At 39.4% G+C, this 62,108-nt stretch overlaps 1 protein-coding gene across 1 annotated transcript; it reads right to left on the reverse strand.

Moving 5' to 3' along the window:
- Positions 1-16,545: 16,545 nt before the first annotated feature.
- Positions 16,546-49,201, reverse strand: LOC122793265 (relaxin-3-like). The gene is made up of 2 exons (XM_044061127.1): positions 48,501-49,201; positions 16,546-17,132 (listed from the first exon to the last, which is right to left on the reverse strand). Exons 1-2 carry the CDS (start codon positions 48,709-48,711, stop codon positions 16,762-16,764), a joined length of 582 nt encoding a protein of 193 aa, XP_043917062.1. The 5' UTR covers positions 48,712-49,201; the 3' UTR covers positions 16,546-16,761.
- Positions 49,202-62,108: the final 12,907 nt, after the last annotated feature.

Genomic DNA, 62,108 nt, shown 5'->3' on the forward strand with positions numbered 1-62,108 from the left:
AGCCTAGTAACTTCCTATGATCTTATGATCCTATAGCTGTAAACAGTGTACCTACACATGAATTGGTTCAGCAATACCCATATTTATGGGGATACGATAAAATCAAGTATTTAGGAGTATAGTTTGAAAGGATTTTGCTATGGCAGCTAAAGATATGTGGGAAGAGAATAAACAAAAGATAATACAAAAGCAGAGAAACTGGAAGCTCTTGTTTATGGATATGGATAACAAGATACAAGCAGTAAAAATGTTTGTCCCTTTAGTTTTATATAGAAGTCAGGCATATTTTTATCAACCAGAGGAGAAGTTGTGGACAATAATTAATAAAGAGCTGAAAGAATTGTATCTGGGAGCAGAAAAGGGCAAGGGCCAAGTGAGATAAGTTGATCTATCCAACAGAGCAAAGTGGTTTGGGATTGCCTGATTTAAAAATATATTTTAGAGCTACACAGTTAAGACTGATATGCATAATGCAAGTAGAAAGCTCAAACTCAAAGTGGAAAGGGATGATGATGAAGGAGATGGAAATTCAAGAAATAAGTAGAGGGTGGGATTTTAAATGCAGATCCTTAACGAGAATGACAACAGCCAAACAGAATATTACATTCATAAATTATCAGAAACTATTCTAAGAACTAAGCCAACACAAGAATGGAGAAATATTTTGACAAAAGGGATGACTGCAATTAAGGGTATGGTATGGAGACTAGGCAAGAGGAGGTTGGAATTTATTGGAGAAAACTGGCAAAGGAATGAGGGTATTGAGAGCAAATAACTAGAGAGGCAATCCTAAAAAAATGGGAAGAGGCCAAGCAGGCATTTGGACTGGAGTCTAAAGTCTGCCTTTCCTTTCAGGAATTGATATCAGAGTATAGACAAAGAGAAAGGGATCAGGGAATCCTAAGTGAAAGACCTGCTCTGGTAGAGATTTTAGTTGAATCTAGAACAGAAGCTGCTGTTAAAAAAGTGATAATTAGTAAGGCATATAAAATATTGTATGATAACTACAGGAACCAATCAGTGGAGGTTAGAAAAGATTGGAAAGAGAGACTAGATAGGCAATTCACAAGAAAACAAATGGGAGGGCATATGTATGGCTCCCATATAGGTAACAAAGTCTAGATGATTTAGAATTTTTGCTTGGAAGTGTTTACATAGGTATTTTTATACCCCAAGCAGACTTAAAAGATTTTTTTTTTCCTCAGGCAGATGTCAAATGTTGGAGGTGTGATGGGGAATAAAGATATAACTGAGAAAAAGAAGTTATGTACCTACCATAACGTTCCATGTTAGTTGTCTCCTCTCGCCTTCTTTCTTGCTGGTTGGGTTCAGAGCCAATCCTCGGCTCCAACTCGGCCATCTTCTAAAGCTTGAGAGCTACAAACTAGCTCCAGGCCTCCCCATATCCCATGATGCCTGGCGCTAGATACCCAGATCTCGTTTGGTAAGACTAACAGCAGATAAAATAATGAAGGAATCCTATCCTTATCATACATAAGCCGAACTATAAAGACCACTAGGTAGAGTGGGATAGCCAGAGAAGGCTCAGCCTGAGCAATGTTATAGAGAAACTCTTCTCGGTCTATTAGGATAGGGGGATGGAGGGGGGGACGCAAGAAAGAAGGCGAGAGGAGACAACTAACATGGAACGTTATGATAGGTACATAACTTCTTTATGTTAAGTTGTCTATCTCACCTCCATTCTTGCTGGTTGGGACAGCGTCCCTAGCACCTAATATCCTGGGTGGCTCAATGGAACAGACTCTTCAGAACAGTGGAACCAAAATCAGCTCTGCTCCTGGAAATCACATCCAACTAATAATGCGAGATGAAAGTATGAGGGTTTGCCCACGTAGCTGCTGCACAAATAGATTCCATGGGCAACCTAGCCTGAAAAGCAACCGAAGTGGCTAATGCTCTGGTGGAGTGCCCTTTTGGTTTAACGGGCAATTGTTTATTCCTCAGCTGATAGATAAAAGTAATGATAGAAGTCAGCCACCTGGATAAAGCTACTTTTGATACTGGTATACCTTGTTTGCCCTCTGCATAAGAGAGGAAAAGCTGATCCGATTTTCTGAAGGCCTTAGTCCTGTGCAAATAAAAATGCAGTTGTCTGTGAACATCTAACTGATGTAACTTATATTCCGCCCTGTTGGAATGGTTGGGAAAAAACACAGGAAGGTCAATGGACTGATTCAAGTTGTTCTCAGAAGAGACCTTAGGAAGGAAGGATGGATTAGTCCTAAGAGCAACCCTGTCTTTGTGGAACACTAGGTAGGGGGGATGTATACAAAGAGCCTGCAGCTCAGAAACTCATCTGGCTGAAGTGATTGCTACCAGAAAAAGTGTTTTCCATGATAAAAACTTCAATGAACAGGAAGCTGCCGGTTCGAAGAGTGGCAAAATTAGAGAGGCTAGAATCAAATTCAGATCCCATGGGGGTGGAGGATCTCTAACCGGGGGCCTGAGCAGAGTGGTTCCTTTGAGGAAGGCCTTACAAAGCTTATGAGACATTATACTACTTTCTGAAAGGCCAATGTGAAAATATGAAATTGCATCTAACTTCACTCTAATTGTAGCCGAAGCGGAGCCAGCCTGAAAAAGCTCCACGAGAAATTCCAAGATGTGGTGAACAGGGGCTGAAAAAGGATCGATATTCTTAGCCCCTGCCCAGGAAGAAAAACGTTTCCAATTACTAGCGTAAGTTTTTCTAGTGGTAGACTTGTGCAATGATAACATGATTTCACGCACTGATTGGGAGATATCTGGAAGCCCTGCTAGGGTTGGAAGTGGAGCAACCAAGCCGTGAGCTTGAGAGATTGTAGGGAGTGATGCAGCCTGCCCGATTGATGGATCAGAAGGTCCGGAATTGGCTCCAGAGTCCAAGGCTGCTCGATAAGGTAATGATGCAGGAATGGAAACCATATTTGTTGAGGCCAGTACGGGGCAATGAGGATCATTTTGCAACCCAATATGGTAGCTTTCTGTATCAGCTTGGGAATTAGAGGAAACGGGGGAAATGCATATAGAGGTTCCTGAGGCCAATCATGGACTACAGCGTCTCTGGGGAATACTCTGGATGTAGAAGGAGAGAGAAGAAGTTGCTGCACTTGCTATTGAAGGGGGTGGTAAAGAGGTCGCAGCAAGGTTGCCCCCATTTGCGGAAGATTTGGTCCACCACTACTTGATTCAGAGACCACTCGTGAGGCATCAGAATAGCTCTGCTCAGCCTGTCTGCTATGACGTTGGATTTCCCAGGGATATGCATTGCAGTAGGAAACCATTGGGAAGAGATCGCCCACTGCCAGAGTCTGAGTGCTTCTCGACATAGGGGGTAGGACCTGGTTCCACCCTGCTTGTTGATGTACCATACAACTGACATATTGTCCATTTGTATTGCAATTGTCCTGGTAGGAAGAGAGTCCTGAAGGGCTTGCAACGCTAAAAGCATGGCTCTCATCTCCAAGATGTTTATGTGCAGATGGTACTCCTGAGGTTGCCAGGTTCCTTGGACTGTTCTGCCCTGATAATGCCCCCCCACCCGATCAGGGAGGTGTCTGTGTTTACTGTAGCAACTGGAGGGGGAAGTACAAATGGTTTGCCCAGGGGTACTGATGGGGAGACCATCCACCACGCAAGGTGCTTTTTGCATGCTTCTGTAATGATAATCATGTGAGACATGGGAAGCTGCTGAAAGGACCATTGGGTGAAAAGGAGCCATTGGAGAATCCTCATGTGGAAACGGGCCAGAGGGATGAGTATGATTGCCGCTGCCATGAGACCCAGGGTTTGAAGTACGAACCTGGCTTGAATTCTCTTGCAAGAGAATGGACATGCTGCCGAATGACTAACACCCTGTCTGGTGGAAGGCTGGCTGACCTGTCTTTTGTATTTAAGTTTGCGCCTATAAAGGTGATAGACTGACAAGGCGACAAAGCAGATTTTTCGAAATTTATAGTGATACCTAGTCTGAAACACATCTGTATGGTATAGTCTCTGGCTTGCAGAAGATGATACCTGGTGGTAGCAGTGAGGAGCCAGTCGTCTAGATACAGAAACACCTGGAATCCTTGCCGTCTCAGATGAGCGGTAACTACTGCCATACATTTGGTGAACACCCTGGGGGCTGTGATGAGACCAAAGGACAGACCTCTGAACTGATAATGGCTGGCTCCCAGCCGGAAGCGCAGGAATCTTCTGGAGCGCATGTCCATTTTGATGTGGTAGTACGCATCCTGAAGATCTATGGAACACATCCAATTGTCCTGACCCAGGAAGGGTAAAATGGACTGTAGCGTGACCATCCGAAACTTGGTTCTTTGTACAGACCTGTTTAGTCTGCTGAGATCCAAAATGGGTCTCCAGTCCCCTGTCCTTTTTGGTACCAAAAAGAACCTTGAGTAAATTCCGGATCCTTGCTGGTCTGCTGGGACTTGCTGGATGGCCCTTTTTCTTAGCAGTTTTGCAACTTCCTGAACTGCTTGATCCCTTAGGTTGGGTGGAACATCTAGAAGGGACTTGTTCGGCAAGAATGGTGCACGAACGAAGGGAATTTTGTAACCTCCGGATATAACAGACTGTACCCATTTGTCTTATGTTATGTCTTGCCAGGCTCTTGAGTACAGCGATAATCTTTCCCCGACTGCCTCCAGAGGTGGACAGCTGGGCAACCCTTCAGGGATGCTGGAAGGGCTTGTCAGAGAAAGATTCTCTGCTGCCCTGATTTTGCGGACCCCCTCTGCCACAAGGGCGGTGTCTGTTATTGTTCCCTCCACTGCCCCTGGAGGGAAACTCACCATGTGTGTCAGGCAAGGCTCCCTGGGATTTCCGGAACCACATCTTTCCACTCTTCTGACCCTTGGGATATGGTCTGGAAGGAGTGGAAAAATGGACCCCTACAGCAGAGAGAGTCTTGCCTTCCTGTTCACACCTGGTAAGGGTGTCCTTCACCTGAGATCCAAAGAGAGAGTTACCATCAAAGGGGGTGTTGGTGGAAGATGCTCTGAAAGGTTCCGCAAAGTTACAAAGCCGCATCCAAGCGTGTCTCCTCAGAGTGACCTGTGCCTGTGGCTCTACTCGCCCCATCAGCTGCATAAGAAATGAGCCTCATGGAGGAGTTAACCACTGAATTAAGAGTTGCCAGCTGGGAGGCAACCTTGGCCTGGGCCCCCTCAGCTGATGGATCTTGAAGGGTATCTCCAAGCTCTTTAAGGAGATCCCTCTGTAGACGGGTAAAGTGGCACAAGTAATTCAGAGACTTCATGGTAAACGTTGCTGAAGAAAACATGTGCTTCCCATATCTGTCCATCATCCTAGACTCCTTGTTAGGGGAATGAACAGATGAAGTTGTTTCGGCCAACTCTTTCTTTGTGGCCGCCGCTACCACCATGGCATCAACGGGGACACCTTTGGTCAAAAACTGCTTGTCCTGTGGTGCAGTAATGAACTTTGCTGGCCTTCTTGGGGTCGGTTCCACTGTGTCTGGAGCTGACCATGCCTTCCGAGCCACCATAGACATCAGTGGGTTGAAAGGTGGAGACACCCAGGAGGTGGAAGGTCAGGATCCAAACACGTCCAGGAATACCGACACATCCTCGGAAGGGCTTAGGGCAGTCCAGTTCCCCCTCTGCCTAAGCATCTCAAGGATGTCTGAGAAGGAGACATCTTCAGAGGGGGACCTCGGGGACCCTTCCAAATCCTCTAAGTCGGTATCTGATGTGACAGACTCAGGGGAGTCAACATGCTTCCTCTTGCATTTCCTCTTATGAGGTGGCTCCTCTGAATGATAAGGGGAGGCCTCAGAAGAGGAAGATACACCCAAAGGGGTGTCCTGAGGTGCTGGATCCCCACGCTTGGGGTCTGGAAGAGAGGCAGAGGCTGATGCAGGCACCATAGGGAGAGGAGCTGAGGGGGTCAATCATGGCACTGGCTCAGGGGCCAGAACACTCCTCATCACCTCAAAGGCATCCCGATTGGAATGGAGAGAGGGATCTGGTTCAGAAGAAATCAGAATCCCCTCTGCACCGAGGGGGAAGGCTCTGAGGCCGATGAGGGAGCCGAACTCACCTGAGCCGAGGCTCCGAGAGGGAGAGTGGGGTCAGACAAGGGTCTGATGACACTCGCCTCCTCGGAGCCGACAAGGGAGTCCCGGCACCCAGATCCCTCCAAAGACGGAACCATGGAAGTGATCGGAGCCGACGACGGAACTGAAGGAGCAGGTATCAGAAGCCGAAGGTTCCACGACTCGAACCCCCACGAACTCCGGCTCCAAGCTCAAAGGGTGAGTCAGAGGAGGAATATCTGCAGATGTGGATGGAGCTGACCCTTGGTGAGGGGGGCTGGGCAACATTTTAGCCAGAGCCTGCGATTTTAGCAGTCTGCTGACCACTCTTTCCAAGTCATGGTCCGAAAGTCTTGAGGACCGAGAAGAGTGGGATGAGCGATGACTATGCTCCGATTGGAGCAGAGGTGATCTCGGAGCCAAGCATATCGACTCCAGAGAGGGAGACCTAGACCTTTTTCGACTCTCAGAAGGCTCCGAAGAGCATATCGGAGCTGACTGGGAGGGAGGAGCATCGGTTCCAGCCGGAGCCGAAATGGAAGATACAGATTCACCCAATGACGGCTCCGAACTGGGAGCTGATGGTTTAGGTGCCCTGGAAGAGTGGTGAAGGTGTCCCCCTTCTATTGTTATTCACCTGATCTATTGCTAGAAATTTAAAACCGTGGTTCATGTATTTTGAAATATGTTTGGCAACTGCATTATCCAATTTGTTCCTAGTTATTGCGTATTGATGTTCATAAATACTTTCACGGAGCCTACGCTCAGTTTTTCCAATGTAGAAAAAAAGACATCCTTGACATACTGCCAAGTACACCACCATTTTTGAGTTACAATTAAACCTGCACCTTACCTTACATTGGAAATCGTGTGTAATAACCCTGTTAGTCTCTATTATATATTTACAATAATTACAATTTTGGCATTTATACATGCCAACAGTTCTCATAAAATTAGATGCAGATTGTTCTAACAATGACTTTAAGTTCTTACCCCTTCTGAAAGTGACACTAGGGTGGTCTCCTACCTTACTAGCAATAAAGGGGTTACTCTTGAATAATGCCCAATTTTTCTTTATGCTCTCAATGCATTGGTAACTATATAAGTTGAATGTTAAAATAAGTTTCGGGCCCAAATGTTGAGGCTTGATCAAATGGGCCACAGTACATCCTTCTGTTGATGTATAAGTGGTAGTACCTTGGTTCAACTGAGGATATGTAATGGTTAAAATAGGTTTATAAGTGCCATTAAGTCTTTTGACCATGACTTCATTGACTAGTTCATCAAGGAGTTTTATGGGGTATCCCCTATGTGTGAACATACTCTTAAGTAGTTCACACTCTTTGTAAAAATCGTCATCCTGACTCACTATACGGGCTGCTCTAACAAGTTGGCCTTTTATCACTGATCGTTTCTGGTAGCCAAGGTGACAGCTTGTAAAGTGCAGGAAGGAATTAGAATATGTAGTTTTCCTATGGATGTTAGCGACAAAATTACACGCTTTGCTGTTTTTTGACAATAAGATGTCTAAGTAGGTTATAGTTACTTCACTATAAGAAGAGGTGAAGCTCAAAAAATGTGCGGAATTGTTGAATTTATCCATCATGTTACTAATGTTAGCGTCACCTTTTACTAAGGCAAAGATGTCATCCAAATAGCGTGTATAGAACATAATGTGTTCCATTAGCTCAGGTTTCTTAAACACAAACTTGGTTTCCCAGTGCGCCATGACTGCATTAGCTATACTCGCCCCACAAGGGGAGCCCATGGCGACCCCCACTTTCTGCAAGTAAAAATTCTCACCAAACATGAAAAAATTATTGTACATAATTATTTCAAGTAATTCAACAACCACAGAGATTTTCATTTTTGCAGCTCCGTTTTTCTTGAGCACTAAAGTGACCCATTCAATACCAATGTCGTGCGTAATGCACGTATACAAGTCCTTCACGTCAATCGTGAGGAAATTATTACTAGTGTCAAATGCTAACTTATCAATTTTCTTGAGGAAAGACCATGAGTCCTTACAAATCTGAGTTTCAAAAACAAGGTACTTCTGCAGTATAGAATCAACAAGCTTGGCACATGGGTAGGTAGGAGAACCCCGACCATCCACTAATGGTCTCATTGGGGGGTCAGTAATGCTTTTATGAATTTTTGGTATACCGAAAAGGTACAGAAACCTTGAATAAGTGGTGGTCATATAGTTGAAAATTTTTTGTTCAATCCTACCTTCAACAAACATGTCCTCTATGCTGCTCTTTATAGATCTATATGCTCTATTGACCTCAGAAAGTGAACTAAGCAAATATGAAGGACTATCTAGAAGTTGAAGCACGCGTTCATGGTAGCCTGAGTTATCAAAGATTACCAGCCCACCACCCTTATCGGGCTTACAAATACGTACATCTTGCGCTCGAATATAGTCAAGATGTTCACGTTCAACTTTACTGGTGTGGTCATTCCTGTTAGACTTGTAAGTATGCTTAACCCCCTGCCTGATGCCCAACTCGCACATCTGCTCAAAAATCTGTACTAGTGGGTGCAAGGGAGGGTTATAAGTACTATCAATTCTAAATGGGTCAATGTCTGTTCCATCAATACTAGCACCCATCATTAAATTAAAATTCAATTTCCATGAAAATAACTCCACATCAATAATGGTCTTAACCAAATCCAATTTCTGTTCGGGAACATATGTATAACCTTTAGATAAAAATTCTACAATGTCAGTGGAAATAGCAACAGAAGAGAAGTTATATACTTTAAAGTCACCTGTGGAGTTTATAATGATATCAGGCTCAGTTGCTTCTCTACTGGTGATAGTTGTCTACTCCAGTGTCAAAAGAAGTACCATCATACAGTTCCTTGTCACTTAGAACTAAACTGTTATCGGTGGAGTTAAGGTTGTTATTCACTAGGTAAGAATTGTGCTTCTCAAAGCCAATATTGGCATCTAAGGGCATAAAAATGTCAACAGGAGCATCCAAGTCCCTGTGTACTGCACAGTCAATATAGGTTAAGTCCTGTATGTCTTGGACCTCTGCTTGTTCGCCCTGCTTTGGGCAAAGTTGTTCTGTTGTTTTGGGCCTGGCTCCAGTCTGATGAACGTCCCAAAAATTCAGATTCTGTTGTGTAGGATTGACTTGTGATTAATTACGGTTATGTAACCTCTCACTTCTCCTCACTTCATTTTGTGGCTGTAAGTTATCATTATTTGGGACCATGTTCTCATTGTGTGGAGCACTATTAGTGTTTGCCCTCAGGTTGTCATTTTGAGTCACTTGTGTGTCAACATTTTCCCCTGCATGTTTAGAAGCTCCGTTCATGGAACGATTAAAACCATGCCATACTTGTGCAGGAGATAAAATAGGATATGCAGTGCTGTCTTTATATGCTTTAAGGTCATGCTCCAGTTTTTTAACTTTGTTGTTCTAAAGTTTACCCAAGTATTGGTTGATACTAGTAAAAATACGACTGTATTCATATTTGTAGCGGCAAAATTCAATATGATGTTTAATACTGGAGTCTAAGTCCGTAACCCTGATGTTAAGTTCATTAACCCATATAGTATAATGCTTAATCAGTACTTTGAGTAATTCAAAGCCTTGCCGGTCAAACAAAGCCACCAGTTCATTATAAAAATCTGAATCAATGACTGTACCAGTTGGAAACTGGGAGCGCCATAACCCTTTAGGGACAATCTTGCATGACAGGCACTCACGAAAGTACGAGATTTCAAGCTGTAATTTCTTAAGTTTAACCAGCAAGCTGTCTAAATTTTTAAGTTTAGACACAATATCAGGTGGACAATTAAAGTCTAGAGGGTTACCTTGACTGCCCTCGGGCCGTGTGTCATTTGAAGAAGTAGAAGGTGTAAAGGAAAACGTTTAAGTTTTTGTTATGATTTTTCTTGTGTATTTTACAGTTGCTGCCAGAAGTATTCATGGAGGGTTTTTGCACTAAAGCTTATTTTGTGCTTATTTAATGGTTCATCTTAATAATTCGTGCAACAGCTTTAAATAATTATCTTAATTGTGTGCTATGATTGGTTCACCACACCAGTTTAAATGTTTTTAAAGAAAGTTTTTAAAGGTCTTTGTATTCTGAAGAAGTCTGCACATGGTGCAGACAAAAAGCGCTTCAATAAATTGTTTTTTTGGTGAACATTAGCTTCCTGATTTCGCTTACTACTGCAAACCTGTGTTTGGATACTATATTGACAGGCAAGCCCAAAGGAAAGAAACACACTCACACAAAGGTTAAGGTACTAAATAGAGAAGAAAAAGGTTATCCTCTAACTCAAACGGACACCTCTAGAGGTAAGGTTATCCTCCAACTTAAACGGAAAACCTTAGAGGGAAAGGGAGAAGTAGAAGGGGGAGGGGAAACTAAGTAAAACGAGTTTCTGAAGAGAAAAGACAAGGATTCATATACAAAAACTTGTACAATATAAGGGAAATAACTAAACGATAAATCGACTCTAAATATTCACTAAATTGTGACAGAAAAAAGACAACATAGAAGTTTTATACGACCTGAGCCAGTAGAGCAACCTCGCAGCACAAGTGGCAAATGAGATCTGGGTATCTAGCACCAAGCATCATGGGATATGGGGAGGCCTCGAGCCAGTTTGTAGCTCTCGAGCTTTAGAAGATGGCCAAGTCAGAGCCGAGGATCGCCAGCAAGAATGAAGGCGAGATAGACAACTTATCATATGTTTTGGAAGTGTAACAGGTTTGCAGACTTTAAAAATTCCCTTACAGTGTACTCTGTCAGAAATATTGGGTGAGCAAATGGGCGTAACTAAGGAATTGATTTTTTTTTTTTTTTAGTTAGGAGACAGGATCTGAATTGCCTAGACATAGTAAGGCCTTGTTAATTTTAATTTTCATGGCGGTCAAAAAAAAAAAAAAAAAAACAATTACTAGACTATGGAAACCAAAGTCTAAACCAAATCTATTTGAGGCATTGAATATTGTAACAGAGATAAACGAACAGGAAGTGGGACCTTTAGAAAAGGGTAGGAGAAAATTACATAGAAAAATGGAAATTGTGGGAACAATAAATGCACAATAATGTTTTGGAGTAGGAGTGAGATTTAAGGGAAGGCAGAAATTGAACAATTTATGCAATATTGGATTGATGATGGTTATACAAAAGAATAAATGTCATATATAATGTTTGTAAATGGAAACATGTTAATATGGTTTGTTGTCTTGTATATAAATGCATGTTTGCATATGTCTTAAGCAATAATTCAAAAAAAAAGAAAATAAAAAAAAGAAAGAAAACCCTATATTTATCCCCTTTTCCTCCTGTCCAGATTCAGAATGTTTAATCTGTTCAGGAAAGGAGGTGCTCCTTCTTCTTTTATCAGAAACAACTGTATAAGAAGGATTGTCTAAATTAAACCCTAAGCCCGACCCAGTAAACTACTCCTGTCTAAGGAAATTTGAGGAGGAGTAGATACATGCTTAGTTTTCTCTCTCTTTTTGACAGGAAAAATGGGAAGAAACAGTGTTATTAATGGTAGCAGTATCCTCCCCAGGGAAGGCCACAACATTCTGACACAACAGGGGAAATCTTCCCTGTTTCGTCTCCTAGGACTGACAAGAGTGGCTCTTCCTTGCCTACTGAGGGGACTTCAACAGTCTCAGAGGATGTGGCTAACCCCCGGATCCTAGTAGCTGTAGGTGCTACAGTAGAAGGATCTGGGGTGTAACAAATGACCACAGCAGAGTCACCCACCTGAAGCTGAGACAAACTGCTAGCCTGCTGTTATTGCAAAGGCTGTTTATTAGCTTTTTCTTTTTGTGGCTGGAAGAACTGACCGTGGAACCGGTAGTCTGTTCCATGGTCAAGCCAAAAATGGTGCCTCTTTCTTGGGGAATACAAGCAGCACTTGCTGGTAAAACTACGAGTAAAGGAAAGCACAAGCTGACCATCAATCCTTGAATGCATCAGAGGAGCATACTGTTTGGCAGCAGTAAAGGTCTGAAGGGTTACATGCCCAAACTTGTCTTTTAGTCAGCTTAGCTTGAGCTGCATGACAGTTTGGGCACATGAAAGGTGCCTTGAAGCTTTTGAAGCTGGCTGGCTGTCCTTGGCAATATATAATACATATAGCTAAGGCTAGTGCAGCAGTGATCAGTATTATGGACATCTTGGGAGATTGAGGACTTGATTTAAGGTAAACCCTGAAACCACCCTGGGCATGAATGAGTGGTTTGTTCTTAAAGAGACCTTGTCCCTGAGGAAAATCAGATACACTTCTTGCAGATGTCAGAGCAATAAGTACAGTTTTCTAAGTTAAGAAACTTTAATCAGCTTGGTGAGCATCTTCAGAATGTGAGAGTCAACTTCTCCAGCACAACGTTGAGATCCCAATGAGGAGCAACCTGTTTATGGGGAACTTTCAGGTGCAAAACTCCTTTCAGAAACTATTTCACAACAAAGAGAAGAAAGAAGAAGATGCATGGGCAGACATGCTGAAATGGTGGCAAGATGAATCTTTATAGAGGTATAAAGAGGCAAGAGGAAAGTAACTATTAAATATTTGAGCACCAATGGTACAGAATCTGTGATGGGCCCCAGTTATTGCTTAGGCACCAATTAGAAAATCCCTTCAACTTACCAACATAGGATTTTCTAGTAGCAGGCTTTACCTTCAGCCCCTGTTGCACACCCTCATGAAATAAGCGTTTCAGGGGTTAATATAATTGAATCACCCAGGCAGTCAGTTGAAGTTGATTGATATTGGTGTATATCAAAGTCAACTAGTTTTGTGTGAGTAGATACAGTCTGTGAGGAAGCTGTGGTAGTTACTTCAATTTCATAAAATGTGCTAGCCAATGTTGTCTGGGCAAAAGGGAGTCATCAAGGTGATTTTTGGGTTATCTTTTTGAATCTTCAGAATTACCCTGGATATGGGTGGGAAGGGAGAAAATGTATAAAGGATCATTCCCTTGCAAGCAAATGAAAATGCACCTGTTTTCCAGGCCTGTTTGCAAGGAGTCCTGGAATAAAATTTGCTTAGTTGACTGTTTTGAAAGGAGGAAAACAGATCTGTTTGAGGTTTTCACTATAACTGGATCAGTTCCTGGAAGACTTTCTTGTACAATTTACTTTCTTGAGGGTCTGGCCTATTCAGCTTGACTGCCACTATGTTTTGCTCTGATGAAATATAAGATGCTAGGAGGGAGCCTGCATGGGGTGTATGACCTTGTACCTCCTTTATGTAACACATGGCTATAGTATTGTCTGCAATCACATGCAGAGATCCTGGGGGCCAAAATAATAAAGAGATTTCAGGGCATGGATTACAGCCACCATCTCTTTTAAGTGGATGTGCTTTGGTTTGTCTGAGAACTCCACAGGCCCTGCACTTTAACCCAATGGGAACTGCTCCCCAAGCAAAATCTTGTGCATCTGTGGTGAAGGACTGGTTTGGGCTCTGAGGAAAGAAGGTAAAATCTGAGTTTAGTTGAACTTATGGTCTCCACCAATGCAGTTCCCTTTTTACAAAGCCCAAGACTGGAATTTGATACTGCAGAGAATGCCCGTCTCCCAGTCTTTAGTGGCTTCAGGGATCAACACCAGTAGGACTGAGTGACACAGATGAGTGCTTTGAGTTACTTGAAATGGCCAGAGCAGAGTCACTTATTGCTGGCTGAGGTGCTGAGGAAGCCAGATTGAAGACCAAAGACTGCTGTACAACTTTTTTTCTTGAAATTGAAGAGAAAAGAACCAAACAGCCCAGAGCCTGGTCCATGCTCTACTAAAACAAGTGTCTGATGAGTGGTTAGCAGGGCCTTAAAGAGTTAATGAACCACTTGACAAGAAATTTTATGTTCTTATGTAATTTTTTTGTTTCTGACATAAAAATACGTTTTTCTGATTAAAATTAACATTTTGAAGGAATTTTCCCAGCAGGGAATGGAATGCTGACAAAAATTATAAGTTCTCATGTAAAATTTTAGCGACAACTACAAAAAAAATCATTCCTAGCCTTATTTGATCATTTTTGACAGAAAACAATTAACGTTTCTTCTGAAAAAAAAAAAAAAACATGATAAAATAGAAGTTTTTCCCCCAACAGGGTTCTTATCTGCCCAGCCTTGGTGAAGTGTTAGCTAACCATTAATCACTTGAATCTTCAGGGAGAGTATACTTCTAGGGGCAAGAAAGTTCTGAAGGTTTTGTGGCCTAACCGCTAACTTTTTACCACTCTCATTGAACTGTGCAGCAGTTGCATGTTGAAGGTACCTAAAGCTTTGGAAGCTAGCCAGATGGATACTGCAACAGTGATCTAATAAAGAACACCTGATGGATTCAAGGCCTGTTATCTTTTTAGAATTCTCTGAGGTCTTTCAAGTTGTGGGATATGCTTGGACGGGTACATACCACATGGGGCATTATATTATATATCTGGCCTAATGAGAAAAGAGTACAGAAAAAGTATTTTTTTTTTAATCTAGAGGATATGCCTTTGGGGATTAACTAGGCAAGATTAGAACATTTTCTAACTATTTAGAGGCATGATGGCCAAAATATAGTGAGTTGTCTAAAAATGACATATCTCTGATGACTGTATCATTTTGAAAGGGTGTATAATTAATGTCTTATGAGGTAAAAATGTTTTATTTACCAAAGTGGACAATACTACATTTTTTGCAGTTTGTTACTATTTTCTTTACACCAAGTATTAGCATAGTATAATCATAGCTGGAGTAAGGGAGTAAAATATCCCTGGGTGATCAGAAGGCAATAGGTAGTTTGTAGTCATCAGCAAATGTATATAGCCATAGACTGGGGGGGGGGGTACTAGCTTGAAGATGAGAGAGTTAAATGCTGAAGAGTAGAGGGCAAAGTACATAGTCCTGTGGGATTCCACTGGTAGTATTTGTAAGTGTTTGGGTCATGTTTGAAAGCACTTTTGTTTTACAATTTAGCTCATTCCCAATTCTACTTTTCATTTTAAAGATTCAAGTGATTTTGCAAAAAAAAAAAAAAAAACTAAATAAATAAGATTATAGTGCGCTGTTTGTTTTTTCAGTGTCATTGTTTATTCATGTTTTCTTAATAACCACATCACGAAAATGATGCCATAACACAAATACAAAGCATTCTAGGTGGCTGCCTGTTTAGTAGTGCAGTTTCTTACTTACATAGTTGTTTCACTACGATATTATCACAAACGTTAATTTTCAGTGTGACATCTTTTACCTGTAAGACCCAATTGATAACATGTAATGTGGGAAGTAAAAAAACTCATACTGATAAATTTAGCATGGAAATACATAGTCTTTGCATTAATTTATGTAATGAAGAATTGTGGGTTCAGTCTTTCATGATGTCACGATAAGGATTTTTAGTTCCAAGAACAATTTTAGGAACCCATCTTTATCAACATAATAAAATACACAAACAGGGTTGTTTTTGCATTAAAATTGTATAATTTGGTATTTATGGTAAGGAAGTTTTATTCAAACTTCAAGGGTTTGTTATTAATGCTTTCTTTAGCACAAGACCAATACCTTTAATCACCAAGTAAGGATTGGCAAGTACCAATACGCAGGTTTTATTAGTCAAAAAGTTTGCTATCCAGAGTAAGACATATTTGTGTGTAGTTTAATATTTGTCAATGATACCTGTGTGGCAAATTATAATCAACGGTTTTGGCCAAATCAATGTAGGCACAATCATTTTACATTTGTTTGATGTTTGATGTTTATTTTAGCATTGGTTCTTAACTTAGTGACATAGAAAAGGATTTACGGTTACTCTTGGTAAGGTGGCTATTTTGAGTTTATATTCAGCTTTAAACCCTGAAATAGTAACCTTAAATTCTTTGTTAGCCTGCTTCAGTTTTTCTGTTTAGGTGTATACTATGTGAACTGGTACACAAACTGAGTAACTTTTTCCTTTTAATCTATAGTTCATTGATACATATAATGCACCCTGATGGTTCATGCTTAAATTTCCTGCATACTTGGAGCAAACAGAGACTTACTTGTTTATACTGCTTTTAATTCATTGTGCACAATCCTTAAAAAGAAGCCAGTATGATGTAACCAGAAAAAGGATACCTAGATATTTTGGTGTGGGAGCAATACTCTGAAACATTAGGCAAGAAACAGTGCTGTTCTACCACTTCACTATCACGGTAGTTCACATTTGTACATAACACAGGATTTTGATTCGAATTTCAGGCCTTTTCACCATGAAGTTCACTAATAAATAATAACAGGCATATAGGTAGAAATTAGCAGATTTCTTTACTACCTTTCAGTCTTTTCATGTTTCTGTCCTGTAAATAAATTATAACATTTACAAAATTCAAATACTTAGCTTTTTATATTTATTTTTTATTATGCACCTTTATAAGCAGAATAGAAATACCAGCCACAGAGGAGGCAAGGAAAAGTACAGAAAAATAAACTCCTCCAATCCAGTTAAATTAAAGAAACGTTTAACAGCAATTTAACAGCATAAATATTTATTGGCAATTGAAAGTTTTAAAGAAACATAAGTAACAACTCATCTATAACAATATACCTATATGAAAATACAAGTATATGGAAATAAAACAATATATTAAGATTTTATGTATACAGACTGTTCAAGTAGTGTACCCGTGTCCATGTGTACAGAATAAATAGATGCACAGTGCAGTCATGTTGCTGCACACTCTCAGTTTAGCAAAGTGTGCTAATTTCAGTTTTGGTACAGCCCCATTGACAACACATACTAGCTAAACCTGCTGAGAAGTCTCGTTTCCTCCTTGGAGACTTGCCCCAGGGAAAGTTGTCTATGTCTGTTGTTGAAAAGCTTTCTGAGGCAGCTTGATTCCTTAATAATGCTTCCTTGATCTGACGGACATACTCAATGAAGTCCTCAGATGTGGGGTTAGCCTCATTATAGTCATCATATAGGTTGAACAACTCTTTCAGTGACTGTTGTCTGAAAGGTAGACCTAGCTTCTGATTCTGTATGGTGCTGGAGTCATAACTTGAGAGCAGCTTTTTGATCTTTTCCACATCTTTATCCTGGGATATTTGGAAGGGCTCTGTTAAAGAAAAAAAGTGTCTTAAAATGTCTGATTCTAGACAAGAAATACAATTATGTCACATGGTCTTCTTTAAACAGTAAATCTTTATCACAACTATATTATTAAAATTGCAACATTAAGAAACATACTTACATCAAGACCATACTCTATCTTGCTGACAATTTGACAATGAAAAAAACACTGTTCTACTACATTACATTATTTTGGTTTTCAAAAAAAATTATATTATTAAGCATAGAAAATAGTGTAAGACCTGTACAATGTTGTTAATATACCAACCAAGTGTGGTAACTTGAGACTTTCTGGGCGATACTCAAAATTTATTAATGGGGAAACATCAAGAAATGTTAAAAATAAGACACTTACCATAACAGTAACTGATCATTTCATATAGATGCTTGTCAGTGTGCATCATGACCCACTACCAGAGCTCCCATATGTAACATGCAGACTTGCAAAAATATATAAAATACACAGAATACTGTGTTTAATGAAAATTATGGGAAAAACAGAAAATATGAGGATAGTTATTAACAACTATATTAACTTTCAACTAAAATAAATTAAATGTCATCTTCTCAAAGCAACATAATTCAAAATCTTGGTGACTATGAAACGATGGCTAAGACTGTATGAATGCAGTTTAAAATAGCATAAGATTTCTCCCTTTGCTGGAAAAAGTAAAACTAGGTACTAGCCATAAGTGAAACAAAGCTCTTAAAATAGAATTCAGAGCTTCACAAAAAGCAGACCTAAGGTGGTAAAGCTCGTCTGAAATCAGACTAATCCATTTAGAAGTAGACAAGTTATAGTTGACAGGTTGTACAGAAAAGGGTATGTCTCACAACCTCTAGGTCAAAGTTAGAGGCAAAGCTCTTAAAAAATTAGATACAGTCAGCAAAATTCAGGGCACTTAACATAAATGTTTCCTCCAAGGTGAATTTCTTTAAATCCTCTTCTCATACACATAATCTGTTTGTGACTGAAAACAAATGGTATTTTTTATGCTATTAATTCATTAAAAGCAGATGTATATTTGGAAAGACTGGCTTAAAAAGACCTCAAAGATCAATTTAGGAATTTTTGTTCTTAATGATGTCCTGTACCCTGGGAAAAGTGTGCAAGAAGCTTTACACATCAAGGAAAGCAGTTCATAAATCCTTCCTGGTTAGGTGTCGCTACAGCGGAACTCCGGTCCGCTAATGATTGGCAGTAGATTTTCATGAAAGCAGAAGTGCCAGCCTGATGTTCAACCTTCAACGAAGGCACGCCCATTTACGCATGTCTTTGGAACGCCCACCCAACCACGGGGAGGACATGCAGACTCCACACAGAAGGCACTCCCCGCACTCCAGCCAAGAATCGAACGGGAAAACCTCTTGCTGTGAGGCAACAAAGCTACTGCTGCACCACCGCGGATGAGATGATCTCACTACAAAAGAAACAAGTTTTCCAGGAAAGGTATTTGAAATTAGCCATTCTAACAGAGTTTAATTGACAAAGTTCAGATCCCTGGCAGGTAACACAGGATTTATTGGTACACTGAGATTAAGGCTTACTTTTGAATATGTTTTACATCAAGCTAGGAGCTAAAGCGGGACAGACCGGCATGCAGCTAAAAATGGCAAAGTCAGTTGAGATATAAAGTTGTTATTATAGAATCTTCAGGACTGAACAAGAAGACAAGTCTACTCCTTCCTACATCATTGAGGAAATATGATCAAGGCCCTTACTTTAAGAGAGATAAAATGTGACTGTCAATCAGCCTGAGATCTGTGGTTTTGAAGAGCTACTTGGTTCTTTTGCTGCATTAAGAGTGTTACTGTGATAAGTGACAGAGTTACTGAAGAAGGCATCAAATATCTTGACTAGAAGAGGGATACAGGGCTGTCCGAGTCATTTTGAAGCTTTGAGAAATAGGTTTGCATTTTCTTTTTACATTTAGAAGAACTTTCAGTATCAGAGGAGGTGAAGGAAAGCATTCACTAGCATATTTCTCAACCACTTAGAGCAAGAAATCTGGACAAAACCATAAATAATGGGGGGGGGGGCAAAGGCCGAAAAATAGGGACAATGTTTAAATATTACTGTTACAAACTTAGAAAGTTGATAGTATAACAGGTCTTGCATTAGCATGAATTTTCCGAAAAGTATGAAGTCTGAAACTCAACTATCTTTCATTATTTTCTGGCTTCAAATGTCAATGATTTGCCATTGATTATCTAGAAAAAACACAGCTTTATGAGAAACAGACCAAGAATATGAGGCAAAAACCTGTACAGTTGACATATCTAAGCTAGGTATTGACATCATCTCATTATGAAGGTGTTGATCCCCTTCCCATTGCTTGTGCTTGAGGAAGCCTATAACAATATAGAGGAATCTGGTAAATCTGATGATAAGCAAGAGGATCTACTTTTACATGAGCCATACCTTTGAATGAGGAAGGTCTTCTTGTCCAATTATCACTTGAGCAAGACTTGAGCCTTCTTTGTGCAGAGTGTCTACCAGGATGTGCTTAGAATGCAAATAGCTTGGAACATAATCCATCTGTAAGGTATGTATAGGTAAGTATGCAGGGAGCGCAGAAATGAAATTTCCTCATATACAGTAAAGGACTATGTTACCATGGTGTTATCTGTGAGAATCAGCAAATTCTTTACTATAAAAGCTGGTTGAAAACCTACTAGAGCTAAATAAATGGGTAACATCTCTTTGAAACTGATAAGTTGCATCTTATGAGGGGAGTGCCAGTATCCTTGAACTTATGAGATTATGGAAATTAGATTCTCTGGCCCAGTCAAAAGATCTTGAGGCCAAATTTGATTTGAAGCTGGAAGAAAGAAAAAACATGTAAAATTACCATAATGCTAGACTTGTGACAAGAACTCCACCTGCAGGAACCCAGTTATGCCACAAGTGTTATTACTGCTTGGCACATAAAACATTCCTTGGATGACAAATCTGTGCACTTAACCTAGTGTACCACTTCTTTCTGCCTCACATGTTCTGGACCAAGCAAAAGCTAAAAAATAAGCCAATGATCAGTAAAAAGATGATGGTAGGGGAATGTAGATGGGCTACTTCCTGCAGCTAAAGCTGTACTCCTAGACCAAGCATTATGTTGAGTACTGATAACTTTCTTAACCGATACTGTAGAGCTATGGGAAATATTAGAACAAAGTCCTCAACACAAACAGCCTGAGTGGCTGCCCTAAAGAAACAGTCATGATCACAATGACACCCAGAGAAATCTACCTCTAGGTTCATGGGTAAATACTATGCTAGCTGCCCTTATGGGCCATTTTAAAATTAGCCATTTTCCCTCAAAGGTGAGAATCAAATCCTGTACCCTGTGTCTGTGAGGTAAGCACCTTAACCATTATGCTAACACCCAACCCAAATTGTCTCTAGACTTATAGTTGAAAGAACACACGCACACTCAAGGTGACTGCTGTGAAATTAGAACCCCTACTTATCTATGTGCACAAGAATATAATGTGCTTTAAGGATATAGCCCAGGGAAAATATAGGAGTATGAAGAATGTCCCAAGGGGATGCATTAGAAAGGTTTTGATAATGACAAGTGTAAAATGAAAGATGTCATGAAAAGCATAATGAGCATACCTCTCAACGTCTTTGTTTGAAAATTCTGGACAAAGACAAAAGTAATGGGGACAAAAGGGCCCAAAATCCAGAACAACTTTTAAATAACCCTCTAATAAACTTAAAATGTTGATAGAACAAGTTTTACATTAACATGAATTTTCTAAATGATAAGTATGAAACTCTAATTTCTGGCATTATAAATGACTGACTGTAATCAGGGGTTCATAGGTAGATACTAGGCTATTGGCCCTGGGGCCTATATAAGCCTAGCCAAAAAGGCACCCTGGCTTTCACCACCCAAGAAAATTATTTTCCTGTGCCCCTGTCGAGCAGAGCCACAGAGGTGATCCCCGGGGTGAATTTCCTATTCCCCATCCAATCATCAAGATTTTTCTTGAAGAGTACTAATGAGGAGCTTTGTTTGATATAGATAGGTAGTTTGTTCCAGAGTATGGGAAGTCTCTGGGACAGGAATCTATCCCTCCAGCATCTTCTGTTTATTGTGGTGACAAGGTTTAGGTCCCTAGAGCGTGTAGCTCGGAGGGATTGGGATTTCTTTAAGTGGAACATGTCCAACAGCTCTGGGTTTGACATAGCTTTGTATGTTAGGCAGAGATCGCCTCCGAGTACACGATATGTGATGGAGTAAAGCTGGAGTTTTTTGAGATGGTCTGCAAACTGTTTGAGGCTGGTAATCCTCTTTGTGAGGTATTTCTGCAGCCTTTCCAGTTGTTGTAGATGTCTTGTGAGGAACATACCAAAAGGGGCATTGTACTCTATAATGGGTCTAATAAGTGATGAGTAGAGGGGAACAATGACTTATTTTTTCCTGGGTGAGAAACCTTTTGTGATGAGGTGTGCCACATAGAAGGATTTCCTGACTACTTTGGCGATGTGATTATCAAAGGAGAGACTACTGTTCACCTGTGTCCCAAAGTCTCTTATCACACTTTTGGTGTTAAGTAGACTACCAGCTATGTGGTAGCTCATGGAAGCAGAGTTTTTACCAAAGGAGATGACAAAGCACTTTTTGGCATTGAACTTGAGGCCATGGCTTTGACACCAGGCACCTGTCTCAGTGAGGCCCTTTTGTAGGCTGTCCACATAGTTAGGAGTTTCAGTTATGGCTCCTAGTTTGCAGTCATCTGCGAACTTCATTAGCCAAAGACCTTCTGTGTTAGCCTGTACTTCAGAAAAGTAGATACCAAACAGGAGAGGACCCAGGACTGAACCCTGTGGTACTCCACTTGTCACTGGTCTGAAGTCGGATTTGGAGTCTGCTACTTTCACAGTGTGGGTTCTGTCAGTGAGCCAGTTGGCAACCCATCTTGTGACATAAGGATTTATACCTAGTTTAGTGAGTTTATCTATAATTTCAGAGTGGTGGGTGGTGTCAAAAGCCTTGGCGAGATCTAGATAGGCTGTGTGAACCACCTTACCCTCGTCTACAGTTTTGGTGACTGCTTCAAAGATGTCATTCAGGTTTAGGAGACATGATCTGCCTTTTACAAACCCGAACTGGGTAGGGTCCAGAGTTTGGAGATTACCAATGTCTTTGTTTATAAGTTCCATGATGATACATTCCATGGTCTTGCAGACCAGGCTCATTAAGCTAATGGGGCAGTAGTTCCCAGGGTCTGTGGTGGCTCCCCCTTTGTGAAGTGGGATAACCATCACTGTATGCCATTCAGTAGGCACAAAGCCTGAGTTGAGGCTATGATTGAACATGGTCCTTAGGTGGGGTGCCAGTTCATTCTGTAGTTCACGTAGAACGCAGCCTGGGATGTTGTCAGGTCCCATGGATGCTGCGTTCTTAGCTTTGGAGCATGTTTTTTACCTGCGCAGCCATGATTACAGGAACTTTGCATTCTTCCAGTATAGAGATGGGCCCTTTAGGGGGTGAGGGGGGGATAAAGTTAGCACTGAACCTATCTGCCAGGATGTTGGCAATATTAGTTGGTTCTGTATATTTAATGCCATTGTGCTGTAACTCAGAGCAGATCTGTGTGTTGCCATTGAGATTCTTGACATAGCTATAGAATGCTTTGTGGTTGCCTTTAGAATTAGTGGCAATTTTGTTTTCATAACTAGCTTTGGAGGATTTTATGAGGGATCTCAGCTTCTTACTGAGGCCTACCAGGGAGTTCTTCCAGTTATGGGATTTTACTCTTTTTTGCAACAGTTTCTTTCTTCTGTTGTAGAGTTTGTTTATGGCAGGGGACCACCAGATTGGCTTCCGTTTTTTGGAGGATAGCATCTTGGTTCTGTTAGGGATAGCATGATCCATGCATTCGTGTAAGTGCTTATAAAGTGCATTTGTGTAGGATTCAGCAGTCGTACCTCTATTGTCCGTCTGCATAGGTGTCATGAAGTTTGCCACTTCTGTCTTAAGAAGCATGAACCAGAAATTCAAAAACTTTATGAGAGCAGACAAAAATAACAGGCAAAGTCAAGAGCTTTCTGAAAAATGAGGAACAGTTGCTAGTTATGTCAAGGAAGTGACCTACAGTGTTGCTTGGCTGCTGTTTCTCTAGATGAAGCACTAAATATGTAAACATTTTTCCCACAGATGCAATACTGAATGATCTAGGTAATACAGTATTTCTGCAGCACAAGAAAAAAATTTCCTAATCTTCCTTATTTTTTTGTTTGTTTACCAGGGTAGTGAGCAGATCACAAGTTACTCATTTCAGCCATAAGTAATATCATTACTTTTGTTATAATCAAAGTACAGTCTAGTTATTATGTTTAGTATTTACTATGCTGCACACATAAATGACTACTAGGACAAAGTATATAGCATATGTAAATGACAGGACAAAATATATAGTTCAGAGCATACATTTAGGCTGTCTATTTACAATGCTAATATTCTAACAAGAGGTTAGTAATTACTGAAAAGAGTTACATAAGAATTAGTTTTGGCTATGTAAATAGCTAAACATATTAATTGTGGAAGTATCAAGCTCAGAAATTAGATAGTGTATAAAGAAGCTATGTACTTACCATAACGTTCCATCTGTGTTATTGATCATCTATCCTTCACCTTTGGGTACTCGGTTCCAAGGCTCAGCTGTTACACAGCTCATGCCAGCCAAAAACTCTTGAGCTAAAACTCTACCCACAATATGCCTCTCCATATTACTTCAGATATAGTTTCCAGCCACATAGAAAGACAGAGGAATTTACAACAAAAAGAAGAAGCCATGTCCAAAGTCAAACCTGATAAAGTTACCAGGACAAGTGTCCGATCCTCCAAAAAGTCAACAGGAGGGGGAAGGAGGGTGGGGTGTCAAGGACAGATGAAGACTGACAACACAGATGGAATGTTATGGTAAGTACATAACTTCTATATCTGATGTTGTCAATCTACATCTATCCTTGACCTTTGGGACAGAGTCCCTAGCTACTTTAGGTCCTGGGTGGCCTTATGGAAGGATATTTCTGAGAACCATAGAACCAAAGAATACTCTTCCTCTGGAGACCAGATCCAATTTGTAATGAGTGATGAAGGTATATATAGTAGTGTGCATATTTCATCCATAGAAGCCTTGGAATGGAAAACAACTGATGTGGCCACTGATCTGGTGGAATGTGCTCTCAAAGGAGCAGGTAACTTTAGATTCTTGTTATTATATATGAAAGTAATGCAGTCTCTTAGGCATTTTGACAAGGTAACTTTTGAAACAGATCTTCCCAGAGTTGGACCGGAAAAAAATACAAAAAGCTGGTCCGATTTTCTAGATTCTTTAGTTTTGCTGAGGTAGAAACGTAATCGTCTCTGAACATCCAGCAATATTCACCTATATTAGAAAAATTGAGAAAGAAAACGGGCAAGTCAATAGTTTGATTAATATTGGATTCTGAGACCACCTTAGGAGGAAAGGATGGGTTGGTTCTTAGTAAAACACCATCCTTATGAAAAAACAAATATGGGGGTTTGAACATAAACCTTGAATCTCAGACATTCCTCTGGCAGAGGTAATGGATATCATAAAAACAGTTTTCCATGAGAGAAATTTTAAGTGACATGTCGCTGCTGGTTCAAAGTGGGGAAGCATCAAAGACTACAAAACCAAGGTCAGATCCTAAGGGGCTAGAGGGTCTTTAAACAGAGGTTTTATTGCAAAACTCCACTTTACATAATCTATGGTAAATTAGTGAATGGTCTTCTACGTCATTCTAAAAATTTGAAATGGCAGTTAACTGTCGAAGTAGAAGCTCCTTGATCAAAAAGTGTGGCTAAAATTTCCAAAACATTCTCAACCAGTGCAGAGCAGGGGTTAAGATAATTATCGTACACCCAAATCAAAAATATCTTCCATTTGCTAAGGCAGGGTTTCCTGGTATATGGTCTATGGGAAGTCAGTAGAATTTTTTGAACTGGGGAAGGTAAATTATTCTGCCTGTTGACTAGTGGAATTTAAGGAACCAAGCTGTAAACTTAAGGTTTTGAAGGTTGGGGTGCACCAGTCCCTTGTGAGTGAGACAACAGGTCTGGAACTGGGTCCAGAATCCATGGACAGTGAATTAGGTGAGGCCATAGGAAGGGGAACCAAACCTATCAAGGCCAGAAGGGTGCAATGAGGATCACTTTGCTTCTCAACCTGCTTGCTTTTTTTTCAAAAAGAGGGGAATAAGAGGGAAGAAGGTGAAGGCACAGAGTGGACCTGAGGGCCAATCAAGAAAAAGATTGTCTCTCGGGGACTCCCCCTGAGGGGGGATTAGGACAAAGTAGCTGCTGCATTTGTTGTTCATGGGTGACAAAGAGGTCGCAACAAGGCTGGCCCCAGCAATGAAAAATCTCCATCATCACTCTGGGATTGAGAGACCACTCTTAAGGTAGGAGAATGCATCTGGTCAGTTTGTCCGCTATAACGTTTGCACTCCGGAGGATGTGCATTGCTCTTAGAAAGCTGTTGGAGGATATCACCCACTGCCACACTTTGAGTGCTTCCTGACACAGGGGATAAGACTTGGTTCCACCCTGCTTGTTGATGTACCAGACCACTGATGTTGCCTGATTGAATTGCAATTCTTCCTAGAGGGAGGACAGATTGAAAGGCTTGCAATGCTAAGAGCACTGCCCAAAATTCCAGGACATTGATCTGCAGGTTGGCCTCTATCAAGGACCAAGTGCCTTGGACTGATCTTCCCAGATAATGCCTCCCCACCCCATCTGGGAGGTGTCCGTGTTCACTACAGCCTTGGTTTAAGCGGGAACAAAAGGAAGGCCCAAAAGAATTTGTTTGGATTCCATCCACCAGGATAAGTCCTTCTTGCAGCGACAGCTGATAAGAATTATGTCATTGGATGAGTTAAGATGGACCACTGGGAAGCTAGAAGTGATTGTAGCAGCTGCATGTGGAATCTTGCTAGTGGAACCAAGGTAATGGTTACCGCCATGGACCCTAAAGCTTGGAGGGCTAGAAGTGCAGGAGCCTTGTATTTGGAGGGAATGGCTTGTACTTGGGATTTTATTTTCTGTAGCCTGTGAAGAGCAAGGGAAGCTATGCAAGACATGTTATTCAGATAAGCTCCTATGAATTCTAGATCTTGAGTGAGACTTAGCCGAGATTTTGATTGATTCACTATAATGCTCAGATGAGCAAACAGGTGCAGAATGAAGTGTGTTGCTTGAAGCAGTAGATGCCTGGTGGGACTAGTGCTGAGCCAGTTGTCTAGATGAGGAAGCATCCAGAATCTGTACAGTCTCAAGTGAGCTGTAACTGCTGCCAGACATTTGGTGAACACCCTGGGGGCTGTGGTGAGACCAAAGGGCAGCACTCTGAACTGAAAATGACTGGCTCCTAGCCAAAAGCAGAGGAACCTTCTGGAGTGTTTGCCCATTTTTATGTAGTAACACACATCTTGAAGGTCTATGGAGCACATTCAGTCGTTTTCTTCTAGAAAGGGAAGTATTGACTGAACCGTGACCATCCGGAATTTTGCTTGCTGAACAAACTTGTTCAGAAGGCTGAGATCTAAAATTAGTCTCGTCCCCTGTTTTTTGGCACCAAAATGAACCTGGAGTAAAATCTAGATCCTATCTGGTCTGGTGGGACTTCTTGGATGACTCCTTTTTCTAGCAGCTTTTGAATCTCTAAGGCTGCTTGGTCCTTCTGATTAGATGGAACATTGGGAAGTCTTTGTTTAGATCTCAGAAAAAGAGTGAAGGGGATATGGTAACCTCTGTCAGTAATCCTCTGCACCCAAGCATCTGAAGTTATCTGTCGCCAGGCTGTTGAGTACAGTGAAAATCTTCCCCTGACTACTTCCAAAGGTAAGCAATTGGGCCCCCTTTAAGGAGCGCTGGTAGGGTTGCCCCGAGAAAGAATTTCTGGACCCCTGATTTTGATGGCCACCTCTGCCTTGGGGTTGCTGTCTTCCATTAGGCCCCCCCCCACCCCATGGGGTGCTTCCACCAAGTGTGACCTGAAAGGACCCTTGCGATTATCTGAATCGCATCTTGCCATTCCTAGAGTAGGACCATTGAGGAACAGAAAAATGAATGCCCACTGTAGATAGGGTCTTTCCATCCTTCTCACACCTGACTAAAGTTTATTTGACTTTGGGACTGAATAAAGAAGATGAGTCAAAGAAGCATTGATGAAGGAAGACTTGAATGGCTCCGCAAACTCACACAGGTGCATCCAGGTGTGTTGTTCTATAGTAATGCCTGAACCAGCTGACCTTGTTGCCCCTTTGGCTGCATGCACAGTGAGCCTCATGAACGAGTTGGAAATAGATTTCAGGGTGGCTAGCTGGGAGGCCACTTTATCCTGGACCTCCTCAGACACAGCCCTTGCTAGGGTATCTGATAGCCCCCTTCATCAGGTCCCTCTGGAGCCTAGTGAAATGTGCCACAAAATTCAAAGACCTTAAGGCGAAGGTCAATGAAACATATACCTTCTCTCTAAACCTGTCCATCGCCTTGGACTCTTGGTTGAGGGGATGAACAGAGGAACTCTCCTCAGCTGGTTCCTTTTTGGTGGCTGCTGCCACCACCATTTCATCTACTGCTAACTTGTTTTGCCCAGTGTTGGTGGTCTTCAGCAGCAGATAGTATTTTGTCAGTTTTCCAGGGAATTGGTTCTATGGCATCAGGAGCCTTCCAAGCCCATTATGCAACCAGTTTAATGAGATCATCAGCAGGAGGGGTCACACAAGAAGTAGATGGGCAAGCACTGAAGGCTTGCAAGTACACGGACTCCTCAGAGTTAGGGTCTTTGGGCTTCCAGTTACCCCTCTGTTTGAGGATCTCTAGGATGTCTCTGAAGGAGAAGTCTTCTGGGGGTGACTGGGGGAACCCTACCCATAATCGAAGTCTGTGTCTTCTGTGACCGATTCCTCAGGGGAATCTTAAGTATTTCCTCTTACACTTTTTCTTCTGGTAAGGCTCCTCAGTGGAAATCTCTGAGGAGGACTTGGAAGAAGAGGGGCCCTTTGCAGGGCATCTTAGAGCCTAAGTGCCCATTGTCCAGGCGTGGAGGCTGGTGGCAGATCTGGGCAGGAAGGAATCTGGGAATAAAACTCCAACATAGAAAGGGCCAAATGAGAGCCTGCAGAGGCCAATGTCCTCTCCACTGCCTGGAAGGCAAGCCCCCGAAGCTGGTTCAGGCATTGCCATAGAACGACACATGGAACCAAGAAAGACAACTTCATAAATCGAGGTCACAGCCCGCTCTGAGAGGCCTACCTCCAAAGCAGGAGCTGATGAAGAGCTCACAGCTGTCAAGGTTCCCAGAGTTAAGGATGATGCCAAATAAAAGGCTGGAGCTGATCCGAAACCCTTGGACCCAACAGCGGAGCCACTGCTCCAGGAGAACACTGTTTCTGAAGGAACTGAAGTCAGATCATATCCTGGAACCTAAGGGGAAAAGGCTGTCAACACCAGAGCAGCTGGAACCAGAGGGAATGGAGAGGGAAGCTCTAAGCCATCCAAGGAGGTTAGAGGAGGAAGATTTGGTGGAGTCCTGGGAGAAAATGCCCCAACTCCACAGGGAAGGGTCTGCGAGGAGAAGGAAAGACCCCTGACCACTAGTAGCTGATCCACTAACTTTGGTGAGACTCCTGGAGGAATGGACAGATAACCAAGAAGGGGATTCTGGCCTTTCTAGGAAAGGACTGGGAAGCTGCTCCATGTAATGGTCAATAGAGGATGAATACCTTGTCCTGGGTGTAAATATTAATTCTGATTTCAGCACCAATGGGTTTGCAATGTCTGCTGCAGTGCAGCAGGAGAGGTTAGCACTGATCGAGAAACTGAAGAAGTCATTGCTGATGAGACTGGCACCAAGGACTGTGGTGCCAAAGTGGATGGTGCCGAGATGGTATGTCTGTTCCAAAAGTCTCAAAACCTTAGCCTTCAGCTCCATAGAAGTGGTGGGAATGGAAGGTTTATGCTTTTTAGTCACCAGTGCTGAAGGAGAAGTTGGCACTAAGTGGCTTGTCTTGGTACCAGAGTCCATTTTCGAGGGCGATGTATTGCCCTTGGATAAGGCTTCTTCGAAGGAAGACTTGACTAGCCTTTTTAATATTAATTTATTCCTTTATTCAACCAAGGCCGAGTTACTGAAAGCCTGGCAGACAGTACATTCCTGGTCCAGATATTTTCAGGAAGACTGCCCATCAGAGTTAGCACCTTCCATCCACAATCACCCATAGTGCCTTTTGATTTTTCAGCCATGTTGACAAACACAAATAGAAAAATAGAGGTAAACTGGCAATAACACTTACACACACACACATACACACACACAAAAAGGAGACAGAAGGAAAAATTAAATGGTAGAAAGGGTTACCAAATGATTGATAAAAGGGAAACAGATTACCAACTATGGTAATAGAGAGCTATCTAAAGACGTAGAGAAGGAAAGATAGAGGGAGATGTGCAGAGAAAGAAAACACACACACACACATATATATATATATATATATATATATATATATATATATATATATATATATACACACACACACATATACAGAAAAAGAGAATTAGCTATTAATAACCAAAAAAAATGTTTACTTAGCTGCAAGAGAAAATGGTTGATGCATATTGCAACAAGAGCAGCAAATGAGATCTGAAACAACGTGGAGAAGGGTATTGTGGGTAGGGTCTTAGATCAAGAGATTTTGGCTGGTGTGAGGTGTAATGGCCGAGCCAGTTCTGAGGATCGGAACAGATTAGCCAAAGGTCAAGGATAGCTGAAGATTGACAACATCAGATAGTATATTTTAAAAGTTAGACCTCAGCTGTCTAACAGACTGTGGCTATATAAGACTATATAAGAGGTAATCTACCAAAGGATAGTGTTAGCATTTTTGGACATACAAGAGTGTTCACACATATTAGCTATCAGCAATCAGACCTAACATTGAACAAAAAATATGCTTATTATTAAGAGTTTTGGTATACATCTTATGGCAGTTACTAAATAAGTTCTGTTATACGTATTATTTACTTTTATAAAGGTAGCAATTATCCAGTGGAAGTCTTTGGTTGCTGTGTAAACAGAAATTAGAATGACAGCAGGCAGAATGCCCTCAGTAGGATAGTTTTCTTAATCCCTGCTAGAAGATAAGGAGATTGAGTCACATGATAGCAATATGTCAGAAGCAACAGCATATTGTTCTTCCCTGCATGTACAGGGTAAGTTTGGACCTAAACTGAGTAACTCATGGGCTGGCATTTGTTACCTGCTGGCAAGCATCTTCACAATTTGGGCCCACTAACCAAAGAGACATGGGTAGAGAGAACAAATGAAGTTGATGCTCTGTCTAAAATGGGTGCACTACAAGTTGTTGCCATTCGTTTTTGAGGAGACTTGTGGAGTGAACGTTTTGTGTAGAATTGTCTGTACTACAATAAGGAATAGAAGGTTGGATCTTTCTTGTAATGGAAGCCATTTTGTTAAAGCTAAGGAGGCCAATGATATACATTGAGGTTCGTAGAATGGATGAATCAGGAAATATGATTAAAGAATGTCACAAATCTACACACACACACGTGTATATATATATATATATATATATATATATATATATATATATATATGTATATATATGTGTGTGTGTATATATATATATATATATATATATATATATATATATATATATATAATGTGTGTGTGTGTGTGTGTGTGTACCACATATAATCTAAAAACATCTAATGTCAGCTGCAATAATATTGACTGCAAAAGGTTGAAAACATAAACGACACAATTCTATGCAAGTGCCTAAAAACAGCCCTGATGCATCCAAAAGCTAACTTTCAAAAAACACACTCTCTCGCTTTCCTATATACACCTCTATCTCTGTGTGTGTGTGTGTGTGTGTGTACACACACACACACACACACACACACACACACACACACACACACACATTCCTGAGTGTGGAAAGGGGACTGAAATACAGTTGTGTAAGCGGAACTTACCAGTAGATGTTCGAATGATTACTGCTGCAGTGGTCTTAGATATATCTTGCCAAGGATATGATGGCCAGCCACCTTCCAAACCTTCAGGGTACCTTGTGCCCAAACTGTCAAGCAGCTCAAGCTGAGCTTACTAAATGTCAGGTTTGGTTGGGAAGCCCTTCAATGCTTTCTGCCATCAGACAGAGAGAAGCTGAGCCCTGAAAAGATAATACTAGGAACAAAAAACAAATGACTACACATTGACATAAAAAACACACCAAAATGCAAGGGGAATGGAGGAAGAGAGTGGGTACTGCAGCAGTGATCATTCAAACATCTGCTGTTACAGTAAGTTCAACTTAGACAACTGTACTATGTTCTTCATATTGATCACTACTGCAGTAACCTTGGCTATATTGGTAGATTACCATAGCTAACTAGATTTGGGAAGTGGAAAGAGAAGGGTCCAGGAGCCTATGAAGCATGGTCCTAGCAAACCCTGATCTAAACCTAGAGAAGGAATCAAGCTTACAGTGCTTTGTAAAAGTATGTACAGAGAACCAAGCAGCAGTTTCTAGAATACTCCTAGAATCCAACCCTTTCCAAAAAGCAACACTCCTGTAGATTGGCCTTGATCCTTCTTACCTTCACAAGAAAAGAGCAATTGGTCTTAAGATATGAAAGATTTAGCTCTGTAAAGATAGTACCTAAGTTGTCTGTGGACATCAAAGGTATCCTTTCTCCTTCATTTTAAGGTTCAGAACAAAAAATGGGAGGCAAAGAAATCTACTTGAGGAATTCCCCACAGATGGATTAAATCTTGGAAGACACCCAATCTAGTTTTCATTCATGAGGGCCTGCACTAGGCCTGCTTGGCTTGTCTGCCATGCAGTTTTGTTCTGACAGAATGTTGGATCCCTGTGGAGTCAGACTGTGCAAGGCTATATTCCAAGCTAACATGGCTAGTCTGCAAAGGAGGTATGACCCGATTCCCCCTTGCTTGTTGATGTACCACATGACTGTGGTATTGCCTCTAGTCACTTGAAGAGGTCCTGGGAACCAAAGATGAAGTTTTGTATGTGCTATTAGGATAAAAGGACTAAACTAATTTAAACCAATTTATTAAAGTTTTTTTTTATATTTTAAATTGTGGGTCGTTGGTCAATTCACATTTTGTGGCTGATTATTGGATGTGGTTAACCTATATTGGCCCTTCTGGAATTGGTTTTATGTTAATTGTTAACCTCAGGAGTTGCATTTGCTTTCCCTTTGCTAGAATCACTCTTATTCGTGTATTTGAAAGGTCCCTTTAGATAGATGAGGAAAGAATTTGAGGCTGCCCATCCAATTTCTATCTAAAGAAGTTTATTCCAGAGGTGGGAGATACATAGTGATATGACTCAATTCAACATGTCTTTTTTATCTGTTGATGAAGGTTTTGTTCCTTTAATCAGGTATTTGGAGGACCATTTGTTCTATGAATGAACAGGAAGTAAAAAAAGTGTTGGATCTTTCATGGCAAAAAAGTCTAGTCACTGATCCCCATAGAGGTGTATTTAAGAAAGTGAGTAAACAGAGAGGAGTTCCAGTTTGTCCTAATAAATAAGATGTTTGAAGCCAATGGCCGTTTTAGTTTGGAATCTCTGATGTTGCTTAAGCTGAGTGATATGTTTAGACAAATACATGTCAAAAGGAGAATTATAGTCAGTAACGAGCTCATAGGTTCATACATAATTATGCTTTATTTTGATTATTAGACCTTCAGGTATTACAGACTCCCTTATCCCAAAATTATACCTTCTGTTCACTAAGAGTTCATTCAATTTGTTCTTGAAGTCAGTGAACCAGCATTTTTAACTCCATGCAGTAATTAATTCTACAAACAAGATATAGATTGTGAGATGCAATAGTCTGTCTTAACAGTTTTATTTATATCGGTTTTGTACAAGGGAACATGGAACATGTTGTTGCTAGGGTACTACACATCTGGTTTCAGTCTAAGATCTTCTCTCAGAGTACTTTTTCAGTGTCTTATAGGTAATACATAGTTTGCCCCTTACTAGTCTATACAGTGTACAGAATGAATTCATTTTTTTTTTACCTTTGACTATAATCTAGGTTTTTAGCTGTCATTCTTTTGCATATATTCTTTGCATAGACTCCAGCATTCCAATATCAGCAGATGTCAGACAAAAACTACTGTATTCTATTATTGGCCTTAATGTTGGTTCATACAGTTTAATGTAAACTCATCTCTTGTTTTCATTGTTTAAAATATTAGAATGATTTCTCTCATCAATCATTTTTTACTTCATGTAGAAGTTTTTTAGGTGCACAACCTTTTGTCGATGCATTTTCACTGATGAATGAAAGAGAGGCTATATCCGATTGAAAAAAAGGCTGATCAAAAATGACTGGCTTTTTACTGAGATTCCCAACTGTACTGTGATCCTGGAGTTGGCATATATAATTAGTAGAGAATGTTGGGGGTAAATGAGGTCTTCCCCTGCAAAAACAAATGATTTTTTTTACATTCTTTTGATCCTTTGTGGACCAGTGTTTGTTTTGGTCACCCATTAGGTGTCAATCATTTGTAACTCAATATTGTAAATTTTCGATAGAAGTTTATGCCTCCAAGATTTTGTTAGGCATTTAAATCAACCAAGTCCTCCAGCTTAGCAATTTCTGCCCCTATTTTACATTGGCCTGCATACTTACAGAGTCAGTATTTTGTTGAAATAGTGAAATCAGAAAAAAACATTCTACAAAATATAGGTTTCAACACTGATTACTGTGGAACTCTTGCAAGTGGTTCATTACTAAGAAAATGTGATGCATTGTAGTATTACAGTCTGCTTTCTAGATGTCAACCAAGATCCTGCTTATCTGACAAGGTAGGTGCTTATCTCTGGTTTCTATAATTTTTGGATAATATGGTCATGACATGAAGTATTAATGGCCTTTATTACATCTAAACATAATCATTGTTTACGATGATTTTTCAGTTTAGATAGTTTTTCATACAACCTAGACTGACAGGTTAAAGGTGAACAACCAGAGATGAAAACATATTTTGCTCCATCCAGGTCTGGGGTATATTTTCTTCATTTGTCAGATGTTTAAATTCTCAAAACACTTGCCTATAACCAATGTTAAACAGACTGTTTGTACTGATTGGTCTGTAATTAAATACATCCTGCTTATTTCCACCCTTGTAAATAGGGACAACTAATGACTTTGTCCAATCATCAGGTGTCGTACCACTTCTCAGAATTCTGTTAAAAAGTATTATTCAATAGATTCACTATATAGAGCAAGTCTGATGAAGTATGAGTAAATGGCAGTTAAGACTTCTTTGGATCTAGAGTAGATGCCTTTGGGAATTAGATCAGCAAGATAGAAGGCTTTCTGTTCTACTGTGGAGACACACCAGTCAAATGATAAGATATTATCAACAATATTATCAACAAGAGTACCTCCACCTCTTACGACAGTGTCTGATTGAAGTGGTGTGTCATGTTATTATATGGGAAAATGCTTCATTTACCAAAATTAACTATACTACATTTTTCACATTTAATTTGAGATCACTGCCCTTACACCAGTTGTTGACATAGTCTAAACTGTGTTGGATCAATTCTTATTCAATCTTGCACCGACTCACAAGCCCTAGTTTACAGACATCTATAAACTTAGATAACCATAGACCAGGGATGTTGGCCTGAAGGTCAGAAAAAATGTCAAACAGGAGAAATGATTACTGTGTACTATTTTGACACCACTGCCATGCCATGAAAATAATTATTTCAATAGTATGCTTTCTCAGTCGTTTGTGATTTTCTTAGTATATTTCCTATACCCGTCTACATCTGTTTCTTCTTCTTCCTTTCTGTTATATATCTTAAAAAAGCCTGTATGGCAAAGTCCCTTTTAACCTGCATTTTACTGCTCTCACCACCTTTGTTTTTAATAGGATCATAGGAAGTTACTAGGCTATTGGCCCTGAGCCCCTTACAAGCCTAGCCAAGAATTTAGCCCATGTTCCAACAAGTCAGCATCCTATGCCATTGTCCAGCAGGGACACAGTTGGAATCCTAGGGGTGTATTTTTTGTTCCCTATCCAGTTATCCAGGTTGTGCTTAAAAAGGCTTAATGAGGCAATCTGCTTTACGTAGAGAGGGAGTCTATTCCACAAAAGAGGGAGTCTCTGGAACACAAATCTGTCCCACCAACAAGTCCTATTGATGTTACAGACCAGGTTGAGGTTTCGCGTGTGGGTTGCTCGAGTGGAGCTTGACTTGTAGATATGCAGCAGTCCCATCAGAGCAGGGTCTGAGATTGCTTTGTATGAGACAGAGGTCACCTCTGAGGCGTCCGTAGGAGACTGAGTAGAGGGACAGGGCTTTTAGCCTACCTGTATAGGGTAGATGTTTGAGGCCCTGGATTCTCTGGGTGAGGAATCTCTGTTGTCTTTCTAGCTGCTGCATGTGCTTTGCGAGGTACATGTCGAAAGGGGCATTGTATTCAATAATCGGTCTTATAAGGGAGGAATACAGGGATGTTATGACCACCTTGTCCCTGGATGAGATACCCTTACTAATGAGGTGAGCTATGTAGAAAACTTTAACAGAGTTGTAGCAAGACCTATATGCTATAATGCATTCCAGTGGAAGATCTAATTATCAGTCAGATCCTTTATTTTAAAACCAGTTTTCTAATGACAACTATTACCACTTGAAACACAATGTGCACAACAAGCTGGTTTATTAGCTTAGTCCTTTTAGTTCATTGTATAACATATGTCTTGACTTGTATACATTAAAGTCTCTGTAATATCATGAACAAAAAGGACTAAGTTAATGGTATGACATATGTACGCTGATAGCTGCATGTTATCTGAGTCCTCAGTGTAAGTCTAATAAACATGTTCCTCAGCACCTGAATGTTATCTGATCTCTACATGCATGGGTGTCTTATGGTTTGCTCTCAATAGACAGAATATATTGTTTCATATTTGTCTGACAGAATTCCCCCTAATTAGCAACAGTGCCCCCCCCCCCCCCGTTGCATATCAGATGCTTGATATACTGAGAAATGTATTTGCCCTCAGACAGACTGACCAAAAATATAGTCAGGTTGTGCTTTCATTATGACTATTAAGTTTGATGTGCAGTTTTTGAAATGATTACTTGTCCGAAACTAATGAAGGTGAAACTGGTAATTCAGGCTTTGAAACTAAACAGAGTGAACACAAGCAATTATTAAACAGTGTGAGATTAGATAATTAAGATTATGAAACTTCATATGATGATGCAAGTAAATCAATTTCTGCAACTAAGAATGATGAAATTTAAGTAATTGCATAGTATTTTATTAGTAAATTGTGTTACCCACAAAGAATTCAAGAAAAAAAAACTGAAAACTTTAAATACAATTAAGAAAAGCTGCACTGGGTTAAAATAGGAAGCATATATATATATATATATATATATATATATATATATATATATATATATATATATATATATATATATATGTGTATATGTATATATTTCTGTCCTTGCATCACATAAAGGCTTTCCTGCTCTCAACCAAATCTTGCTACCCTCCTCTCTTCACTACTTATCTCTAATATACAGTGCTCAAATACTCCCACACAGGGCCTACCATCTTGAAAATTATTTTTATCTTGTCAGTTGTCTCCTTCATGCCATCAGTTATTGATTGCATCAGTCCATGTGTGTTTAGTTCTACCAATACGGACATCCAGGATCTACTATGTATAAGCTAAACTTCCTTAGAACAATCTATTGTATGTTATATCTCTTTGATTGTATACATTGTATAAACTATTATATGAGAAATCTCTTTGATTGTACATATACAACTCCACAGAATCTTTCTGTTGTAAATTGTGTTCTTGTGGAGCTTTTCTCCCCGGGCCTCCGCTGTAAATGGACCTCGTTCCAGTCGGACTTTCCTGGTAAACAAATGTAAAATAAAAATAAAAATAGCAGGTGCTAGGCTTTACTTTTTATTGTAGTACATGGCATGCAGTGATTTAGCTCTGATATTTGGAAAAAGACAAACTATTTAAGTGTCAAAGTGGTACGCAACCCAACCTTAACAATTGTTAAGCACCTTGTGCTTGTATTATCATGGTTGCATCCAATGCTAGGCAGTAAAATCTGCCAGTACTATCCACCAAATGACAGTGGCAGAACAAAAGATTGGTTTCTGCATGCTGCGCATACCAGTAACGTCTCCAACTTCCTCAAGCAAATTTACATACTAAGAATAACAGAATGTGTTAGCATCCACTTTCTGAAAGGTACAAACATGAAACTCAAATGTATGCCATTAGTGGCTTCACTACTTAGTGGTTTGTCTGAAAGCCACATATTTTATGAGGAACAAATCAAAAATATGAAGCAATAATCTAGATGTCCTGTGAAAATCTAGACAGTTGAGCAATATGGGGCCAGATTCAATAAGGCCTACACTAACTGTACACTAAGTGTACACTGTTCTGAGTGAACAGACAGAGACATAACTCACAGCTTCTTCCTCCTAATTTTAGTTTTCCTACTGAAATTCTTGCAGCTTTAAATATTGACAGGGATTCATAAAGGTTACCACAAAGTGTAGACTACATGTACATTTAGTATAATCTTTCTGAGTGACTAGAAGCCACAAAAAATGTGAAAAGAATGTTATTGAATACATATTGTATGCACTTAGTGTAGGCTTTACTGAATCTGGCCCATGGAGATAAGTCTAAATGTAACAGACTGCATTACACTACTCTGACAATGATCGCTAAGTATATTACAGCTTTGAATGCCGGGAAAACACTTAGCAATTTTTCCCTGTATCTTAGTAGCACATGGAGCAGATAAAGGTCCATGCACTACAAATAATTATGAACATGTCACTGTTAAATTATATTATCTTGACATGGATGTCAAGATTCACCTCTTGAACTTTGCTCTTGAGGTGAATTTCTTGGCATCCATGTCTCAAACACAATAAACAGGTTATGACCAGCAACCTATCATAATCCTCTATACTGTATTTTACTTGTCAACACCTACAGCACTGATTCTGCTATTTATTATGTGAGTGTGAAAAAACAACAAAATGTGAAGTCACATGAAGGGAAGTGTATTCCTAATTATGCAATAATGACTCATGCTATTCAGAAATGACCATGTTGATTGGACAGCCCCACCAGTGTGACCATTGTAAACTGAGCATATACCAATACAAATTCCAGCTGCTGAAGCACCACTGAGAGGCCAGACTTTTCTACTGGCATATACTACAGAGGACACACCACAATATGAGAAAAATCAGGTATGTTCTGCCAAACTAAAACATATTTGATTTTCCTCATATTTTTATGTTGTCTCTGTGTGTATTTTTAACACTTACAAAAAACCTGAACAAACAGCAATTGAGATTCATTTTTTCCATCTCTTCTCCTGCACTGATGTACTGTGCAAACATGGGAATGTAAGTCCCATATGCATATGCAGTGCAACAGGATAGTGAAGACAACACAGAATAAGAAAAAAGTGCCCTTATACAAATGCATTATTTAAGAAATGTAAGCAATGTCTTTCTTAAATAATGCATTTGAATAATAGCAGCAATTCATGACTGTAGATATGTTAGGATTTACCATGTTTGGCTTTGTTTAATCAAGAGGGTGAACCACTGCAACAATGGAGAAATCCTGATATACTCACACACAGTCATTGATATTAAATATAAATGTTATTATTAAATATTTTTACATATACTTTTTGGTGGTTTGCTTACTTGTATTAATTTGCTTTATTTGCATAGTTCTTTTACTAGCATACTAGTTCATTTTCCTCAGTATATCAGATAATTATCAAATGTACTATTATGCAACTTCACAAGTAAAAATGTATACAAGTCAATTTTTTATTTGCTACTATAAATTAAAATAAGAAGAATATAGCAAATTAAGCAATGCTGAAAATATTGCCATACACTTGCTGTTACATTTTATCTTATATTTACTGTAAATTAATGCATTTCATTGCACGTAGCTCTCTCAAGAACTAGATTGTGGCCGAAAACAGTCATCCTGACTAACCCACCTACTTGGTTAAAAAATGATAAAGTAAACAAAAAATGGCAGTTTTTTTTTTTGAGAAAAGGCTGTGAATCACAGTTAAATAAAAAAAAAATCTGTCAGTGCAATTATTGTTACTACAGTAAATGCATGTTAATTGAAGCGCTCTTACTCCATCGAATATCTGTGGCTGTAGCATCAATATATGAAGTGTCCTTAACATGGAGCCAATACCCCTGATTACTATTTTTTTTTATTCAGGGTTAAGGTAAAAAAATACTTACTTCTGAGACCACTACCCTCTACGCAAGAGTCTAAGCCTTACTGTGGTAACCACAATGTCTGAGTCAGAAACTTTAATGAGGAGCTACAGTTACAATTTCCACTTTAAACTTCTTCTTTCATGCAGAACATCTCAATCAATAAGAACTTCTAAAATGCAAAATTCTATACTTCAAGAAGAGTGAATAAGGAAAGCTAATCTACATGAACAGTATGGAGAAGATACGTGGAAAAACAAAGTCCATGATTGATGAAATAAGTATTCTCAGGAAATTACAAGTAATACACAAGGAAGGAAGACATGGAGAAAATTTGATAAAATAAGAAGACAATGAAAGCAAGCAGACAGACAGTGATATAGAACACCAAATAGTAAAGAGGATATGTCGCACCACAGAGAAATTATTCTATTACATTATTAAGTAAATGGAGATAAACTGGAGTAAGCAGAGTTAAGAAATTCAAGTAAGGTATATAAAATGTTGAGTCCCTTAGTTATTTCCATAATGCTGTTAAGGAGAAAAAATGTACTTTCCCAATGCTGTAATGAAGTAGCCACTATGCTATTCCTAAAACAAATGTACAGCTACTCACAAGCAGAATGATCCATAAATATCGGACAGCAAATTAGAAACAAAAAATTGTGGGACAAGGCAAACTTGCAGTGAAATGTATGCAGGCACAGTTACTTGATGGACTCTGTAGTGCAACTGTTTAGTAACCATAACAAATACAGATACTTGAGGGAACCAGGTATAATTTGCCAGATGGGGAGGGGACAGCATCATGTCATTAGAGACATTAAGATAAATTGGAAACTGTTCAGTTTAACATAACTATTACAATGACTGGCAGACACAAATCAGCGATCTATACATAAGTAGGTTCCAGAAAAGTAAATCTTACATATTCCTAATAAGGAATTTATTACAGACTAACCTTACAGCCTTGTTGGACTAACAGCTGAGGTAAAAAAAAAGCTGAACCATCCAATGATAAGGCACTATGTTGATAAAGATAACAGATCTGGGCATTTTGTACAGCACAGATAACCTCAAAGACAGCCTTCAGCAGGGCAGAGGATTGCATACACTTTTTGACTCACATCTGCTTTGAAATTAGCCACTCCATTATGTTCAACAGTAGCAAATTAGGTGCTCATGACAGGGTCTGTTATTAATCCACCCCCCCCCCCCGTAACACTAATCTTTGTATAAGGTTGAACAGTAATGCACTATCAAAGAAATACAGAGTAATATAGGAGGCTTAGCAGGAAGAATGTAGTCCATTTACGCAGCAAGACCATAAGGAAAAAGTATGAGAAGGCTGGTTGGTGATGGAATTATAGCTAAGAAGCAGTACTTACAGTAATACTGATGACTTCCTACAATAATGTAGTCAATGCAACAAGTCACGAAACAAAAGTAAAAGGAATGCTGATGACTGGCCTAATGAGGGAAGAGTAGAGGGAGACAATAACCTCTTTCTTCCTGGATGCAAAACCCTTAGTAATGAGATGTGCCACATAGAAAGACTTTCTGACCACAGTAACAATGTTGACAGCAACATCTCTTTTGACCACCACCTGTGTTCCCAGATCTCTTATAACGCCTTCTGTGTTCAATGGACTACCATCAATGTGACAATTCATGGGAACTGAGTTTTTCCCAAAGGGGATGATGACACATTTTTTGGCATTGAGCTCTTTTGTGGAGAGGGATGACTGTAGCAGTGTGCCATTCAGTACGGACAAAGCCTGAGGTGAGCCTGTGATTGAACAGGGCGCACAGGTGTGGTGCCAGTTCACTCTGTAGTTCATGTAGAACACAGCCAGGGATATTGTCAGGTTCCCATAGAAGCTGTATTCTTGGCCTTGGATAGTTCTGTTTTAACCTGTGCAGCAGTAATACTGGCAATCTACTGGCACTGTGATTGGTCTTTTGGGGGGTAAAGTGGGCACTGAATCTGTCAGCCAGTATACTGGCAATATCTGCTGGCTTGGTATAGGAGGTACTATTGTGCTGTAGCTCAGAGCAAATCTGAGTATTGTTGTGGAGATTCTTTACATAACTATAGAAGGCCTTGTGGTTGTCTTTACTATCTGCTGCAATTCTGTTTTCATAGCTAACTTTAGAGGATTTGATGAGGGATCTCAACTTTTTGTTGAGGCTGATAAGGGAGTTTCTCCAGTCTTGGGATGTCACCTTATTCAACATCAGTTTCTTCCTTCTGTTGTAGAGTTTGTTTATGGCAGGGGACCACCAAATTGGCTTCCTTTTTTTGGAGGAGTGCATCTTGGTTCTATTGGGTATGGTGAGATCCATGCATTTGTCTACTTATATATTTATTGTATTTATCAATCAGAATAATCCATCTGGGTAGAGGTCTGGGGAGAAAAGCACAGTGAATACAAAATCAAAATGGTACATAGTAAGGAGTAAACAGTGCAATTCAGTTCAATTAGCATACACAGCTACTGACTGTATACAAACAAAAAGTAGAATAGGCAATACTGGAAAGAAGAACAATATATATTCAAAGTTTGTCATGGACAGAAGAAAATATGTGAACCCCCCTTGCCCACCTAATTCATGGGTGCTAACCCCAACTCTACCCCTGCACCTAACCATACACACTACGCTACTAAAAACCCTTTACTTAACAGTACCACTACCAAGATGACACTTGATTTTGGTTTTGTAGCTCGGGTTTATGATACAGGGCAGTTTTACTTGGACAGAATTATCTACTCTTTTATGATTCTGTAGGTTCATAGATAAGTACTAGGCTAGCTGCGTTTGTGGGCCATTTTAAGCCTAGCTAATTTCTTTTTTTTATGCTCAAACTATCCTATCCTATTTGGTTACAGATTGTCCTTACCCATCCCATAGTTGATAATTATACATTACCCCAAGGACAATAACTGAGATAATACCATAGATAATCTGAGGAGGCCCATGCATGGGAAAAAACATTTAGAAGCTGCCTCTAGCCCTAGTATTTACTAATACTACTAGCATTTGACAATATTTATATATATTATATATATATATATATATATATATATATATATATATATATATATATATAAAAAATAACATACATATAGTAATATAATACTAGAAGTATTAGTAATACTAGTAGATACTAGTAAACATTCAGTGTTTGGTGCATTCCATCTCTTTTTATCATACAGTGTTTTGAGTGTTTGATATTTCATGATGTATTTTTTAATGTGTGGCACAGTACCATGCATAGATGCAGTGAATGCATGCAGTAAGATACAGAGTGTAAATGTAGATGTAAACCTATTTAGTGAAAAAAGCTCCACTGTTGTTACAAAACATATTTTGTTTGCAAAACAGATACAGCAGAAGTACAGCTATGAAATAAAATCATAGTAGTGATATCATAATTTTCTGCAACACATGGTATGTAAATGAGCAAGAAAATGTCACTCTCAGGCTAAAATATAACTGATATAATTGTTTATCAAAAAAATAAAAAGAATTATGAGACAGTGGTTAGTCATAACATCTGCATAGCAACATTGAGATTTTCTGTGTAGTTATTTACTTATTGATTCGTTTTGTTTTCTTAACAGAATAAGTGAACTAGTCCAGGGATCCTTTTCATTCCTGAACCAGGCCAAATAGGTAAATACAATGAAGAATAGAAATTAGAACACAGATATTGTTACAGATATAAGAGTACCATAAACAGCAAAATATAAACATCATTGACAGGCATCAGAATGTGAAATTACAAGTATAAAGAAGATAAACAGCATAATTAATATAAGCATCACTAATGCAAAGTAAAAATGTAAAATATAGCAGTTTTACATATACTTGTATACAATATATTAATATTATCAGTAAAAGAGTGACTCTATAAGGGTACCAAATGTTACAAAGTTTATGTTGGAAAGAGGTATAGAAATGGGAATTCTAGTATCTTAAAGTACTGTACATTGCCTGTGGTCATGCACATATTCAAATAGTTAGATGTACTGAAAAATTTGTTAGATTATTTAGATACTGAACTTTATCAATATGCTTAAAGACCTTTTGTAAATTAATACCAATAACCATGTCATATTTTTGCAATTCCCATCTCAAGGATGCCAGAGCTGAGCTGGAGACAGTGCAATCATTTACTTATCTTTGCTCAACAAATTGCATGAAAGTAAAAATGATAACATATTGGCAGCCCCATCTAATGACAGACATAAATAAGTGCCAGGGACTAAAATATGGGTTCCACTAATAAACATTGAGTAACTAAATGCCAACAACACACAACTGAAAACAAATGCCAGAATACACACAAGAGCAAAACCTGAAAACAGTAGGTGTATATGTTTTTTTTTACATAGAACTTCAAATGCCATGAGGAGAAAACAAGATCATCACCAAATTCCTGATGGAATCAGCAGTATGAAATACTGGAAACACATGGCTTAGCGGCAAGAACAAAAATTAATTGGCCTAAGTGGAGAATATCAGGAGATAAAGTCAAAAGGAACATCATATTATTTGATAGAAAATGTGATAAACTGTAAACCTGTTTGCCGAACAGAGTGACTTGTACAGCTGAGATAAACTGAATGAAATAATGGATGATCAGGATAGTAGCTTTGGAATAAGTCTGAGGATCATTTGAAAGAATTAGTTATCAGGAGCAGTAATACTTAAAATGGTTAAAGAAGCTATTTGCAAATGAAGTTTGAGCATTGGTTTTATTTTCCTCCTTTCATTTTTGTTTCTCTCTATATTAGTACACAATTGAAACAATGTTTATTTAAAATGTTTCTAAAACTAAACTAAACTTCTACTATTGTTACCAAAACAATTTTCTCCAGATACTTCTAACTTTGCTATTATTTCTCTGAACAATACTTCAGTCAATGTGGTTTCATACACAAAACTGTTAGGTGTAACTATTGACAACAATCCTAAGTTTGACCTGCATATCAGCAACAACATAAAAAAAAAAAATCAAACATTGTGTGTGATGGATAGGGCTAAGAAATTCATCTCCAACTCCGCAAGAGTAACCCTTGCCACCACCTATCTCTTACCCTCCCTTCTAAATGCTTCACCTTTTCTAACCAATATTCACTCTTCTCTCAAAGCAAAACGCAGCCAATGTTACGATAAAATAGTTAAATTTGCCACAGGCCAAGCCCACTACTCTCAGCATTGTTCTGCTCTTAAGTCCTTAAATTGACTCGAACTACCCCACCTTCTCACCTTTAATCAACTAACACAAACACACAAAATACTGTACAACTCCTCATTTTCACAAACTACATTATCACTATATTCCATCTTGTGACTTACACTCTTCTCACAAGTATCTAATATCTATTTATAAATCTCAAACATTTAAGGGTGTTAGTCTGCACTCTCACTGTGTTGCCAAGTCATGAAATAGCATTCAAGAATCAATCAGACTTATATATCCCACAACTATTCCTTCAAATCTAGGCTGGAAGAACATCTAACCAATAATTGGATCTGTCCATGCTCCACACCGTATTAGTACTCTTTTCCATTCCCTCCTCTCCAGTCTTAATATACTTTTTCTTGATCTATCCTACTTCCCTTCCTGCATTATCTACTTCCTAGCTTAACCTTTCTATAATTCCTTAACCTTCTAATGTCCCTTCTCTCTACTCTTACACTAACCTTGAAATTGTGACTGACATTTACTACCCAAGTCTCTTGCAAGAAAGTGTACATAGTTTTTACGACTTATTTTCTGTAATATATTTTTCATATTTTATTATGTAACAAATATTAGGAACTCTCTATCTTCTAGATAATGTATGTTCAGCTTTATTGTTGCTTTATATTTGCTTATTTTCTTCTTTTATTGTATCCACAAACTATACGCCTGTGTGATTGTCTTAGTCTCTGTAACCGATGTTGATTTGTAATTCTGTTTAAATTGTACCATTGAGCTTTTCTCCCTGGGCCTCCACTGAAAATGGACTAGTACTCAGTCTGACTTTCCCAGTAAACAAATGCCAAATAAATAAATAATTTCATGAGGCTACCAGCTGCTATCAGATGCTCTAATAAGGAATAATGAGCAAGTTTTATTAAATAATGACTAGTAAGCATTTTTATTAACTTGGAAGCACATAACGTTTTGTGAGAAAAACTCTGGAACTATTAATTGCCCCAGAAAAAAAAGTTTAGTACTATTTTTCAAAATATAATTTAATAATTGTATAAATTATTACAAGGCAATGCATTAGCTACTATATCCTTAATTGTTACTATTATTTACATTAAATGTACACTGTTGTTACATACTGCACACAAGCTCGTAACCCAGCACCTGTACCAAAACCAAATTCAAAATGTAGATAACATGTATTTCAAAGTTAAAAAAATTACATACTAAAGCTGTTTTGGATATAGTCAGACGCAGTAAAGTGATCCTCAGGACTAAGCTGTGCTTATAACTGTGTAAGCAATATTACTACGGTACTTCCAAATAACTTCACTTTTACAATTATATCCAGCATGTTATTGACTAAAATAGTAATAATGCTAAGTATAAAAAGTATAACTACATTATTATTTATTATAGTTGTAACTACTATAGTGGGAGACCAATACACACGTAAAGAGAGAAAGATTACAGTAAGCATAAAGTGCTGTGCGACCAGGTGTCCACTCTGTTAGGATCTGCATTTTATCGTTTTCATTGACTATTCACTTCAGCATATTCATGTTATTCTTAATTCTTCTGTACGCGCTTAAAAGTGTAGCTCTTGTTTTTCAAAATCTGCTGGCTTTTGGTGCTTCCAAGAGTATAATGATGTTAATTATTAAATAATGTGGCAAGCTGAAGCACATGATCGTAGCTTTAATCGCCTATCGGCGATGCTGATGTGGTTTACCTATGTTGTTTACTCTATCTTTTTTGCCAGTGACTTCCCTATTGTTCCTTGTATAAAAGTTGTAAATTATATTTTATAAATATGTTGTACTGGTGATTTAATTATACTATAAATCTAACTAGCAAGGACAATGATTTAGGGCTCTCAAAAAACTGAAATTCTTCTGGTCTTTACCGTTATTCCACTATACCTCTAAAAGTGAGAGAGAGTATGTGCGTATTTGTAAGTGTGTAACACTAAAGCATAGTCTGTGTACCTACCAAATACTCACTAAAGTAAACTGACAGTATTACAAGTAGTAAACTCGAGATAAAAGGGTTGTGGTGAATGGGTGCTCCAACTTAACATGCCAAATTCCATAAAAATCACGTGTTTTTCCAATACTCAAGACAGCCCAAATTTGGCATTTATCTGTATTTTCGAGATAAACATAGAAATCAAGGTCTCTAATAATAAAGCACGTTAGGGTGCAATTGTTAAAAAGGGTTACATAGGGAAAAGAGATTTACCTCCATATATATGCCACATGGTACTAGTGAATAACAAGCATCTCAGATTCTGTAAACCTGTATGGTCCAGCATATAATACTCCAGCACCGCCTTTGGTTAAAGGTTTCATTACTGATATAGCTGTTCACCAAATTTAACAGGTATGTAAAAGCAAACTTAGACCTCTTCGGCACAATTTCGACATTACGGTTAAAACCACAACTGTTTGCTAAGTATGGAGAGCATCAGCTGAACATCTCATCAAGTTGCCAAACAGCAAAAGACACACACATTTAAAGACAGTCCTACACATAAAACACTAGCAAACTGTATTTAATTCACAAATTACATTGATCAAAATCTAACCTGTTATAAATTCAGAAACCGTACTTATGAAGTTATATGATCGATGTATGATGACGACTGACTAGCGCGTTTAGCCGCGCACTCTTTTTAAAGTATTGAAAGGGAATTCTTTTGATAGTAGAGATTTTCCTCATTACTCACAACTGTCGCCTACCAGAAAAAAGTGAATATTTGAGAGTGGACTAATAATTTCAGCAGCTGTTGGTGTCACGATTCTTCTCAATGGGAATTAATCATGAAGTTTTCAGTAGTATTGTTCCCACCTAGTACCCAAAGTGGGATATTTGCTCACAAAGGACATGTTCCAGAATAGTCCGCACACCATAGCTCCCAACCTCTTATCATACACAAAAAAAAAATCTAGACAGAGAAAAATAGGGGGGGGGGGCAAAGACCCCAAAATTGGGACAACTTTTAAATGTCGCTCTTATAATTGATAGTCTTGTGTTCTATGTATTTTCTGAAGGATATGAAGTCTGAAACTCAAGTGCCTGTCAAGACTTTGTGAAGTCAGTCCTCACTATTTTGCCACAAAAAATCACACATTTTAAGAGGCTCAGACCCAAAATATGAGGCAAAAATCTGGACATTCTGCGAAAATCTGGACAGTTAAGAGATATGCCGTACACTAAGCAAATGGAAATGATTCATTCATTGTAGTTTTGTTGCTAAAATGAAGAGTGAGTTGCAGCATTACAATTGTTTGTACTATCTTACCACATGGAGGTGTTTTAAATACAGTGTATGAGTTTTCTGCAGTAGTGAGAGGGAGATTTAACATCACTCACAAAGTAAATACATCAAGACAGTTTTTGTTTCCTTTTACTGCACTGCTTGGAGTTTGCCCTCAAAGTGGCTGTCCCACAAACAGGGAGACGAGGACAACCCTCGCACAGTACAACGAACAAAAAATAAATAATACATACAGTGAGCATATTTAAAGGCAGAAAGATTACACGTGTTAAAACCTTATAAATTACGTACATACATACAGTCTGCATCCAGTCATAATACCGACCAGTCACACCAAAAGTCCACGTAAAAGTTTTGTGGAGAAAAGGGTGCGTGTATGTGACGTGTAGTATAAGTATAATAATATGTCACCTTACATGATTACCAATGAACTCCTAATGGGTAAAGGAAATGTTTTTTTTTTTTTTTTGCAGAACCTACCGTTCTTCCACGCTGCCGGGCTCTCCTCCAAGTCGACCGGTGACAGCCGTCTCCACCGGGAACCTCCACAAGTGAAGATAACAGCACGGATAAACTCTCTGCCGCACAGTTTGACACCATACTCCCCGCCGGGGCCGCTCTGACCGATCGGGATCTCATTTAGTAGCATCCCGAGACAAATCAAGTGACATACTGTGTATCTGAGCATCATTCTGGGGATCACTCAATCGTTACGGCTGTATTCTCTCTCTGTTTCGATGTTTTCCTCTTAATTCTGACCCACTGCGCGTATAGCGGGTGCGCTTCAAAAAAGTAACCTTGGACTAATACGGGAAATGAGAACTTAATATGAAATATGTTCTAAAACGATATTTAACGGTTTAGATTGATACAGGCTACGCGAAACTGTTGTTAACGATGATCGTTTTAAAGTTGAACCAACAGACTCCAGTCAGGGTAAAACTACACGACATAAGGCGCGTGAGGGGGAAAGGACTGAGATGGAGAGAGTCTGGTAAGTACAGACAGAGTTTGTTTCTTTTTTAACTGAATTATGTTTAGGGCAGTATGCCACCAGTCTCCTGCCTGATAGAGCCGCTGACCTTCTGGCACCTTGAGCTAGATACAGGTGTAGTCTACCCTTGCTAAGTTTGTCCCCCTACAGCTGTTGCCCCTCTTATAAATCTACAGATCGCTTTCCGTATTTTATGCCCCTGGATTCCTTATTGCTCCACCTCTTTTTATAGCTGTTCTTTACCTTTACTCATCCCATGACTCACACAAGCATCTTTATGTGTGCGTTTTTCCTATTGGCTCTGCTTAGTGTATTCCCTCGCTCATTTCCTTTTGCAGTTGTTATTAAGATTTCTGAGAAAGTTCAGAACATAGAACAAAATACTTCACATTCACACGTTTACAATCAGCTGTGGTCGTACGTTTTCTTACAACTGCAAGGCACTAGCCCAAACTTTATCTCTGTAAATTAATTGTACATTCCTTTACTAGTCCACGCTGTTACCCGTTCTGTTGTTTTGGGCTTCTTGTAGTATATAGGGTACCCAGGGTTCCTTGAGTTATCTTACTTCTATAAAGAGTGAGCTGCTGTCCATTTCGCTTTATACAAGGTTACAGCCAGAAATTACATTTTTAATCAAAATTCATATTGTTGATCCCCCCAAACACACTAAACTGTATGTATTCTTCCAAACGGTACCCTACCATTAACGTGCATTTTACGTATCCGTCTTACAACTATACAAAGCAAAAATATGTTTTCCAAATGTATTCCTGTCTACAAAATATGTTAGTTATTGATCTGTGCTGGCTTCACATTAATTTACGACAGGGGTCACATTATACTGACAAAAAAGAGGGTATAGAGAGAGCCAAAGTGTGACTAGACAGGGCTTTGGACATTGCAAGAATATAGTGCGGACACGCTGAATCGCAATTCATACCTCTCAACTTCCTAGCACAAGAAATCTGAACAAAGCCAAAAATAACGGGTGGGAAAAAGCCCAAAATAGGGAAAGATTTTAAATACTGCTCTTTTAAACTTTGAAATCTGTTAGAGTAACACGATTTGTATTAGAATGCATTTTCTGAAGGAAACGAAGTTGGAAAGTCAAATGTACATCATTATTTAGCAAACTTAATTGTCGGTGGTTGCCAGAAAAACATCGATTTTATCAGATACAGACCAAACATATGGGGCAAAAATCTGGACATTCTGTGAAAATCTGGACAGTTGAGAGTTATGATTCCCATCTGTTATATCAGTTTATTACTAAATATAAGACATTAGCCGAAAGAGCTCTGGATGTTCAGTAATTCATTCATTGATCATAAAGGATGAGAAGAGTAAGTGGCCAAGGCAGCAGCCTAGGATTGAAACAGAAGGAAATGCACATGTATGATGATTCGGAAAGGGAAAGTCAAAATAAAGCTTCTTGCCAAGAATTTTGGGAGGGCTGGCTGAGAAGTTTGCAAAGCTTGATATTGCTGCATTATATGTGTGGTGAAATACCGTCACTCTTTGATACCTCTGAAGCTGGTAACAAAATTTGTTTCAGAAAAGAACTAGTAAGGAGAATGCGAGTGAAAGTCATATGAGCAAGTGTTATTCAGAGACAATGGTGGAAGACAGCAAACAGTATGCAATCATTGTGCAGCTGGTGAGAGATCAGTCAGAGAGTAGCAGAATGTCACACCAACATTATTATCAAGACAGCTGACATATATTGGGGGCTGTCTTCATCAAGCAAACAGCAGGGCTGGCAAAACTTAATACTTGGATAGCTAGTTTTAGGGATCTGTAGGGACAAGGAATAGGCTTTGATACTCAATTTCCTACGCCTAGACAGGCTTTGATCAGTTTTGCTATATACAGGTCCTGGAAAGAGGAGGTTTGTCCTCTTCTGATTAAGATTAGATTAATGCAGGCAAGTTTGGCTGTGGCCTGGGGCTCACTGGTTGACTTGATAGGATACCCATAGTCATTGATGATGACTGAATTTGAAAATTCAGGAGAATTGTTTACAAATGATTGTTCTTTTAGCTGACTTGATAAACACTCCTTCAAAACTCTGCCCTTTATGCCCATCTGGGAATTCATTCAACTGTCAATTTATTTGATTTATTTACATTTCATAACTATGTAGTGTTCAACTGGACCAGAAGCCCGTTTTCAGTGGAGACCCGGGAAGAAAAGTTGCCTCACAAACATAAAGTGCAGGGTTTGAGCCCCACAAGGGATAATTGGCTAGGCTTAAAATGTCTCGCAAGAGCAGTTAGCTTAGTACTAACCTATATATAGTTTTTTCAGGATAAAAATATCACAAACTGAAGCTAAGAAGGTTCATTTGTCAATAAATATTGACAAAGGGTGGTGGAGAGAAGGAAGTTAGACAGTAAGGGGGTTAAATTAGTTAGCCTGGTGGAGAACATGAGCAAAGCCTATGTTTGGTGAAATATTCCTTTAGGAACTGTTTAAATGAATGTGTATCATTGATGGACAGAATATGCTGAGATAGAGATTTCCCGTGTTTGGCAATGATATGTGAGTATAAGGAGACGCAGTGAGAGTTTTGGGTTTTGTTAACCTTCAACAATACTTTATTAGCAGAACTAAGATATTTTAGGTTAGTGCAGGGTTGGACAAAGTCAGATAGAGCTGGGCAGTTGTCAGGTTTGTATAAGACTGTATGGGCAGTTAGTAGCTGAGTCAGAGTAAGCAGGCAAGGGAGCTCTAACCAGTTCAGCTGGAGAAGGGCAGTGCATTGGTGAGATCTTTGAGACTGATTAGTGGCAAAGCTAGAGAAGGGCAGTGCAATGGTGAGATCTTTGAGACTGATTAGTGGCTATTTTGTTATAGTAAGATTCAAGACTATTCAGTTCAGAGTTGCGAAGATTAGTAAATATTTGTGAACAGCAAAGCAGGGAAGATAAGAGATGGGTTCTGGCTGTTGTGAGTCTGGAATGGTCAGTAAGATATGATTTAGCCCTATAGAGAGAACCCAGTTTGACATGAACCGTTTTGTTAGTGCAAGGTGTTTGTCAAACTTAAGTCCACTATCAATTGTGACACCAAGAAGTTTTGTATGTTCAACGGGTTCTATTTTTGTGTCATTGGAAGAGGAAATAGAGATAGGTGGTTGTTTTTTTTTTTTTTTGTTGTTGAGGTATTATAGAAGACCATAAGCTTGGTTTTACTGGGGTTAAGTATAAGTTGATGGGCTTTTAAGTAGTTTTCAATATTGTGGAGGGCTGCCTGAGTTTTTTCTTGGAGTTCCTTGACAGAGGGGGCAGAGCAGATTAGGGAAGCATCATCAGCATATTGTACGGTTGAGGCTGGATTTGCTGAGGAATTTAGGTCATTGGTAAAAATTGTGAATAAAAGTGGGCCAAGGATAGATCCTTGTGGGACTCCTACACATATAGGGAGCTGGTGGGTTAGTTAATTGTCCCATAAAGTGGCTTATTTCCTATCTGACAGGTAGCTATGAAACCAGCTTGGGGGCTTCAGAGCTGCAGTGGTAGAAAGCCAGTTTATTGAGAAGTATTTGATGAGATACAGTGTCAAATGCTTTTGACATATCTAGGAAGGTAGCAGAGGCTAGTTGTGTTTTGTTTTTGAGTTGATTTACGGTATTAGTAAAGCTAATTAGGGCTGTACTGGTGGTATGCCTAGGTCGAAAGCCATGTTGTATATTAGATAAAAGATTATTTGACAGAAAGTGGTATAAGATCTGTTTGTGTATACATTTTTCTAAGATTTTAGCAAATGGTGACAAAATGGCTATGGGTCTGTAGTTGGATACATCAGTAGAGGGACCACCTTTATGTAAGGGTATGACATGAGATATTTTCAAGGGAAGTGGTACGTACTGTTCAGAGATAGAATGGTTAATGAGAAGAGATATAGGGTAAGCTATGGAAGTAGCAGTTAGTTGTAGAAAGTCATCAGGTAGTTGGTAGTTGTCAGTTTAAGTACTTTAATTGGATGCAATAAACACATAGTGTTGCCAGTTTTTTTCCAATGTAAATATGATCCGATTATAAGCATGCTCATTCTTTCCTAAGGCAGTTTATGTGTACATATATTTTTCTCTCTGTCCATGTTCAGTATAGTCCCTCTCTTGCTTCCTTTTGTGTCTCTAGTTATTCAGATATCAGAAGTTGTTTGCATTTTAGAACAAAAGAGAGGCCGAAATATTAATAGTAACTTGACCAAATTCACACACTTGCAATCTGTAGTAATATAAACATCTTCCTTATAAGGATAACCCTTAGGAAATAGCCCCGACTTTATCTTTGTAAATTCACTGTGCATTCCGTTCTTTTGTTCATGCAGTCACCTCTTATGTTTTCCTTCTTGTGCCATTTCAGTGTTTATTACATTTTCTTTTGTTTTATAATGTCTGAATTGCAATATATTATACTGTATATAGGGGTTTAAAATTCCACTACTGTAACCATACCTCATATTTTTGGCCCTCCAAAATATTAGAAATACATGTTTGCAAATGTTGTACCATATATTGCATTGTATATATTATTCTCAGCTGTTGCATATTAGAATAAAACAAAAGACTTTTAAAAAGAGTATTCTTGCCTCTTGTGCATATACTTGTAGATGAGATAATTCTTGATATCTGGACTCTGTAAGTAATAATGTTTCAGGAGATGCTCAGAAATAAATTAACTCAGGCAAGTACACATAAATGTCATAACATAATTATCTTTCTAGTACACAGAAATCAGACACAAAAAAGAAATATGGTACAGGGCTCAATTTGTTTATTATTTGTTGACTGGGTAAGACAAGTGATATTAATGGATTATTTTCAGCCATTACATGAGCCCATGGTGATAACATTGTAAGGAAAAAGTCTTTGATATGCACAGGACTCACATGTTTATACAGTCAAGAATGTGTACTGAAATGCATTCACATGCACAAATACAACAAAATAGAGAAGTTAATGTGTTTCTAAAATGGGAAAGATGCATAGGGTGAAGGATTATGTAAGTGAACAAAATTATTCATAATGACAGAAAGAATATTACAGGGTACTCCACTGTCTCACAAGCGGGGGGTGGGGGTGGTATTTGAGAGTACTAGACTACCCAGAGGTAAGGCATCAAACATCATTACCTCTAGTAGGGGCCTACCCCTCTACTCTAGTACCACTTATTAGTCTTGAAAAATTAATTTTTTTCAGATTTGATTTTTGTTATTGTTTCATTTAATTGCCTTTTTGATTTAGAAATCTCTTCTGCTGAATGTTTCAGTAGGCTGTAGAATGCCTGCCACACAGACGTCCCGGGTATAGCATCCAGTTGCTCTGCGCATTGCAGATCAGTGCACAAATGCTTTTTTTTTTTCAAAATCATGAAAACTGTTTTGCACCTTCATACTTTGATGGCCTACTGAGAGCAGATGAGCTCTTCAAAACAAAAGTGTCTGTTTTAGGGGTGAGTCTAGAAGCACTGCAGGATTAATGATAACCCACTCACTATACCTGACAGTTTCCTACTACTAGTAAGTTGTGCATGCAATGGGTGCTAATTTTGCCCCTACTTATGCGATATTATTTATGTCTTTTTTTGAAACCACTTTTCTTTATAGGTTGGAATTTTTTCAAAAAAATGTTGCACTTTATTATAGATATATTGATGATTTGATTTTTGTATGTACTGGTAATATTATGGAATTTGATGGATTTATTGCCAGTTTAAACAATAATAGATTTGGTCTTGAATTTACACATGTAGTGAATAAAAGTACCATTCAATTTTTAGACATTCTATTATATGTGGATTCTAATAATAAAGTGCAGCATAGACCATATAGAAAAGTTACTGCAACTAATAATTTTCTACACGCCACCAGTGCTCACCCAACACATCTGATTGAAGCACTTCCTTATGGTGAGTTCAAACGTACCTTTGAGCATACCTCAGAGACTAATCTGTTGGATTTTGAATTCAGGATGGTCAGAAAAAGGCTTTTGGAAAGAGGTTATTCTGAAGCTTCTATTAAGAATAGCAGTGATAGATTGCTTAGTCCTGTTTCATTCATAAGGAATATGTATAAAACTTATGATTATAATAGGGTTAGTAAGTTCCTTTTGAATGATGAGAACAAAAATTTTTTTTAGTCAATAAGTATTCGCTTTTTTCACCCATTTTGAAAGATATAGTAGACTTTCTTTGGCCGATTGTTTGTCAGAATGACGAAATAGGTCATCTATTTCCTAACAGAGTATGTTTTTCATATGGCAGGTATGCAAATTTAAAAGAAATGTTAAAGTTTAAATCAAAAGCTAGGATTAATATGCTTAATGAGAGATCTGTAAAAGGTATGTTCAAGTGTGGAAAATGTAGAATTTGTTCTAAAGTTAAGAATTTGACAGGTAGTTGTATAAATGGCATAAAATATCAAGCTTTGGACACATTCAATTGTAAATCTTGTGGGGTGGTTTATATTGTTGGCTGTGGGTGCGCTCCACCTAAATATTATATAGGGCAAACTAAACGTCAGCTAAAGATAAGAATCATGGAACACATGGGTGACATTAGAAATGGCAGGATGGAAAATCCAGTCTCTGAGCATTTCATTAACTCACATAATGGGCCAGACCTGTTACTTATAATAGGTTTAAACATGGAAATAAATTTGAATATCTGAGACTTTAGGTATTTGCATACATATAAAATTTAAGTTGGTATATTATTGTATGCTAATATATCACTGTCTTTGTATAAATATATTCTTTCCTGACTATGTATTAGTATTTTTAGTGTATGGTCCCTTTTATTCTGAAGCCCTGTGATTTATGTAATTGTCTTAATTATTCAATTAATTAAGGATGTAAAATTTGTATAAAAAGATGCATTTATTGTGAAAAGGTTATTCCTTTGAAGGCTGTGGAAGCCGAGGTACCAGAATAAATCTGATTGCATCCAGCTCCTGCTTTCTCTTCGTGGTGGTTTTTGAATTTGTCTGTCTTTGGTTTTCTATTACCCTGGCTCTACTGCCTTCTAAGGAGCTCTCTCTCTCTCTCTCTCTCTCTGTATATATATATATATATATATATATATATATATATATATTGTATTTACTCATGCTCCTGTGGTCTGCATTATGACTGAAAAGGATCTGTGGAACAGTGCCACTTACCTAATTCGCAATGAATAAATAAATAAATGGTTCTATATCATAAATACAAGACCCACTTCCATGATTATCAACACTTTATAAATAAAGCAAAATAGAAACAAAGCAACAGTGAATAAAGAAACTTGCTGTTACATCTTTGTAGCATTTTTGTGTAGGAGAGCTTTGCTCTCTGCACCATCTGGTGGTGGGGGGTGATGCTTGTCCACAAAACTGCACTTTATATATTAATCTTGATATTTCCGTTGGGTTAATAGTCTGAGGTACAGCCAACCTCATTCTTAGTAGATACTTCCACCATTGACATACATAGTTGTGCTATTCTAAAAAGTGCAGTTAGGATCACTGGAGTTTCAACAGGCAACTATTAATCAGAAAATATGTCTTTCTCTGCAGCTTGTACCACTAGAATCCTTGCTGCCTGTGCAGATGATTGTCTTACTGACATATACTCAACTGTTTTAGAACAAACAAAAGGTATTATACACATTCCCTGGGATTCAGCAAGCTCTGCACTGTGTGCAGGAATAGTGCAAGAGCTGCTGCACGCAATATGGCCGACGAGCGATTCAGGAATGAGCTCCTGGGACATGCACGAGTGCTCCTGCACTATTCCTGCAAATACACAGCTCCTGTATGCTAATTACCCCATTTGCAGGTGAAAACCATGCAAATGAAGTGAATTAGTGACCCAGGAAGCAATCAGACATCTCTGCAGTAATAGTGGAACCTGCAGAAATGTATTCGGCTACTAACCAAATACATTTCTGCAAATTACAAAATGGAGGTATGACAGTTCCAAAGAAAGCATGTATTCAATGTAGTAGGCATGCCACTGGCTAAATATATGGCCATTGGCATGGGAAATAGTTACAAAATTATAAAAAAATAACTTTTTTTTGGCCGTTAAACATAGGGCAGTGGTGCGCAAATGGGATTGGCCCAAAAGTAAGAAAAAAAGTTGGAAATAAGCTTTTAAACCAAAATCACCATTCTGTCATAATAGTCAATGGCATGCATAAGACAACAATACCATGGAGTAGTGGCTGCTAATGGGGAAGGCTGAGTTTCAGTTTTGTAACCATGCATTAGCAGTTAGTTTTATGCAAATGAGGGGTCTGATACTGAATCACAGATTTCCCCTCAGTGTTAACTTGCACCCAACCATGTAGGTGCAGCAACACCATGGTGTAAGCATAACAGGTAGATGACCTCATAAGGGGGAGTGTCATGCATGCTGTAAGCTTATTGGAGCTCTATGGCCTGTGTTTGCCCATAGCTAAGCACAGCTAAGGAAGGGGTGTGTGTCTGATGCTGCCTAGCAATGTTTACATTGCCTAAACGGGTGTGCACGTGCAACATGTATGTGTGAATTTAATAACAGTAGAGCACAGATTACCTGAGCTGGCTCAATTTACATGATAGATTGTTGCATGTGTACAATATGCAGGGCTCTGTGTGTTAGGTTGTTGTGTGTTGTATATTATGTGGAAGTGGTCGGCATGGAGGGTTGTGTCCAGGTGGCCTATGTGTTGATGACAGGGCCATGTTCTGACAACTGCAGTGGCAACCACAATGCATCCCAGCAAGACCCAATTCAGCAGTCATCCATACTCACTGTTCAGATGTCAGTATTTAACTGTCAACTGCACACACCTTTGGAATTGTACATACAGGTTAGCAGCACATTAGTTGGCTGTGTAGTATGGAATACTGATATAGTCTGGCCAATCAGTGGCAGACCACAAAAGACACAGTTATGAAGTAATGACTGACTGCCTATGTCCCCGCACAAGGCAGCACAAGGGGAATGTCCCAGGTATACATGTGAGTCAGCTGCAAGTAGCTTCCATATCAGACATGCACTCAGCTCACTCCACCATCAGCCACAGGTTTATCACAGGTCATATCCCTGCTGTTGGGAATGAGTACAGTATGACCCCCACTTATGTATGGGAATACCCACAGAATGCAGCATGCTGAAGAGGTGTCCCATGCAGGTGTGTCCCTAGCTGTAAGCAGCACCCTGCCAGCATCCAGAATAATGGATTAATATGGACAGGAACTATTGCCATTAACACCTCACACTTACCCTGTCACCCCAGGGGAATCCAGTGGCTCACAGCCTGGGACTGTAGGAGTGACAGAATGCACTGGCCTGCATCACTACTAAATGCCCTACAGTCCTCTGTTAAAGTCCTGCACCTCACCGGTACTGCCAATGTATGCTATCTCATGGGGTCCCAACTAACAACATAACACAGTCTACAGAACACAAATGCAAGGCCATGTCGACAAATCCCAGTAGCATGCCCACCATGTCCTACTGCATGAACTGTGGACCAACCCCTAAATACCTCTGGGATGAAGGGACAACTATAGGGATACTTCTCAGATATCGCTTGCATAATGTTGGGAAGAGGATAGAATGACAGAGTGGGGGGTGTAGAAGCATGAATGCCATGGAGTGTGTGAAGTCTGAAACTCTGTGTGCCCATACTACCCCTACCTGCAAACCCAGTAATGGGTGACTACAAACCTGCTAAACCACAATGTGAAGAGGAACTGACCAGATATATGAACCCTGCCTCTGGGTAACCTGGGTGAATCTGTACAGCTGAGAGGTATGGCCACAGCAGGATATGGCCATTCTGTTATGTCGAGAGATGTACAAGCAGGGGATTCTCAGCCACCACAGTACCAAGGTGCTGGACCATTTACACACACCCATCAGCAAGTGTCTGCAGCTACCCCTCCAGAATGGCATGAGTGTGCAAGAATATGTAGGCTGCAGACCACAATACTGAACACAGCTTAATTCATGTTGTATTTCCCAGGAAATAACTGTGAGCAAATAAACATATCTTGTCAGTAGTTGATGGCATAATACATCACAGTGTAAAACAGTACATATGTCTGAATATCTCTGCTAACACCAACCATGTAACACAAGCAGCACAGACACAATAGTTACAGTATCCCACTATCTTTTGCCCATTGTGACCCCAAATTGTCAACCTATCTACAGATATCCTGCAGAAACAGGTTGCTAGCTGTAGGTGTAGAACAAAAAATCCTGCACTGGAGTACAACCTACCTGGAATGGATTCACACACTCAATACAGAAGGTCATACTGGGCATGCTCCTACACTTAGAGAAATGAAGCTTATGTCTGAAAACAACAGTGGACTATATCTGTCAGTCACAGATGTCTGTGTATACACACACACACACACACACACACACACACACACACACACACACACCACACTGCACACCATTCATGCTTTGCACATACATTGGATAGGAATACTCACACATATCCAAGACCAACACACTATAATAGGTCAAACATACATACACAGAGATGTGGGGAAGCGAGAGGCAGACAGTGACAAAGAGATTGCCATCATGAGTCCTGTCCCACCCACCACTCATTCAATTGGCCAATATCACATGATGTGCCGATGTCAATCACTGTAGACATTTGCTTTTGGTAGCCTACAGCCCTATAATGTCTGTGGTGCTTGTGATAACGGTGTAACATGATAGTACAAGTCAGTATTCATCTAGCATTTGTATACCCAGTCCTGCCAAATGTAAAGTTGTATGTGACTGAGTGTTGTGTGTGTGTTTCCAGAGGAATGGTTTATGGCCCATTCACACACACTGCACTTCCCATTGCCCATGTTAGCACTCATGCTGATGTCAGTCACCTTGAAATAACCCTCTGGCCAGTTCTCTGCTGCATAAGCTCCGTGTCGCATGCAATAACTGTGTAATGCTATAGTGTAACATACCTAGTTAGGCAGGAGTTCTAATCCCAGACATAGCAACTGTGCAAGTGTGTGTGTAGAGATTAATGATTTTGAGTCCATTCACAGTCACTACACCTCCTGTTGCCCTACTTTAGCAAGCCTGCTGATGTCAGTCACCTTGAAATACCCCTTTCGACAAGGGCCAGCCCTATAAGCTCTGTGGCATGTGCCATAAATGTGGAACAATGTAGTAGCAGTAATTACACAGGTATGGATTTGAATCTCAACTGTGGCAAGTGTTTTTGTGTGTACATATGGATGTGTGTACCTCAAAGTTTTTGGCCCTATTTACACCCAGTACATGTCTCAGAGTCTGACTTTAGCAGTCATGCAGATATCATCCACCTTAGAAGTACCTGTTGCCAACCTTAAACCATGTCATTTCAGTGGTGCATTTGGTAAATGTGTAACATAATGGTCCGTAAAGATTGTTAGGTAGAGGTTTGAACCTCACCCCCGACAAATGTAAATGTGTGTTTAGGGTAAAATTATTTTTGGGATCTCTCACTCACTGCATCAACCAATCACATTATTTACAAAGGGCTGGTGATGTTCTTCACCTTAGAGGTACCTTGGGACTACAACTGCCCTATAAACATCATGGCATGTGCAATAAATGAGGTACACTGTAGTAGCAATGCATAGCTAGGTAGGGGTTTGAATCTCAGTACTGGCAAGTGTGTGTGTGTGTGTGTGTGTGTGTGTGTGTGTGTGTGTGTGTGTGTGTGTGTGTGTGTGTCTGTCATCAGTATCCTGTGTGGAGGTTGTTGTGATTGTGTAATAACAGGATCCATTGAGGGGCAGGTTTTGCTAAATTATTATGTTGAGGACCTAGTATATGTCACAATGTCCACCTTACAAGGACAACAGATGTCAAACACCAGAGAGGCTGGTGTAGACTATCCATAGCCCTACATGTGACATTATGGATTGGTGAACAATATAGGCAACCCTTGTATTACTCGGAGAACACTCTTCACCAATGTCTAATACACAAACACACTTGGCTAGGCAACAACCACTATATTGGTAGTTCCCTGCATATTGCCTCACAGATAGTAACCACGGTGTGATTGCAGTGGACTACATGCCAGTTGACCACAACAGTGCCACTGACATCAGAAAGTACTGTGATGTGTTACATCTCCTGAATGAGTGTGTGTTATCCAGCAAGTAAAAGGACATGGCACCCTGTTCCATCACTACAGTAGGCAAATAAATGCTTACAGTGGTCCTTTTGCTGTGTTCCCCACTGGATGCCTGCAACAACTGTAGAGTCAGAAAATGTAACCCACAAAGGGAATACCATGCCTTATACACATGCCCTGTATGGGCAGATGCCACTAACTCCACTGAATACCTGTATCATGCTGTCAATGTAGCTGCAAGCATGACCTTGGTTCCATAGCCAGGTCTTACCAAATGAGGTCAGGAATGCTACATCAGTAGATAACAATCTGTCCACACAACATGCCTCAGAGACTTCAAGTACACTTCCACACATCAAAGAACATGCGTGTAGGACATATGCACAACACAGACACTGTCCATGTTGTGGAATATAGATCACATACATGGGAAGCACTGCACATCACTGGACACCCACAATAGTAACCCAGATGAGAGGATGGTGAATACAATACCCACCTGTGGGGACCGCTCCAGGGACTACACTCCTGAGCCACACTGGACACCATTGTCATGTGGCCTGATGCCAAGGTATTCCCTTTGCCTGGCCTTGTGCAGCCTTCAGGCCTATTCACCTACTACACACCTGTGAAGCAAGAAACCTATGCATCTCCATGCTGGCAAGTGTGTGTGTCTGTGTGTGTGTGTGTTTGCGGAGATTAATGATTTTGAAGCCATTCACAATCATTACAAAACCCATTGCCCTACTTTAGTATGCCTGCTGATGTCATTCACCTTGAAATAACCCTTTGGCCATATATCAGCCATATAAATTCTGTGGCACTTGTGATAGCTGCGTAATACTGTAGTGTAGCAAAGTAGTTAGGTAGGAGTTCTAATCCCAATCCTGCCATCTGTGATAATGTGTGTGTTTCCTTAAGAGTGTGTGTGTGTCTTCTTTGACACCTGTTTTGTGGACA

This window comes from Protopterus annectens, chromosome 2.part0 (assembly GCF_019279795.1).
Source record: "Protopterus annectens isolate FY-2018-M chromosome 2.part0, PAN1.0, whole genome shotgun sequence".
Lineage (NCBI taxonomy): Eukaryota > Metazoa > Chordata > Ceratodontiformes > Protopteridae > Protopterus > Protopterus annectens.

Bases quoted from the DNA above. Each gene is read 5' to 3' on its own strand.
- LOC122793265 (XM_044061127.1), bottom strand. From the start codon at position 48,711: ATGATGCTCAGATACACAGTATGTCACTTGATTTGTCTCGGGATGCTA. The intron at 17,133-48,500 runs GTAGGTTCTGCA...TTTCTTTAACAG, and splicing joins CCCGGCAGCGTGGAAGAACG to AGCCCTTCCAAATATCCCAG.